Here is a 72,089-nt window from a genome sequence, read left to right as displayed (position 1 = left end):
ACGTCCTGCAAGAAATCAGAAAGATATAGAAACTAAATACATCAGATGATTACCTGGATGTGCACACTCAGGCTCACTCACACATCCTTTGCCTTTCTTTCAACTGATTAAAGATGGCAGACATTGTACCTACCTGCTGTGGGCCTTCTTATTCACAGGCAACTTGTGTTTTGGTATGTATGTGGCCCCGCCTGAGCTGCAAGGAGGCCCTGCAGCACTTGTGCCGTGAACCGGCGCTGCAGCTTTGGGGCAGGTTTGTCGCCATTGAAGGAAGTTACACGCACGTCAGACCACCGCAGTGTATTCGCCACCCACTTGGGATCAATTGCGCTGTAGAGAGGTGATTATTCACGGCGTTCCACTGGGATAAACTATATTGGGACTTTAAGTACCAGAAGGCCATTGATATAGACACGCCCACTAGGGCGGGATGAACACCTTAAAGATTGCCGTGATTCCTCTTTGCAGTATGGTCCGCTGCCCCTGAGGAAGTGATCGTTATCACGAAATGCGTAGGGCACAGACTATGAGTGTGAAGCACTGTCGGCGGCTTGAACATTGCCTTTCTTTCAACTGATTAAAGATGGCAGAAATTGTACTTACCTGCTGTGGGCCTCCCTATTCGCAGGCAAAATGTGTTTGGGTATGTTTGTGGCCCCGCCTGAGCCGCGAGGAGGCCCGCTGCACTTGTGTAGTTCCGCTACGACATCAACGGGCGCTGCAGCTTTGGGGCAGGTTTGTCCCCGTTGAAGGAAGTGACAGTCACGTCAGACCAGCCCAGTGTATTCGCCACCCACTTGGGATCAATTGCGCTGCAGAGAGGTGATTATACACGGCGTTCCACTGTGATGAACTATGTTGGGACTTCAAGTACCAGAAGGCCATTGAGATAGACACTCCTACTAGGGCGGGATGAACACCTTGTAGATTGCCGTGATTGCTCTTTGCAGTATGGCCCGCTGCCCCTGAGGAAGTGACAGTTATCACGAAACGCGTAGGGCACAGACTTTGAGTGTGAAGCACTGCCTTTCTTTCAACTGATTAAAGATGGTAGAAATTGTACCTACCTGCTGTGGGCCTCCTTATTCGCAGGCAACTTGTGCCTGGGTATGTTTGTGGCCCTGCCTGAGCCTCGAGGAGGCCCCGCTGCACTTGTGCAGTTCTGCTACAATGTCAACTGGCGCTGCAGCTTTGGGGCAGGTTTGTCACCTTTGAAGGAAGTTACAGGCACGTCAGACCACCGCAGTGTATAAGCCCCCTACTTGGGATCAATTGCGCTGCAGAGAGGTGATTATTCACGGCGTTCCACTGTGAGGAAATATATTGGCACTTCAAATACCAGAAGGCCATTGAGATAGACACGCCCACTAGGGCGAGATTAACACCTTAAAGATTGCCGTGATTCCTCTTTGCGGTATGGCCCGCTGCCCCTGTGGAAGTGACCGTTATCACAAAACGCGTAGGGCACAGACTTTGAGTGTGAAGCACTGTCGGCGGCTTGAACATTGCCTTTCTTTCAACTGATTAAAGATGGCAGAAATTGTACCTACCTGCTGTGGGCCTCCTTATTCGCAGGCAACTTGTGTATGGGTATGTTTGCGGCCCCACCTGAGCTGCAAGGAGGCCCCGCTGCACTTGTGCAGTTCCGCTATGGCGTCAACCGGTGCTGCAGATTTGGGGCAGGTTCGTCGCCGTTGAAGGAAGTTACGGGCACGTCAGACCACCGCAGTGTATTCGCCACCCACTTGGGATCATTGCGCTGCATAGAGGTGATTATTCACGGGACTCCACTGTGATGAACTATGTTGGGACTTCAAGTACCAGAAGGCCACTGAGATAGACACATCCGCTAGGGCGGGATGAACACCTTAAAGATTGCAGTGAATCCTCTTTGCAGTATGGTCCTCTGCCCCTGAGGAAGTGATCGTTATCACGAAACGCGTAGGGCATAGACTTTGAGTGTGAAGCTCTATCGCCGGCTTGAACATTGCCTTTCTTTCAACTGATTAAAGATGGCAGAAATCGTACCTACCTGCTGTGGGCCTCCCTATTCGCAGGCAACATGTGTTTGGGTATGTTTGCGGCCCCGCCTGAGCCGTGAGGAGGCCCCGCTGCACTTGTGCACTTCTGCTACGACGTCAACCAGCGCTGCAGCTTTGGGGTATGTTCGTCGCCCTTGAAGGAAGTTACAGGCACGTCAAACCACCGCAGTGTATTCGCTTCCCACTTGGGATCAATTGCGCTGCATAGAGGTGATTATTCACGGCTTTCCACTGTGATGAACTATTTTGGGACTTCAAGTACCAGAAGGCCATGAGATAGACACGCCCACTAGGGCAGGAAGATTGCCCTGAATCCTCTTTGCCGAATGGCCGGTTGCCCCTGACAAAAGTGATTGTTATCACGAAACGCGTAGGGTACAGACTTTCAGTGTGAAGCATTGTCGGAGCTTGAACATTGCCTTTCTTTCAACTGATTAAAGATGGCAGAAATTGCACCTACCTGCTGTGGGCCTCCTTATTTGCAGGCAACTTGTGTTTGGATATATATATATATATATATATATATATATATATATATATATATATATATATATATATATATATATATATATATATATATATATATATATATATATATATATATATATATATATATGCACACAGAACTCCTTCTCCAAGAAAAAGAGAGGCAGAGACCCAGGAGGAACAGGTAGGAAACGCTTCTTTATTGGCAACTTGGCGAATGCATTTCGGCAGCACAACTGCCTTCCTCAGCGCTCAAAGCGTCCCGTGGGTTGAGTGTCACGCTGTCTGTGAGTCCCTCATTGATGTTCTTGCTGGTGCAAGCTAGCTCCGCCCTTCTGGTGAAGTCCTCGCACCTGTGGCAGTCCCGAGTGACGCGCAGGACTACAGGCCCCAGAATGCAACTTAATAGGTGATTGGGACCAAGGTGCAGGGGAACGACTAGAATGGAACAAAGTCATTGCGGGCTGGTCGGGGAACAGCGTGGACCCGGTGGGAGACTGCGGTGTCCGTCCCGCTTTGATGTGCCAACTGGAAAGCGCCTCCTCCGGCCCCCCAATACCATCGCAGCCACGTCGACCTTAGAGTCCAAAAAGCAGGGGATGGGCTACAATGAGTCCTACCCAGCATGGGATGGAATATCCCAAAACTGCCAGCCTTCCTCCTTAGTTTCAATGGCGGGCTCCCAGCCTTTCCAACTAACGCTGGCAAAGTACATGGACTGCAAGAGTCCACAGTGTTCCCAGTGAGGCTGGTACTCCCAAAGCGCGATGGGGGTCTCTGCAGAAGCGCCCCTGGGTGGCGCGATAATGATGCACACAGAACTCCTTCTCCAAGAAAAAGAGGGGCAGAGACCCAGGAGGAACAGGTAGGAAACGCTTCTTTATTGGCAACTTGGCGAATGCATTTCGGCAGCACAACTGCCTTCCTCAGCGCTCAAAGCGTCCCGTGGGTTGAGTGTCACGCTGCCTGTGAGTCCCTCATTGATGTTCTTGCTGGTGCAAGCTAGCTCCGCCCTTCTGGTGAAGTCCTCGCACCTGTGGCAGTCCCGAGTGTGGCGCAGGACTACAGGCCCCAGAATGCAACTTAATAGGTGATTGGGACCAAGGTGCAGGGGAACGACTAGAATGGAACAAAGTCATTGCGGGCTGGTCGGGGAACAGCGTGGACCCGGTGGGAGACTGCGGTGTCCGTCCCGCTTTGATGTGCCAACTGGAAAGCGCCTCCTCCGGCCCCCCAATACCATCGCAGCCACGTCGACCTTAGAGTCCAAAAAGCAGGGGATGGGCTACAATGAGTCCTACCCAGCATGGGATGGAATATCCCAAAACTGCGAGCCTTCCTCCTTAGTTTCAATGGCGGGCTCCCAGCCTTTCCAACTAACGCTGGCAAAGTACATGGACTGCAAGAGTCCACAGTGTTCCCAGTGAGGCTGGTACTCCCAAAGCGCGATGGGGGTCTCTGCAGAAGCGCCCCAGGGTGGCGCGATAATGATGCACACAGAACTCCTTCTCCAAGAAAAAGAGGGGCAGAGACCCAGGAGGAACAGGTAGGAAACGCTTCTTTATTGGCAACTTGGCGAATGCATTTCGGCAGCACAACTGCCTTCCTCAGCGCTCAAAGCGTCCCGTGGGTTGAGTGTCACGCTGCCTGTGAGTCCCTCATTGATGTTCTTGCTGGTGCAAGCTAGCTCCGCCCTTCTGGTGAAGTCCTCGCACCTGTGGCAGTCCCGAGTGTGGCGCAGGACTACAGGCCCCAGAATGCAACTTAATAGGTGATTGGGACCAAGGTGCAGGGGAACGACTAGAATGGAACAAAGTCATTGCGGGCTGGTCGGGAAGCAGCGTGGACCCGGTGGGAGACTGCGGTGTCCGTCCCGCTTTGATGTGCCAACTGGAAAGCGCCTCCTCCGGCCCCCCAATACCATCGCAGCCACTTCGACCTTAGAGTCCAAAAAGCAGGGGATGGGCTACAATGAGTCCTACCCAGCATGGGATGGAATATCCCAAAACTGCCAGCCTTCCTCCTTAGTTTCAATGGCGGGCTCCCAGCCTTTCCAACTAACGCTGGCAAAGTACATGGACTGCAAGAGTCCACAGTGTTCCCAGTGAGGCTGGTACTCCCAAAGCGCGATGGGGGTCTCTGCAGAAGCGCCCCTGGGTGGCGCGATAATGATGCACACAGAACTCTTTCTCCAAGAAAAAGAGGGGCAGAGACCCAGGAGGAACAGGTAGGAAACGCTTCTTTATTGGCAACTTGGCGAATGCATTTCGGCAGCACAACTGCCTTCCTCAGCGCTCAAAGCGTCCCGTGGGTTGAGTGTCACGCTGCCTGTGAGTCCCTCATTGATGTTCTTGCTGGTGCAAGCTAGCTCCGCCCTTCTGGTGAAGTCCTCGCACCTGTGGCAGTCCCGAGTGTGGCGCAGGACTACAGGCCCCAGAATGCAACTTAATAGGTGATTGGGACCAAGGTGCAGGGGAACGACTAGAATGGAACAAAGTCATTGCGGGCTGGTCGGGGAACAGCGTGGACCCGGTGGGAGACTGCGGTGTCCGTCCCGCTTTGATGTGCCAACTGGAAAGCGCCTCCTCCGGCCCCCCAATACCATCGCAGCCACGTCGACCTTAGAGTCCAAAAAGCAGGGGATGGGCTACAATGAGTCCTACCCAGCATGGGATGGAATATCCCAAAACTGCCAGCCTTCCTCCTTAGTTTCAATGGCGGGCTCCCAGCCTTTCCAACTAACGCTGGCAAAGTACATGGACTGCAAGAGTCCACAGTGTTCCCAGTGAGGCTGGTACTCCCAAAGCGCGATGGGGGTCTCTGCAGAAGCGCCCCTGGGTGGCGCGATAATGATGCACACAGAACTCCTTCTCCAAGAAAAAGAGGGGCAGAGACCCAGGAGGAACAGGTAGGAAACGCTTCTTTATTGGCAACTTGGCGAATGCATTTCGGCAGCACAACTGCCTTCCTCAGCGCTCAAAGCGTCCCGTGGGTTGAGTGTCACGCTGCCTGTGAGTCCCTCATTGATGTTCTTGCTGGTGCAAGCTAGCTCCGCCCTTCTGGTGAAGTCCTCGCACCTGTGGCAGTCCCGAGTGTGGCGCAGGACTACAGGCCCCAGAATGCAACTTAATAGGTGATTGGGACCAAGGTGCAGGGGAACTCAGCCTCAACACTGGATATGAAGAGGAGACGATGCTGATGTGGTGAAGATATATTTTCTTTATTGTCGCTTTTCAACGCGTTTCGCCTGACCCAGCAGGCTTGATCACGAATAAAGTTTTGTGAATACAAACAACATTTAAAGTGCATCGGTACCATGTGACTTGTCACATGGTCCATAAAATCCATAGAACTGAACAAAAGACTTTCTTTACGCTGTGAATGTTGCTGAATTCTGTCAACAATCCTTTTCAACTGAACAGCTAATTTTACCAGAATAATTCCAAAATTATATATCGTTTTTGGAAAGTAAATAAGCTCCAAGAAAGATAACAATAATGAAATATTAAATACAATTGATCGTATTAGTGTTTGTCGCTCAATATTATAGAGACACAGCATTTCTAATCAGTTAAATAGTCAGTTAAATAGTCAATTAAGCCCCAGTGGGCAGAGACACAATATAAACCTCAATACTTAGCCATGCTCTTCAATCGTATAAACAATTTTTATACCCTAAAGGAATACAAATTACTTTCCACATTCCGTTCACCACAGGGAATTATACCCCCAGTAATGCCATACAAAGCAGCAACTTAGAAAGTTTTACAGCTAGACAGTACAGCCCCAGTGGGCCAGAAGTCCAGTTCAACATAAAGTGAAAAATTAAGTGAAAAAATAATACAATTTAATAACCAACCAAAACCTTAAAAAAGGAACCTGGATGTCACTTTTTAGGAGGCAATAATCTGGATAATATAATTCATTCAGCAATACGATGTCAATCAATAATTACAGGTGCGTATATAGATCTTCTTTAATATTCAATCCATAAGGGCTTTTAGAATTTAATTCCACAATGTACCATGATTCAAGCTTCCGCAGCTTCTTAATCCTATCACCCCCTCTTTCATTTACAGGTATAGAATCAATAACAAAGTAACTCAAACCTCCAACATCTCTGTCATGAAATCTTTCAAAGTGCCGGGCGACCGGATACGATCTATCCGCATTTTTGATCGCCCTTAGATGTTGCAACACCCGTTGGTGGACGGGTTTATTTGTGCTCCCCACATATTGCAGGTTACAATCACATTTCAAAACATAGATGGCGTAGTCTGTTTTACAGTCATATTGTCCCCTTATCTTTTTTACCCTGTTAGAGAGGCCTGGTTTGTAAGTACTGACATTTTCCCATGTTCACAAGCTTTACATTTACTACATTTCGAAAATCCATCCTTTCTTGCCATCCAATTACTCTTTTTGCTCTTTTTCTTGACCTTGGCCACCATGGTTTTCACTAACATTTGTTTGAATGATTTCGCTTTACGAAAAGTAATCAGGGGTCGACTAGCTAACGAAGGGCCTAGAATTGGATCATTCTTAATGACATGCCAATGTCGTGCCAGTATCTTCCTTATAGAACCATGCAGCCTATTATAGTTGGTAATCAGTCTGCATTCATTGTCAGTCATGTCTTTCCTCTTTTCTCTATGCTTGAAAAGGACATCTTCTCTAGTTCTTTGCCTGACTTTATCAAATGAGCTATTCAAACAGTTCTCACTATACCCACGTTGTGTAAATCTTGATTTGAGAGTACTCAATTCACGTTCTCTCTCTGCAGGGTCACTACAGTTCCTTAAGACTCTCAAGCCCTCCCCATAGGGGATGATATTCACCAGATTAGTGGGATGGAAACTAATCTCGTGTAACACGGTGTTCCCTGATGTGTCCTTCCTATAGAGCTTAGTGTGTAACTTATTATCTTTTACATAAACTGTTAAATCAAGAAAGTTTACAGACTCAGTGCTCACAGTACTTGTGAATTTTAGATTTAAACTGTTCTTCTGTAGTTTAGCCAAAAACACATTTAAGTCAGGAATTGTTCCCCTCCAAACAAGAAACAGGTCGTCAATAAAGCGACTCCAATGTAGGATGTTATTGTCCCATTCCTCGTGACATTGCTTCCGGATCACCTGCTCCTCCCACCAGCCCATATGCAAATTAGCATAGCTGGGGGCGAAGCAGGTGCCCATCGCAGTGCCACATGTCTGATGAAATAATTCACCATTAAAGATGAAGTAATTATTCTTCAAACAAGTTGAAACCATCGAAAGGAGCATTTGAGTATGGGCCCAACGTTTGATTGGTCTATTTCCCAGGAAGTGTCTTACAGCATTAAGACCATCACTGTGTTTAATGCTGGTATAAAGAGTGGTTACATCGATTGTTACCAATACCATGTCATCTTCCCAAGGGATGTCATAAATAGATTTAAGAAACGCCCCAGTGTCCAGTATGTATGATGGGAGCAATGCAACTAGTCGATTAAGATAGGAGTCGATAAACTTGGAAGTGTTTTCAAGTCCACTACCTATCGCAGAGATAATAAGTCTTCCCGGGGGGTCTCAAAGATCTTTATGGACTTTTGGTAGTAAATAGAAAACCGGGGTTACCGGATTAACTATTTTAAGAAATCTATATTCATCATGCGTGATCAATTGCTGGCCAAACCAATTATCAAGCTCAGAGTTGTATTGTGTGTGACTGTTTGTCATAATCTCTAATTTAATTCTCATATAACATGATCTGTTGTTTAACTGTTTATAGGCTTCAGAGAGATATTTTTGCCTATCCCAAAGAACCACGTTTCCACCCTTATCTGCATTGCGCACAATACACAAATCATTCTGTTGAATTTTGTTAATAAGGGCAGCCTGGTCTTTTTCATGCTGATTAAATTTTTTATTACACACACTAGTGCATTTCTCTAAGTTTTTCAAATCGTTGACAACTAGGTCATTAAATACATCGATATTGTCTCGTGCAGTGTAAGGAATATATCGAGACCTAGGTCTGAAATCAGTAGGATCACTAGCATTGATGACAAGACCCTCAGTCCTTGCCACCTCATCTGCTTGGTTCATCAATTCCGGTGGATCTCCACTTATGAATCTTTCAATATTTTCACTGTTTTCATCACTTCCAGACACTACGCCAGATGGCTGGAGATCAAGCATAAGGTCCATGTCCTGTACATTCAATTCACCCAGTGAAGCCTCACTGGTTCCTTGATTCGAAGCCTCGTTTGTCGAACCTCGATTCAGAGTGAAATGTTTCTTAAGTTTCAAAAGTCTAGTAAATTTGAAAATGTCTATTCGAGTTTGGACATAGTTGTATTCCGCTGTCGGACAAAATGATAACCCTAAATTCAGGATCTCCTCTTCTTTTGTCGACAATTCCATATTGGTCAAATTAACTACCGATGTTATGGGTTGTGTCACATCCAGGATAGGGTCAGATTGTATATTTGCATTGTTCTTTATTCGTTGTTTTGCGCCTTTGCGCCTTTTGCTCCTTTGCCTCTTCCTCTTGGCGGTTTGGCATAGTTTATTCTTGTTCTGAGGCGTAGATTGAATCGTCGGTCTTCCTGAAAAAAACCGAATTCGTCAATAACTGTAGGGATTCGTTCCCCACTTTCCCCATTGGGCCCTTCTTCAGCTGAGGTTACCACATCAGAGCTTGCTACACTGCTTACGCCTGACTGGGCCACTTGTTGTCTCTGCATGGCACCACTCATTTTTATTCTTCTGCCATTTTCGAATTTTTTAGCAAAAGTGTAAATCTGTCCACAATCATAATCCTTTTTGTCCCTGATGAATTTCTGGGCTTTGCGCTCTTTAATAGAGATTCCCAACTTTTTCACTCGCTCTGCCATATCCTTCTTATACTGGAGGATTGGTTCTTGGTTCACTTCCTTTGCCAACATATTGTTGATCTGTCCAATCTCCTCCATCATTTTAGCCCGATCACTGTCGGCATACTTGATCAATATTCTCAACATGCGACATGACGATTCTTGATTATTATCCGCCCACTCCTGTAACATGAGTGGGTCAGGATCCTCGTACGTCGGAGCTACAAGTATTCGAGACCTCTTGGGATTCTTCCAACTTCCAGGTACCGCTGAAGGGACCTGGACTCCCACCATTTTGAGAGCTCTCCCCGAGATAATTTTTCAAGGCGCTTAAGACGTACCATAACATCCGGCATGTTCTCTTTACTGGCTTTAGATACATTCTGTTTTGCCACAGCACCTATTTTTTCATCGTCAAAAATCTGTAGTGCCTCCTGTTCGCGCTCATCCATTTCCTCAAGCGACATGATTCATAAAAGTTAATGCACACGCTTCACCAACCGCTGGTGCGAGTCCGCGCTTAATCTCGGACCCTCCACACAACTTTCCCTCTTCCTCCGTAACGCAAACACTCTATTCCAAATTCGACTTCGCCTACCTTCCCGCCAAGCAGTCGTCCGGCGAAGGGTAGCACACACTTGTGTTCGGACACGGGCTCCGTACCGCGAAGGTTTTCGGAATAGCAGGGAACCCCTTTCCGGTTACTCCAGCTTGGTCTGCGTAAGGGGGACGGCAGCAAACAATCACCTCCAGTGCTCACGAAACTCTGCCTTCACCTGACCAGAGGGCGCGTCGTCTTTCCAGCTTCACGAGCAAAAGCAGGATACGTATTCCAACTCAGCCTCAACACTGGATACGAAGAGGAGACGACGCTGATGTGGTGAAGATACATTTTCTTTATTGTCGCTTTTCAACGCGTTTCGCCTGACCCAGCAGGCTTGATCACGAATAAAGTTTTGTGAATACAAACAACATTTAAAGTGCATCGGTACCATGTGACTTTTCACATGGTCCATAAAATCCATAGAACTGAACAAAAGACTTTCTTTACGCTGTGAATGTTGCTGAATTCTGTCAACAATCCTTTTCAACTGAACGGCTAATTTTACCAGAATAATTCCAAAATTATATATCGTTTTTGGAAAGTAAATAAGCTCCAAGAAAGATAACAATAATGAAATATTAAATACAATTGATCGTATTAGTGTTTGTCGCTCAATATTATAGAGACACAGCATTTCTAATCAGTTAAATAGTCAGTTAAATAGTCAATATATATATATACATATATACAAACAATAATAACATACTTAGCAAATGCAACAGTTAAATGCATGGATAATAATAATAATAAGCACAAAGCAAATAATACTGGACGTCCTGCAAGAAATTAGAAAGAGATACACACTAAATACATCAGATGATTACCTTGGATGTGCGCACTCAGGCTCACTCACACATCACAAAGTCAATACTCAAAGAAAACACCTCAGATGATTGTAGCCACTGGAAACTGAAGGTGCACACTGACAGTCACGCATCACATTGTCTGCTTTTGCCCCTGGAAACTAAATATGCACACACAAACAGCCACGCATCACAATGGCACTAATCAAAAACAAGATACATCACCAGCTGCAAACTTCTTCTTGGCCCAAGCCAGACTGGGGGATTCACAGCCAGGGACAAGAGACTAAGCAAAGCCGGGAACTGCTGCACTGAAGGTGCGTCACTGTTCAGGCTCAAACAATCCCGGTCAACAAGCCACTTCTTTTTATTCTCAAAACACACTACAAGGTTCAGAGGGGCATATTATCAAGTCGGGCGATATGAAATTATCGCCGCTTTTGCGGCCATTTTCGGCCGCAAAGCGGCGATAATTTTATCGCTTTATTAGCAAGCTGTCGCTAACAGCAGTTAGCGACAGCTTGTAGGCGATATCGAGCGGTTTGGGGCCCGCTTTGCATGTCAGCGATATTTATCGCTAATGACATGCAAAGTGGGCGTACCCAACCTGTTAGCTAACATCGCTATCGCCATTATCAATGCAGGCGTAGCGATGAAAATATTTGCGCTAAGCGCAAATATCTCCAAAAGCTAACGCCTGCTCAGACCACTTCTTAGCCTGTATATCCATTGGGAGGTGGATATTCAGGCTAAGACCCCATTAGCGATAATGCCTGAATATCGCTGGATTCCCAGCGATGCTCACGCATTTCGCTGCTATCGCCGGATATTTTATCGCTTTAGAGATAAACGTTTCTAATAGCACGTTATCTCTGCGATAAAATCTGGCGATGCGCAGCGATAAAAAAAAATGTCGCTAAGCCCATTTAGCGATAAATATCGCTAGTTGTTGATAATATGCCCCAGAGAGATCTTCCGTCTGCGCCAAGGAAACTTCCTGGAATTGGCCACCTTCCATGCAAGCATTCCAAAGGGAAAAGGAGTTCCAACATTCTCTCTGCATTCTCACATGTTCCAGCCTTTATCTTAACAAAGTTAACAAAAGTCTCCACTGGTACTTTGAACAATCTCCTCTCCAAAAACAAAGCAACCTTGAACGTGATTAACCCAAACAACTTCCAGTAATCTGGCGGCCTGCCTCTACTCACAACAAGCTCAAGCAAGACAGAGTCAGAATTCAAGATGACATGAGGGCATGTCAAAGCCAATAGTAAGAGCTTCATAATACCTCCCAATGTACAACACAATGCACATTTGTGCACTGCTGCTCATAACACTGTACTTCGGGACCAGAAAGTACATTCCGCACCTATCTCAGGCTTTCAAAGCACCTCCCACACGTTCTGTTCCTGGCAAGGCTGTTCTATTCTGTAACAACTCCCACTTCAAGACTGCAAGATTAAATCTTCAAGGAAAAAACCCATATGCAGGATGTACATTCAAGCTATGGAAAAGGAAAACACAGAAAGTTAATTAAAATGATGATAGTTAAAGGACATCACACAGTTTCAAACCATAGGAGTGTCTCAAGCGCTATACTGACAGAGAAAGAATAATGAAATGTCCGACCTGACAGTAAAGAAGCACTCATATGTGGCATTGGTAATGTAATTCTAAGGGCCAGAGTGAGTTTTTGCTTATGATGTCCCTTTGCAGACTAAAGTCCCTATTTAGTCTTTGGTGGATGGGCTACTCCATCATAAATGTGGGTGGTGTCTCGTGCACCTTATTACAAGTGCATTATATCCTGTAACACATGTAATGCAGTGGGCAGGATATCCTTCATGTTTTGACAGAGTCTCAATTCTGCAAACTCTAAATAAGACCCTTTGTCTATCTATTATAGATGTTAGCCGTGATCTCTTAATTGGACAGGAAAAGTCAAGGTGTATCAATGGAAGTTTTTTTTTTCTTCATCACATGTGGTGAATGTGGTACTATACAATTTATGTTATTTTATGATCTATACCCTAAAACACTTGAAAGAGTGATACAAACCACATGAACGCAAAGATACATTGTGTGTTTTAGCACTTCTAGGACCCTAAAACCCATGCATCTCTAGGAGTAGATAACTTTCATAAGTTTGCGAGTTTCGTTTATTCATGTATATTCTTTTTAATTATGGGATGGAAATATTAATGGTCACAAATAATTATCAGAATTTTTACATCCTGCATTTATCATTGATCAAGTCACTTACCATGAAGTAATTTCTTTTAGAAAACAAACTCAGTCCTTCTGACTTTCATGTTAAGAGGGACATTTGGGGCCAGAATGAAGCAGGTTTTATTTCCTTGTTACCATATTATATCAATGACACAGCAAGATATCTAAGGGTCGGATTATGAGTTTGGTAGTGCGACGCAGGGTCTGCCCCAAGCTGCACCGCCAAACCTGTGGTTGGGCCAACCAGACACACAAAACACTTGTAATCTGGTGGGCTTTTTTTTCGTTCCCACGGTGATGCCTGACAAATTGGGCATGGCAATGGGAACTCCAAAAACAGTTCCTGCACGGCATGAACTGAAAATCCCATGCCGTGCAGGAACTGGGGTGCATGCAGAGGTGCACATGTACCTCCCCCTGTGTGCATGCACCCCAGAGCCCCCTTTGAGTCCTCTCCCCACAGGTTTCATGGACGAGGATCCACCATGAAAGCCGTGGCAGAGAGGAAACTTGTAATAGGCTTGGCGGGACTGCAGTGGCCTGCCATGCACATTGCTACCTCTATACCTCTATACCGACGCACAACAGCCAGGGAACGCCCCGCAAGTCTGGCAGTCCGTGAACTGCCAGACTCAATAAATCAATACTTTATTCGATTTCATAATAAAATAATGAAAGTACAATAAAATACTATTTTTAAAATCCTTAAAACACAAAAATAAAACATCATGAATCAGTTAGTTTCTTTTGCACTATATCAAAATGCTAATCAAGGACATTGGCCCACATGCATCAAGCATTTTTGGAGTCGCAAACGGTGCGATTCCTTAAAATCGGCCGTTTGCGATTCCAAAAGTGCTTTTTGGGATGCATGAAGCAATTTTAGAATTCGTAACATTTTTGCGAGTTCTAAAATAGCGATTGCTTTTAAGAAGTCGCAAATGTGCAATTTCTTTAAAGCAATGCATCATTACTTTTAAAAGTGCAAAATCGCAATTAGGGTGTCAATTTTACCGAGTAGTTGAACCCCTCGGTAAATTTGGAAAAAGTGTTTAAAATGCTGAAAATGCTTTTTTTTCAACATTCATGTTACGGACACACATGTCCTTAGGACATGTGTGTGTGAAACATGATGCGAAAAATACATTTCAGGGGTGCATGGGGGGGTCCTTTGGACCCCCCCCTGCACCCATGAAATTTTCAAAGTGCCACTCGCAATTTGCTAATGCCTTCCCATTGACTCCTATGGGCCTTTTGGCCCATAGGAATCAATGGGAATTGCGAAAATTAACTTAAGAATTCGGTATTTATTTGGGATTCGGTAAAAATTGCGATTTTTACCGAATCACAAATGAATACCGAAAAAAATGATGCATAGCATTTTGCAATTCTTAATTTGCGATTCGTTATTTTTCGCAAATTAAGAAGTGCAAAATGTCTCAATGATGCATGTGCCCCAATGTGACCTTCAGACTCATAATTGAGCACTAAAGTTTTAAAGTGTGTTTGTAATATGCAATGGAAAAAATTAATTACCCATGAAAATCTGCACATGACTTTGCGCTTTATCAAGTGGAATTAGTTGGTAAGCATAGTATAAAGAGAGGAAACACAATTCAGAGCCAAAGAATCAGAAAGACTGTTTTTTCCAATGGCATCATTTAAAGACACTGCCATGTGAGACTTGACTTTGTCACCCACTGCTTATGTTTACATTCTTCTTGTATTATGTAAACTTTATAACGTCATTACCTGTAGTTCTTGATGTGGCCAAAGAGTACTGTTTTTTTCTAGTGACAAAGATTTTCATGGAAACTGGTTTAGGTTATCTTGACTATGAATTTCCAGCTGGTAGACTAAATCGCTGTCCTAATAAATACCTTTAGGTTCTTCACAATTCAACAGAATTTCTTATTATTTATTATATCACTGACAGTTTTTTATTATATTAACCCTGGGTGGTGGACTTTAATTTAGTTTAGATTGAGACCGATACTCTAAGGAAGGTTGGGGTGGAGATGCAGGTCAAATTCTTTTTGTTTGAGATGGTGAACTGTCCCAGTTTTAGAGATAATAAGCATTAAGGCTTTTCTTTTACATCCAGGACACTTGTATCCTTAGGATACATTTGAGGATTTGTCCTTGTCTCCTTTTACAAGGAGATATATTTGACAGTCAGTAGCAAGTGAGAAGAAACTCCAGTACAAGTATCTGAGTCGGACTATGAGAGGAGATCTTGGATAAGTTGTACTCATGAGTTGCACTAGTGGTTCGATTGCAAGCATAGTGATTCGATTGCAAGTGCAAAGTTGAGCGGGGACAGACAACATCCCTGTCTGGCCACTTGGCCGATGAGGAAAGCATGTGAGAGGACTCCATTGATCTAAACCCTCACCGTAGGGTTGGAATAAAGGGCTTGAACCATTTCACAGAAGCAAGGCTCAATCCCAGCCCATGTCAGCACCAGATGAAGATATTTGGCAGCTTCCAGTGATTGAAGGCAAATTTCTTCACATAGAGGATTCAGATGTCGAAGGTTTCGCTACCAGGATCCGTCTCAAGATTCCTCTCTAGTCCGAGGGTACGTGCACCCAGCTGAGTGGCAGAAGCGACAACTTAAGTGCCCGCTGAGTGACACTGATGGTCACCCTGATCGCTCCCACAACGGCCTTCCCCAGAGGAGGGCAGAACTGGAGCCAAAATGGAAGGGGATTTATGGCCCGCTGGTCCAGCCAGGGCATAAATGAGGAGATAGTACAGTGTGGTAGATTAAGTTGTGGCATCTGGTGTTGAGGCGGGAAGGTCGGATTACATCATCAGAAAGTCCAGGCAAGCATGACGTGAGGTCTAAGCCAAAGAGCAGGCCTCTCAGGGTGAGGCGGTCCAGTGTGGAGCCTAGCAGATGCAGTTCAAGATCAGAAGCCGTCTGCTGATATGTGGCAAGTAGAGTGTGGTATTCACTGGCCTCCTCCAGCCCAGGAGATCAAGGACGTCTGAGGGAAGAGCGATACAGATGGAGGTGACTCGTGGACCATGGACAGCGAGGCACAGCAAGTTCAAGCACTGAAGGGGGAGTAGGTGGGTTTCCCTTGAAAGCAGGTCCAATCCCCACACCTCATTCTGCTCATACCACCCACTTTGGGGACAGATGGAGTAATTAAGAGGGTTCCACCTCTCCACACTCACCACACGGCGCAGGTCTCCATGTTTGTCCAATAGGCTGCAGTGCCATGTAGCCGGAGGACCTGGGAGATCACCAGGGGAAGGAGGCCCTGTGACCACCATCCCAGGGCCCATACAAGCTCAACCAGTCTGTGCCCCACAGTAGCAGCCCCACACTTCTCTGCATCTTCCCAGGACCCGATTGCAAGTCTGGCAGTCCGTGGACCACCAGAACCATAGGGGTGTGGCTTTGATGGTGTCCTGACTGCTCTATTACGAGTCGGGCAGTCTGACCGCCACAACCCTGCCACAGCTGCCAGCAAACTGCCATTCCTTGGCAGTGTTGCAGCAGTCAAGAGGCCACAATATGCTTGGCATGACTGCTGTGATCCCGCCAAGCATTTTGAGAGTTTTCTCTCCACCAGCGATGTCATGGAGGTTCTCCATGCCTCCGCCGCATGTCGATTCACCCAGGGGGAACTTTTCAGTCCATGCTGTGCAGGAACTGTTTTTGGCATTCCCATTGCAGTGCCCATTTTCAGGCCTCTGCAGTGGGAACTTCAAAACAAAAGCCCGCCAGATACAAGTTACACTCGTAATCTGGCGAGCGATCTGACCACTGTTTTGGTGGAGCAGCGCGGACCTGGCACTGCATCGCCAAAGTTGTAATCAGGCCCTTAGTATGTGAGATGGTGGTCGGAGATGGGACATGATGTCTCAGACTTAAGCAGGCAGAGTTCGGGTCAGATCATTCTCCCGCTCAGGCTCAGTCGGCAAGGTGGCATCTCCTTGATGCCGGCATCCTCTATAGGACCCCTCCGAGAGGCACCACAGCAGATCCAAAGGCCCAGGAAGATCTCTTAGTCTTCAGGGCAGGATAAGAGACAGCCGGCAGCAAGAGGGGGAGTGTGGAGCGGAACAGTCCTGCGGCATACTAATGTAGCCCACCTGACCCACGCACCACGGCTCAGTCAGTAAGCAACAACAGGGGCAGCCAGGTCGCCTCTAGAGCAGCAGCTCAGGGCAAGGAGGTCGGGGGTAACATCACCATCAATGCCCTGTCTTTACTCGATGCAACCTGCCCCGCCCACGACATGGACCCCCACCCCAGAGCAGCACCTCTCCATCACTGGCATGATGCCAGCAGCGCCACAGTCAGCAGGTTGGTGCCACGTGGCATCTCAATGGTGTAGGTCACCTCCGTAGCTTTGTCCCTCAATATAGGACACAGGGACTTGCAGAATATTAATCAATGGCAAGTAGTTTATCAGATAAACACTGGATTAGATAGGTTCAATGCAGAGCTCTGTTAGTGAGTAGACGCTATGTTGGCTTCTCCTTTTAAAGTTAATATATTATTGTTTGAAAGTCTTTTATTTAAATATTTTGCTTTATTTTTTAATGTACTTTTTAATATTTTTGTAATGTTAATTATTTAAATACATAAACTTACCAATGCAATACATGTATTTTGTCCGACAACATTTTTCTAGTAGATATTCATGTCGTTTTAATTCTGTGTGTGTTCAGTCAATATTTTGATTGTCAATATTCTGACAATGATATTTTTGTACCATAACATTTTTATGATCTATATTTCAGCATACAACCCACTCTTAGTGTCTGACCCATGCTAAATGCCTTACCCTGCAATAACATTGATGGTTTACAGTGCAATCACAATCAAATGTCAGGGTATTTTGCAGTGCGATACTTCTTGTCAAAGGCTATCACATTGAAGTCTGGGAGGTCATGTGCAGCTGTTATTTGTTTTGTATCAGTTGATCTTAAATTGTAATGAGATTTCTAATAGCAATGTACGTTGCACTTTTGTTTCTTAGAAATCACAATAATTATCATCTATCACTTTACAGTTTCTTCATCGACTGTTCGCACTTCACTCACGTGACAGCTTACACTTTACTCAAAATGCACTGCTCAAACAGGACTCGCAATGAGGTGCTTTGGTCACATGCAAAAACAACAGTTGATGGACAGAATGCAGAACAATGTCATACATTTACCCCAGTATAAAGATCTGGGCCCAAATCCATTGTTTTTTTGCTCACCATGCCATTCCAATTTGAACCCAGCCATATGCAAATCAGTCTTGACCCTGTGCCCAATGGGAACAGTCCAGCCTGAACTGCAAAGCCAGGGGCTCCCTGGACTGGAAACAAGCATTCTATGACCGGTTTCGGGCTTTCAGCCCTCATCAGCCAGGATAGCTTGATTCCAGTGGCATAGAGAGCAAGGGACTCACGTTTGAACATACCCATCCCACTCAGGGTAATAAATACAAAAACAACAGTTGATGGACAGAATGCAGAACAATGTCATACATTCACCCCATTCAGAGATCTGGGCCCAAATCCGTTGTTTATTTGCTCACCATGCCATTCCAGTTTGAACCCAGCCATATGCAAATCAGTCTTGACCCTGTGCCCCATGGGAACAGTCCAGCCCGAACTGCCAAGCCAGGTCCTCCCTGGACTGGAAACAAGCATCCTAGGACCGGTTTCGGGCTTTCAGCCCTCATCAGCCAGGATAGCTTGATTTCAGTGGCATGGAGAGCCCGGGACTCACGTCTGAGCATACCCGTCCCACTCAGGGTGACATATGCAAAAACAACAGTTGATGGACAGAATGCAGAACAATGTCATACATTCACCCAGTACAGAGATCTGGGCCTAATTCCATTGTTGTTTTGCTCGCCATGCCATTCCAGTTCGAACCCAGCCATATGCAAATCAGTATTGACCCTGTGCCCCATGGGAACAGTCCAGTCCGAACTGCCAAGCCAGGTCCTCCCTGGACTGGAAACAAGCATCCTAGGACCGGTTTCGGGCTTTCAGCCCTCATCAGCCAGGATAGCTTGATTCCAGTGGCATGAAGAGCACTGGACTCACATCTGAGCATACCCGCCACCTTGGTCACATTACACAGCTCGTTATGTAGTCATACTGAAAAAAAAATTCAGTCAAACTACATGAGTAATATTGAACATGTGCCGATTGGCCAAACGTTCTCACTCTATCTTCTTCTGTATATTAAAATAAGAGCCACTCTGCCTTCTCCTCCACCTGACAGCAGAGGCCGCTTTAAGCAATAATATTGAGATAATGTGCATTTAAACACTTTCGACCTCATTAAAAAATTACCATAAAATTCGTTCAATCAAAATGTTACTTTTGACTGCTGAATGTGTATTACATTTCAACAATGTGACTTGTTTGCTTTTTAAAGAATTACACAAAAAGTCACTTCCTGGAGAGCCCATAATTATAAGCGTAATGAATAATACTCCATGGGACAATGCCTTTACATATTGAAAAGCTCAAAATTACAGTCATGGACACTTTACTGGACAGACCGTTTAAAGGAGAGTACATCTTACTTCGATGGATAAATACTTTTAAATAAAATTACAACCAGTGACCCTTCGCTCTATACCTCTGTAAAAAGAAGTTGGGATCATCCTTTTTCACTGACAAGCTCTGTAACAAAAAAAAACTCTCTCTAACAATTTTATTTTATTTTTTTCCTCTTGTTAGGGTGTTGTTTCTGGTTCAGATACATCAATTGTCACCTTCCACAACACCCTATTGATTCGTCAGTCATTGGTAACAAACTTGCCAACAAGTGCAAAGCTATCCCATTGACCTTTTTCCTGTGAAGGGAAAAGATCATGTTAGTCAAATAACCTGTCTTCATCCGCCTTCTCCTCTCCCCTGTCGCCAACCGGTTCCTGGGTAAAGAAAAAAGGACAAAAACAGGTTAGTGGCCCCTCCAGGGTCCCTCTCTAACAAATATCACACTTGTAGCTCGTAGCACACTCTTATGCTGATAGCAAGAGCCCAATTCTCTTAATTCACAACAACCTTAGGCCCCAACTGCAAGATATGTGGAGCAAATTTTCCCTGTTCAATTTTGTGCTGCACAATCAAAGTGAAGTATACAAAATGTGATGGACTGCTTGAATTAATCTCAACCATTGGTGACTTCTTGGAGCCTCATCCAATCCATTGTTATTTTGCCCAGCTTGCCACCTCAGTTTGGACCCAGCCATATACAAATCAATCTTGACCCTGGTCCAATTGGAAAAAGTCCAGCCGGAAATGCCAGGTGCTTCCTGAACTGGAACACAAGAAAACCAGGACTGATTTCGGTTTTATTAGATAGAGCTCATCCGCCAGGTATATATAGCTTGGTTCCTGTGGCACAGTGAGCAGGGGTCCGCGTCTGCATCTGGGCATACATGCCCACACACAGTTTCCAGCCAGTATGCATAAATCCGGCCGCACTTAATCTCTGCTTGGCACACAGACATAGGTGGACATATGGTGGCAATAATCCGATGCTTGTTTTGTTTACGCTGGCCACAATCTTAATTTATAATATTCGGTAATGTTTGTACTATACCATAAGCATTGCAGAAACACTAGGCTCAAAGAATCTACTAAACAAAATCAATTCTTAGATAATATAACAAATAAAGCAAGCACTGCATAATAACAGGCGAATTCAAAAGAGAAAATATGTTGGATAAAGAGCAGCATTTAACATATATATGTAATGCGTGAGCCCTTAAAGCTCTAAACGACTTTTACCCTTGGCCTGAATAGCAGGTGAATCGTTGCCATGGTAAAAACTGAAGCAAGCAATGTATTCACCCCTTCCCCCAGCTGCGATCTGCTGGCTACAGTACCTCAACGTTGTTTCAACTTTCACTGAAATTAAAATGAAATGAGGTTGCTCCATTCCTTGCTCTAAACCACCATAATTCCGTGGAAAAATGAATTTTTCTAGCCATAGCTGGCACTCTAACACCCAAGAAAAGGTTTGGTGTACTCTCTTTCAGGCCTTCTTATTTCATGGGCTAAACCAAACTACTCAAATATGTCAGCAAAATTATGTAGTATTTCATTTTTTGTCGTAACATTCGTGAATGTGTGAAAATCATGTTATTTTACTTGTTTTACTGTATTTTACCATGTTTTGATGAATTTTAGGGGTAGATGTATCAAGATACCCTTTAGCGATTCTCAATTAGCGATTTTTGAGGAATCGCTATTTGAGAATTGCAAAATGGTATGTATGTAGAAATTCGCTATTTTTTAGCTATTTCTTAAAATTCCTTAATTGCGATTAGCAAATTGCTAATCTCAGTTAAGGAATAATTTCCCATTCATTTCTATGGGCCAGGAGGCCCATAGGAATGAATGTGAAATTATTCTCAATTTGCGATTCGCAATTTGCTAATTGCAAATTGAGAATAATTTCAAGGGTGCAGGGGTGTCTCAAGGACACCCTGCTGCACCCTTGAAATCGACATGTGTGCGCATATGGCGCACATACATGCCCTAAGGGCATGTATGAGCGTCACATGGCACCTTTACAAAATGCAAAAAGTGCCTTTGTAAAAGAATTCGCAAATTACCACCAACTACAAGTTGGTGGTAATTTGAGATTTCTTAGTCAAAAATCGCAATACTGAAATGCTTAATACATTTCATTTAAGAAATCGCAATTTGCGATTTCTTAAATGCTTGCAAAATATTAAGGAATCGCAAAATTTGTGATTCCTTAATATTGCGAGGCTTTTTGCATGATACATTCCAAATCCCGTTTTTTTTTCTCGCAAACGCTACGATTTTGCGAATCGCAGCGTTTGCGACAAAAAAAACCTTGATACATCTACCCCTTTCCTATCTGTTATCAGGTACCCACTTTAGCTTTGATTAGGTTGACTTACTGTAGTTATCTTCTCAATTCATAAATGCCAGTGGTTTCTCTTCCAGATATCACTGATGTAGCTATTTCAGATGCAGCTATATGCTACATTACCCTCACAGGAAGTTTTGCGGTGGATTAACCTTACAACTTTACTGAGTCAGGCAAAATGTTAACCATCTCTTTGTAGACAAAGTTGGCAAACTTCACTTTGTAAAGTTTAGTTCAGTTAGGTCTACCACAGGCCCATTTGGTGCAGAGCTATTCACGCGCACAAGATAATTTTCTGAACACTGATGGCCAATCCATCAAGTGCAGGGCATCTCTGGTGTAGGGAATTATTTGGTGCAGAACTATAAACATGTATGAAGGAGCATGTAGTGTGCCACTTGGCACCTAAGCACAATGCTATCATGCATTTCTGCATGCTGATGCCAGAGGCGGAGAAGGGTATACATAAACAGGGTTCTGGAGTTTATGCCAGTTCTACTACAAGTAGATGGGAATATGTAGTGGTATCCTATTCCAGTAAACCACGCCGTCCATACATAGCCCACCACATTGCCACAAGGAAAGACCGCAGTGCCTTTGGAATTAGAACATTTTATGGAGAAAAGTGGCTGTTGGCAGGTCGTGAGAAGGCAGGTTGCAAGCTGGATCCAAAGCAGGGCTCGATGATGGCTGGTTGCTGAAGAGGGAGGTGCCCACCTGGATGTTGATGAATGCAGGAAAGCTCCAAGCAGGCACAGTCTGAAGTCTGTGCCCAAGAAGGCCTCAAAATTGATGGGTTGCTGCTTGGCTTCAGTCCCAATTAAGCCCTCTATGTTTGGACTTGGAACCTTTTCTGGAAGGTAGATCTCCTTCAGCGGACCAAGCCAGCGAGTTAAATCAGACATACAACATCAATGGCTTCAGCTCAACTGTGATTCCGGTCTCCCACTGGTTGTCCGAAGGAAAAGTTGGCAAACAGTTCCTAAATCCCAGCTTCTCTATGTTGGTAGGAGGATTAGATTCTAACACCAGCCAAAGGTCCAGAATCTGAAGTGCACGACTTGCAGGTTAGGGCTCACTCCAGCACAGGCCAGCAGCAGGGTCCAGGGCAGGTCCAGTAGGGACTGATCAGCTGGGCAGTTGCTAGGAGAGAGACCTTTGGAAGCCTGTTGTGTCCCTGTAGCTCAAACAGGAGGTCATCCAACTAACCCTTGAAGTCCCTTCAGGGGTTCTGGGTTCCAAGCAAGCAAGTCCAGACTTCCTTGAGGTGCTTTACACATAAGGACAGTCCTCGTACTGATCCACACAGGTGCAGGGGTGTCCAGAGGAGAGGTCTGTGTGGTCTACTTTTAAACCCTGTGACAGCTTATGGCTGGGGTGGCAAACCTTTGTCTACTCCCCCAACCAGTTCTGGGGAGTTCTTTTATCCCCATTGGGTTTGGTGCCTGCCTGACTAGATTGACAAAGGAGAGTAAGGCTTAGGTGTCAGCTCCAACTGCCAGTGACAACATAAGCATCCTCTGAAGCACAGGAAGGGGCTGGGGAGAGGGAGTATTCCCCCTCCCAAATCCTAGGGCCTTTTGTCCACTGTCTCGGAGCACACATAACTCCAGGGGAGCCATCAGGGGCCAGGTGACACTTGCTACTGGCATTAAAGTGCTTCAGGTTTAGCAAGAAAATTACAAGTTTCTAAAAGTGTCATTTCCAAGATAGTAACATTAAATCTATCTTTGCCAGTAGTTTAGGTGTTATATTTCTACTAAAATGAGTCTCTGAATCATTTTCCCAGCTATTCACAAACTGAAGTTAAGCATTCCAATGTGTTATAAATAATGTAATCCAATGTTTTCCTATGGGAGAGCCAGCCCTGTTAAAGTGAAGGATTACTTTGTAGGATTTTCACTGCCACAGCATGTTAAACTTTAAATGTACATGACCAGCTTTTTAAATAGCGTGCATCCTGCTCAATGGGCATTTAGCGCCTACCTTCAGGGTGACTTATAAGTAATAAAATGGAAGGATTAGGCCTGGCAAAGAGATTATTTTGCCAAGTTGAAATGGTAGTTGAAACTGTCTACCCAGGCTGTAGGGGCAGTACTGGAGTCACAATTTACTCTGCTAAGTTAGTGTGTGGCATAATGAGTGGTGCAGCCCCCTAGTCACATTTAATTTGCAAGTCCTGGGTAAATGTAGTACCATATATTAGGAACTAAAAGTAAATTAAAGAACTCTTCAGGTGTATACCAATGTTAACATGTTTAGAGAGGAGAGAACATATACTCTATCACTGGTCAGCAGGGGTAAAGTGCATAGATTCCTAGTGCTACAAATAAAATGGGCTCTACAACCGAAGCCAAAAAACGGGGCTGATCTGTTGAAAGAGCAAATTTCCAACATCTTCCAGCCAATTCTAGACACAGGGAAGTGTTGGCACAGAGTGTCTGCTGTGACAAATACAATTCTCCCACCTCCAATATCTCATCCTGCACTGTGCATCCAGGACCTGAATTAAGTGACACTGACTGAACCAGCAAAAATCACAACAAATATGGGAAACAATGACCAGACATTAATGCTCATACAAAAGCCCTGCTCTTGGTTTGCCGATCACAACCGTTGCCCTTGAAGCCCTGCAGACAAGAATAATGATGCAAGTGGCCCCAATTTCGTTTGTGAGATCCACAGCGAATCCACCGCAATGAAACCACATAGCAAACAGGTATTACTGGCCACTGCAGCAATCAACAGTGTGTTTGAGAGTCAGCTGAACAATTATTATAAGGAAACAAAAGAGTGGCATTTCAGTCAAACAATGCCTGCTAATACATAGTGCAGGTGAAGAGACTTTCAAGCTATTCCAGGACCTCTGAAAAACAGGTGGAGAAAAGGAGTATGAATGAATGAATTTTTTTTTATTTTTTGGTTACTCAAAACCATTACATTAAAACCAAAGTACAAAAATTACAAAAGTTAAAAAAAAAACAGAGAAGTCGTCTTCTTTGAGGCAAGTCTTTATGATTAAAATCTAAATGCTTGTAAGCTGAAGGAGTAATGTCCATAGTATTTTGAGCCAGCATGCCACAGCTAAGTCTCTGGTCGTTTTAGCTCGAGATGGCCATCAGCTTAGTGCGAGTCTGTTGAACGAATTTACCAAATATGGCCATCTGTTTTACTGAGTTCAGTGTGTATAATTGATGGACCACCTCCTTTGCGGTACACGTCCCCAGTTGTAAGATGATAGGCCTGAGATAAAGGCTGCGAGCTGTGCGCAGGACCGGGCAGCAAAATAGGAGGTGGGCCAGAGACTCCCGTTTGTATTTACAGAGCCTGCATTCCTTAGTCGCTGAACCTGCCCGTTCGGTGGTGTATAATTCTTTGAGGGGCAGGGGATGTAGTCTGTAGGCTAAAATCTTATGTAGGGCTGGGCGGCCCACTGCCTGCGTGAGATGAAGTTTTGAGTTGTGCACTGTGTGCGGCAGACTTTGGGACTTGTGGAGACCTCTTTTTGACAGTGACTCCAAGTCCAAAGCACGAGAGCAGATGCGGACTTGTTTTTTTATTGCATTTTTGATGGCAGAATAATTAACTTGCTCAGGGTCCCATTTCTCCGTAGCTAAATTGAGGAGATCCTTTGCCGCAATGAGGGTAGCTGACCAAGGGTTCACAGATTCCAAAAGTATATTTTTCAAGACTGCCTTCAATGTCTTCTCGTGTGCCGCTGTTGTAAGGTAGTAATATTTGCACAAGGCATCCATCTCTTCCAGTTTTTGTTGGTTGAGAGAAAATTCTAGTCGGCAGAGAGAATTTCTGGTGCACTTGGGTAGATGGAATAGTCTCTTGTATGCACTACAATAAATTTTTTCCAGGTCCTTGTTTAGTTTTCCAGGGAACGCTTGTTGGGCGTAATTAAGGGATGGCATTAGTTTTGCCTTGAGTACTCTTTGGATAGGCACTGTGTTGGGGCTGTGTAAAGTGGCTTGTAATTTGCAAAGGGCATAGGTGATTGTTTTCCCTTTGCATTGAATTTTCCTTAAATGAGCACCAGGTAGCCCCTATTCATGATACCAGACGCCCAAGTAGTTGTATTGCTGCGTACATCCCAGAATCAAGTGACCAAGCCTCCATTTAGCAAGTTTTTTTTTTTGGATAGTGCCCGAAGATTACAATTTTTGATTTGGATGGGTTGGCCACCAACCTGCTTTTGTCGTTGTATAATGCCAAGGCCGTCAGCGCCTTTTGTATGCCTATCTTGGTATGATCCAGAAGTACCAAGTCATCGGCGTATTGCATAAACTGGATTTTGGTGCCTCCGATCCTTGGTGTTGCTAAAGCTGCTCCAGTCAAGGCTTGGTCCATGTCTGCTGTGTATACATTAAACAGACGCGGTGCTAAAACGCACCCTTGCTTTAAACCTCGGTCCGTTTCAATCTTCTCTGATGCGGAGTCGCTCGAAAGTTTGATTCTGACCCATGTTCTTTGGTACAGCGACTGAATTGCTTTCAGCAAGGCAGGGTTGATGTTCCAAAGTGCCAACTTCTTACAAAGAATTGCGCGGTCTACCCCATCAAACGCTGCAGAGTAGTCGATGAAGCAAGCGAATAGTGGAAGACTTTTGCGTGACCGTGCCTGATGGGCTAGATAAGAAAGTGCTGTTATATTATCCACATTGAAGACCCAGGTCTAAATCCTGTTTGGAAGAGGGGCAGAAGTCCTTCTGTGCTTGCCCAATTTGCTAGATCCGCCAGGATGGTGCTCACATAGGCCTTGCCCTCGATGTCCAGGAGGGCAATCATGGATAATTGGACGGGTCTGATTTAGGCCCTTTCTTGTGTATTGGGTGCAGAAGCGACCCTCTCCAGGAGTCTGGGACGTTTCCCAGGAGCCAGCATTCAGTATATAGGTGGGTCAGGTTTTCAGACCAAAATTCTATATTCGCCTTGAACAAGGAACCTGGGAGGCCGTTGGGACCCGGTGCACCATTTTGTCTGATTTTTTTAAAGATTTTGGACACTAAGAATTTTCCAGGAGCGGCCTTCGTTTGAGCGGTGAGATTTGGCTCTTCCCTTGCTGGGGCTGCTTTCTTTAGGAGAGATCTGATTGGATCCTCTTTGTATACTGCTTTAACGTGGGCGACCCAGGTATGTGCGTTGAGGGAGTTCTCTCTATGGTTTTTTCCTCGAGTTAGGTTGTTTAAATAGCTCCAAAACTCTTGCGATTTACAAGGTCTCAGCAAATCAAAGATTTTCAGCCATTGTCCCTCAAAGTATTCACGTTTCGCGGCCCACACTTTCTTTGAATGGCTTTTTGCTGCTTCTTGTAATAGTTTTTTGTCCGATGCTGTGCCATTTTTCCGGAATGCTCTTCGTTTTCAATTCAAATGTTTGGCGCTTTCTTTGATTGCCGGGATAAATCCAAGTATAGATGGTGGATGCCAGCGGTTTATACTTGCTGTGTCTCCTCGGAGTAGAGATGCTAAGTTCCCGGCGGTTCTATCCCATACTTCTATTGCCCCCATCTTATGGGAGCTCGGTGGCCAGCCTGCCCAAGTGTTTGTCCATTTGTTGAACTTGGTGATTAATACCGGCCCCCATTTGATTCTTCAAGGTAACTTTAGCAATTCGTCACCATTTGGGGCCCCAATGCATTGTATCCTATAACGAGTTTCTGCTGTCAGGTTCAGTGTGAGTGTTAAGGCGGCATGATCACTTTCGTTTAGCTGATGCACTGTGTAATCTGACATCAAGGGCTGCAGTTTGTCACTTAGAATGATATAGTCAATCGTTGTTTGATTATTGTATGTAGGGGTGACGAAAGCCCCAGGTTTGTTCTTTAAGTGGACAGAGTGAGCTGTTGCCAGATTATAACATTTTATTAAGACGTTCAATGCATTGCTGGCCCCAGGGCGATGGCTTTGTGTGAACGTAACCCCTATGTTGTGTATGTTGAGGTCACCAAGAATGATGCAATCCAGTAGAGGATATTGTAGTAGCAGGGCTTCTATATGGTTTGTTAGCATGGGCAAATTATCCTTAGCTGTAGCCCCATGCAGATTGTGGTAAATGTTGATTACCAGAATTGAAAGTGGTCCGTTGGTCGAATAAAGGCCTTTCAGAATGCCCGCCAATAACATATTTGATAAGTTTTTTATTTCCATGAATTCTAGGTTCAGCGAGAGCTTGATGTAAATAGATATCCCACCTGAAGGTCTTCCAAATATATTGGTCTTTGTGGCTGGTTTGCCGTATTCTGCATATCCTCTTATTGAAATCGGTTTTGTCACCCAAGTTTCTTGTATGCAGATTATGTCCGCCTCTTCCAGGAATGTCACTGCGGCATGGTTTTGGAACAACTTTGGGATTCCAGCAACATTCCAGGTCATGATGTTCAATCTGCTGGTAATTGGGGTTCGGTTTATGTAATGCTCGTGTCCATTAGTCGACCGGTGATGGATTCGGTCCTTATTTTCGGGGGGATGAATGTTAGGAGCTTGGATTTAACGCTAGAAGCAGCCAGGACCAATCTTTGCTCGTGCTCCCCCTGGTTGAACGGGAGCGTTTAGCTGACCCAGATTTGTTGTTATTTTAATGGGGGTTTCATTAGTTAGGTCTATAATCATACTACCTTTAGTCCCCTGTAGAATGGACCCCACGTGTGGAGCGCGGTCAAGCGGAGCATTCATGCATAAGTTCCTCCCAGTGATCTGTTCCTGGGTGTTCGTACCGACAATTGGGTAGCAGGTTTTTAGTATTGAGGGATATTTTAGTGCAGGCTGAATCTTTATTATTATGCGCCAGCTTTCCAGTAGCGTACGATTTCTCTTCAGGGCCTCTGCCATAAGTGAGCTGGTAAAAGTTAGCTCTGTGGTCTCATTTTTCTCCTTAGGGTCCGGAGTGAGGAAAGAGACAGTCTCGATGTCCGTAGTTTTTATCCCTTCCAGCCCAGGGATATTTGCGCAGAGTGTTAAGAGATTGCTGCGGTTGAGAATGTCCCACTTGCCCTGTGAGGCGTATTCAGGATACAGCATTATTTTCCGGTCCTGAATAGTTGTGTGGGGTGAGTTGTAAGCGAGATGCGCATCCTTCAAGTCTTTGGCCTGTGTGCGGATGAGGGTTGCCTGTGCCGGGCTGGTCAAGCGACTTGGCCATGGTTTAATAGGCCTGTTGTCTGCTGGCCTATCGTCTGAGAGGGTGGGCTAGGTGGCCTGGGATTCAAGGCCCAATTCCTAGTGAGCTCAGAGTTAGGCTCGAAGGTGCCTTGGGATGCACTCAAAGCTTGTTCCGACGTTATGAAAGGGGTGATTAATTTTTTAGGGTCTCGAGACGCTTGGGTCATTCCGCTCATTCTTTGTCTTTAAATTTGAATTTTCGCAGGACTGATAGCTTTTGGGGCAAAGTTTGCGAGCTCTTGGTGGGGCCTGGGTTGCTTCCCCGATATGTTGTCCTTGTGGGTCCAGCACTTGTTTTTGTTCATTCAATGCTGGGACTAACTGGGGGGCTACAAGATGGTCCAGTGTGCTCAAGCTGATGGCAAAGTTAGTTATGTGTGAGGCTTCTGAAACTGCCTCGGTTTTTCCTGTCATTTTGGTAATGACTGCCGGGCGGGTCACTTTTTGAGTGTCGTTGTGACCGGTGGTCGTCTGGTTATCAGGCAGCAACCATTGCCGGATTGAGCTGTTGGTGTAAGATTTATTTTTACTCTGCTTATTGAGTTTTCTTCGTTTTTTCTTGTTTTTTCTGGATAGATTTTGAGTTTCTGAGGTAACCTGTATGGAGTTATGGTGAAAATCTTGGTTATTGTCCCGGATGGGGCTGGGTTTTGTTCCAGTCACGTTGACCATCGCCGAAGGCTCAGTGCCCAAGTTCTTCTCTTCTTCAGGGCAGTCTGTGCTGCCAATTTGTGGGTTTGTTATGTCCTTTGTGTTGCAAAGCGCGTTGGCATTTTGATGTACAGGTAAGTTATTTTGATGCCTACTAACTTCATTCTTGAGATCCTCAATAAATGTATTCATTATGTTTGGTAATTTTTCTAAATTGAACAATATGGGGCTGCAACCACATGTCTCTGGCTTGGGTATTAAGGTTGTGCTGTCCTGGGCTCTGTGTATTAATGAGTTCAGGTGGTCCAGTTTGGAGTCTATCCCAGAGATCAGCCCTGCGACTACTTGTAAGATGTTGATTTGAGCGTCAAGCTTATCTGCGTGCATTATTGCTGCACTTGCCATTGAGATAAGGGCCTCATTAATCAGCGTTAGATGGTTTGTAATCAGTGGAGGCTTCTCGTCCTTATCCATTCCTCTGCTCTCAGTGCTTGGAAGCTGCGCCTCTTTGTCGTATTCCGGGGCGCAGGGTTTTGATAAATTTGCGGGCTGGGTTTGTGAGTTAACGGGGAGTGTTGGTGTTTTGGCTCCATTAGCTTCATGGGTCCTGTTGGATTCATAGGCCATAGTCATTCCATGTGTAATAAGACTCAGATTAGGATCCTCCGACTGTTGAGGGGTCAGAATAAATGAGCTTGTGTGAGTAAACCTGGATAGGTCCGTGTTGGATATCAGAAGTTCTGAAGGTCTTCCCTCTTGGAGCGTGATTATTTTGGGTGAAAGTGGAATGACTGGCCGCCAAGGAACTGTGGAACTTGAAGTTTTCCCATTCTCCATTGTCATGTCAATGGCGCCGGGGAGTTTTCCTGAGCGTGGGGTGGATAGAGGATTCGAGGCCCCACAAAGTTCAATTGATGTAGGTGCTTTGGGGCACAAAAAATCCCTTATATCTCTATTTCCACCTGTCCCTGGAGATGTTTTTGTTGCACTGGGGTTAAGCTTATGGGCCATGGCATTAAGTGGGCAGGAGATCTTCCCTGATGGAGCTGCTAATGCCGATGCCGATGATTCCGGTGATGTCGGTGTGGCTCTGGTTGCTCCCGTTTGTTCGCCATCCTTAGGCCCTAGTCCTAGATTGAAACTCCCTCTTCCAGATGGGTAAATCAGCTTTGCATTTTGTCTCCTTGCTGATTTGTGAGGCCGGGGATTCTCCTGAGATTGGATCAAATTTTAATTTCTAGTCCTCATAGTTAAGGGTGCGCTGGATGTGCGCTAGATGTACAAATAAAGGGGTTAAATTGAAAGCTGGAATTGAGGCGTCCAACAGACTCGCCTGGCTGCCTCAAGGGCGGCGGCAGCAGTAACTCAACTATTCAGCGCTGTTCAGTCCTTCCTTGCGGCCTTGGCAGTCTTGACAGCGCAAACTGTGATGAGCGATGTTGCGATGTTAGTTCGGCGGCGCTATAACCAATGCAAGCGCTATCCGGCACTGATGACACACTGGAGAGCTTGATTGAGTAAGAGCTATTTTTCCCAGTTGTTTGTGTTCCAAGTGGCTGCTTTTCTGCCAAACCGGAGAGTTGTTGTTCTTCTTCAATTCTTCAATTTTTCAATTTATAGCAAAAAAGCAATTCAATTGCTGCTCCTCATTGACCCCCCGTGTTTGTCACACTTTACCCAGGCTAGGGGTCGAGTGGTGGCGTCGGGTCGCGTCGGGCTGGGTAAAGTTACAGCTGGCTTTGGGCTTTTTGGTCTTTAATCTTTAGATTTCGCTCAAGCGCTTGTTTTTACTGCCCATCCGATTTCTTAATCGCAGAGATCTTAGTGCTTAATACGCTTGGTGGTGAGCGGTGGTGAGCGATGATGTACGGTGGCAGGTAGAGGAATGAGATAGATGGGGCGGCTGGGAAGGGGGCAGTGGGTGAGGGGGAAGGTATCGGGGGTAGTGGGGGTTGTGGGGTGAGCTGGTGGAATGGCTCACCTCAGCTGCCTGCACCCGCACACACCAGCGGCACACAGCACTCTACGCACCTGGAATGCCACTCTTCCTCCTCCACTCCTCCGCTCTTCCCTGCGCCTGCCTGCCTCCGATGATACTCCTCCGGTGCTCCGGTATGCATGCTACGCTGCACTCCACGCTGCCCCTGAAGCCGGGGCCAAGGTCCAAACCCTGCTTCTTGCGTGCGTGCTGTGGTGTGGCCGTGTCGCCAATTGCCTGTTTCCCTCTGTCCTCTGCCCTCTGCTGCTGTCGGGCCAACGCCGGCGCTGGGCACTGGGGCCGGCGCCGGGGGCCGAGACCGGGGCGGGGCTGAAGCGGAAACCGGGAGCCGATGCCGACTTTTGCCTAAGCCCGTACCCGCAGGGGGTTGTCAGCTTTGTCGCCTTGCCTGCGCCCTTCTCGGCTCTCTTGGCGTTCTCGGCGTTCTCGGCTCTCACTGGAGAAGAGGAGTACAACAGAGCAGTATCCGAGTAAGAAGTTAATTTCAACCAGAGACTGAGATGGGTCAGGAGATCCCCAAAAATGGTCCCAAAGAGTGAGGCAAATACACCCAAACACACTGACCTGCAGTGGTAAACCTAGCCAGGATAAAATATGTTAGAACACAGGTAAGCCATACCACTTTGCAAGAGTGTGCCATGGAGGACACTGTGTAGATCATCCCAAAATCACTTTACCACACTAATCACGCTGTGCATGGTAATGTAGAAACACAAGTCTGAAACCCTCCAGTTGTTGCCACCAACCACCATGGCTAATTTGGCTGATGGCAATGATAAAGAAGACATTTTCCTCATTTCCTTCATAGACAACAAATACAGTGCAGATTCAAGGGCTCACTCAATGGCCCTCATTGACTTTGGGGGCTCAGTGAAAACTATGGACCACAATCAAGCTGAAGCCCCAACCTAAATTATTGCCAACAGAGACGCACATGTATGTGTTCAGAGGACTAATGCCATTACCAGTTGTAGGGATATTCTTGAGCAACATCATGCATGAAGACACGACTATTACAGCCAAGATGTTACTCACTGAAATGGGCACCAGCACACTGCTGAGATTTGAAGCAGCTGAGGAATGTATATTAAATATCTGCAACACTAAAGACATTCTGAAATAATCTGACTATGTGTTCAAAGACATGGCTTGCCTTAAGGCCCATTCCATGCAGCTCCAAATTGATTGCACTCTCAAACATTTCACTTTAGGACACCAAAGGATACCTTTGCATCTAAGTCTCCTATTTGAAGCTGAGCCTAAAGAACATGAAAACCTAGATGTTAATGGGTGTCACAGATGGTTGTTACAATGGAACCCAATCGACTAGGGAATGTGAGGATTTTATTGACCTGCAAATATAAAATAAAGCCATAAAAAGAGAGCAACACCTCATCCTAACAATCAATGACATAATGACAGGCTTAAAAGATGCACAATATTTTTTACAAACTACCTAAACTCAAGCAAGTTGGTATATCCCTACATTTTCCATCCGAGTTGAACTGCAGAGTTCTAAACATCTCAAGGTAGGAATCTCTATGGAGGTGAACTTTTTTGGTATTGCCTGCACAGCACTTGCACTGTGCTCGTGAAATCTCTTGTAAATAAAATAAAACCTTGAAAGGGGCTTAGAGTCCACCCATTACTTACATTTACTTACCATTGGTTGGCTCCCAAGTCACTCTTGTTTCCTTGCTTCTTAGTGGTCGGTGCCTCCGAATTCCTCTTAGATTTGGAGTCTTGTCCATGCTGTAGAGCTTGGACCAGGTACTCCTTCCTGTGGCCAGTACCCTTCCATTGGACACAGGCTCCTGTAGGTACTCTTTTACATTATTTTTGCTAACCCACCACCCTCCCTGCCTGCTGACGTTTTTAACAAACCCCCCAGTTCTTTTAACCTATCACCTCCCTCCTTCCGCTCTCTGTTGTTTTAAACACCCCCATATTTCTGTCACGTCCTGTGCCCTCCTTCGTGCCCTCCACCCTCCTCCCTCTTGTCTTTTAATCTCCATTCAGGTCCTTTTATATGGTACTTGGCATGAACATATAAAAAGAGAATGCCACTGCCAGAAAAGAGGTCCATGAAGCATGATGCAGAGCATAAAGCTCTAGTCACCGCAAATTGCAGCAGTCTTGATTTTAAAAAGCAAATTCATGCAATGATGTGTTGACATGTTTCAACTCAGCAATGATTTGGACCTTTCTGGGGTAGAGTAAATATTTTATGAACTGTAAAATTTTTAAAAAGGCAGTGTCGCTGAACACTGCTATTTAAAAAAAGTAATTTGTTTTGCAGTTTTATATAGTGCGAACTCTAGCCGACGTAATTGGAGCACTTTATATGAGCACCAGATACATTGCACATAGGCACTTTCATTTTGTTTTGTTCTTTCTACTACACAAAGGGGGATTCATTGATTTGCCCAGAATCATAGGATGTTTAGACAATTCCGAGATTCTAACCCTTTTCCTCAATTTCAAGTTCAGCAGCTCTGACTTCCACATGCATTCATTGTGTTATTCCCCACCCGCGGTTGTTTTTATTTAACTGCTGCTTTCAACCCACAACCTCCCACTCTCTGCTGTTGAAAACGCATTGACATAGCTAATAGATCCCACATAAGCTAAACCTATTGGCTTTGCCAAAGCTTGATGCAAATGCCATCAAGAAAGACATGTCTGGGGTTCAGGGAGTTCTTAATGTCACTGACGACATCCACATATAGAGGTAAAATATAGCAGATCGTCTGTCATATGAGAGTGACTCTGCAAAGACTCTCTGAATGTGGACTTACTTTACACAGCAGTAAATATTGATTTTCAGGCAACAGTAAATAATTGTATGGATACATATTCTTTGTTCAGGGTGTGAACGACAATCCACAGAAAGCCAAAGACATAAAAAATGCTAAACCTCTCAAAAATGCACCAGAAATCCATAAATACCTGAGCAAAGTCTACTACTGAAGGTAATTCATTTTGAACATGGTGTCCATGCTGTTTGATACTCTGTGACAACTAACAAAAGCGGGATTCTCAACTACAACAACAGGCCTTTAGAGTCATACAAACACTCTACTTCACAATGTCAAAATGCAATATTTTGACCCAAAGTAGAACACAGAACAGATGTAGCGGAGAGCCTGATTGGTCTTGTTGAAGTGTTCCTCGAAGAACAACACAAACACCTGGGGCCTCATTTATGAAAAGTGACGCATCGCTGCGTGAAAACAGAGATGCGTCACTTTTCACTGCGCTCTCCCTGCGACATGATTGATGCGTCATATTTATAATATGACGTATCATGTCGCAAGGAGTTACAGATACGTCAGTATTTCTGACGTATCTGTAGGCGCAAAAGTGGCGCATTGCTGGAGTGTGTCACAAAAGTGACGCAACTCCTGCAATGCTTCCTTTCACATGGGGAAAGCCCCATGTGAAAGGGCTTGCGTCAGTCTTACACCTGCTGTGAGGCAGGCGCAAGATTTTGACGCAACAGCGTCCTAAAAGTGACGCAGTGAAATCTCATAGATTTCACTGCGTCACTTTAACGAGGCTTTTTGCGGGTGAACGCCCCCTCTGCATACATTATACCTGACGCAGGTATAATGTAGCGCAGGGGTTTACAAAGTGACGCATCTAAGCTTTGTAAACTTTGTAAATAGTGCGCATCAGGAGGCATGTTTTACGCCGCCGATGCGTCACAAAAAGTGACGCATCGGAAGCGCAAAACTCACGCAAGGCCTCATAAATGAGGCCCCTGGACTCTTTTTTTTCCCAATTTTTTTTATTGAGCAGAGCATTAGGTACATTAGATTCATACTATACTTAAAATCGTTAAGAAAAAAAACATTTGTAAAAAAACAAATACAATAGCTTCTGCTTTCATGATGACATTTTAGAAAAAGGTAAAACTGTAGCAGCAAATAACATCAACGTCCAAGAAATAACAATGTGCAAATTATTTTTTTTAAAGTGCAGCAACCGCGAACGTTGCAGTGCTTCCAAAGTGCAATACCAATTAAAGTGCTAGTGCCTTTTTTTTATCACAAACAGCAGCTACTGCTACAAAAATAATGTCAATTTTTGAGAAAAAATATGACTGTAGCAGCTGATAACATCATTGACCGATAATAACCATGAGCAAATCATCTAATAAAGTGCAACAGTGAACAAACAGTGCTAATGCATCTAAAGTGCACAATCAAAGAAAGTGCTAGTGCCTTTTTATCACAAATAGCAGTTACAGCATCAATATATAAAATAAGTGTTAAAGTCCCTCTTTTGACTTTTCTATATCATTAAAAAACTTCAATTTTTTTTTCAAATTTCCTAGTGACCCCACCCGTCTAGCATAAGCTTCTTCAAAATGTCAAGACCTTTTCATTGTGTTAAACCATTTCAGATGCGAGGGGGCTTCACTAGATTTCCAATTCTGAAGAATTAAGGAACGAGCTACAGTACAAGAAATAAAATGAAAAACTTTCTCGGCCTCTGTTAACATCATTCTATCCCTGCAAAGTCCAAACAAAGCAGCCTCGGCCTCAAGCGAAACACTCTTCCTGATTGCTAGCTCGATATCAGAAACAAGCATTTACAATGCAACGGTCTCGCCTTGGAAAAAGTTAGAGCTATTGGCATTGTAAATGACAAACTTTTTATTTATGTGTTGGTTTTGAAAACAGATAAATAAATGGCATTGTCATTTACAATCCCAATAGCTTAATCTCTCGCATATATGAGACATATTGCATTTGCTCCCACACCCACACACAGACAGCCACACACACACACACAGAGCCATACCCCCCACACACAGAGCCACACGCACACACACACACACACACAGAGCCACACACACATACACAGAGACACAGAGAGAGAGAGAGAGAGAGAGAGAGAGAGAGAGAGAGACACACAGAGCCACACACACAGAGAGCCACACACACACACAGAGTGTGTTGCATCAAGGGCAGTTCAACGTGACCTTCTTAGCGGATGTGTGGAAATGGCAAGAAGTCAAAACCCTCATATGGTCTTGAGGTTTAAGATGCTGGGAAGTACTATAAAATTGCTTATCAGAGTAAACAATGGTGAACCGTTCTTCTAGATTTCCAAGTAAGGACCATCAGAGGAGTTGCATCACTTTATCACTTTTGCTCTACTATCAAATGTCTATTTTCCCTAAAGGATTGAATGTATTGTACCTGGAGCCATTACCCCAATATCAGCCAATCAGTTTCACCTCGTTATTGCAAAATCCTCACTACAGCAGATTAAAAAAAAATATATTATCTCGGGCATACCTCAAAAACATTGCTGTTGCAAAATGTTATAAAAAGTCGCAACAGTGTTCTTTTAATTTCTTTTCAGTAATTTTCATTCAATATATTATTGTTATTGAACCATGCAAGATTTGAGTCGAGAAAAACTATTTCTCACAGATACCCTTGCTAATAATGGACATTGTTTGGGGTAATTTATCACCGAACATTCGGGAGATCGTTTTCTGTGCATGGAATTCACACATGCCTCACTTTTAATCTGTGGTTCATGTCGTCATAGTGACAGCACTGGCTCAGCTTGTGTGGTGCCACTTCCTGTGATGTTCCCTGAATGGAAGTTGGGTGTTCTACATGTTTTGTTCTAAGACAATACACCAAACAAAAATAAAATCCACACAGGCCATGACTCATTGCAGGTAGTACAAGCAAAAACCACACCATAAGTTCATGGCAGGCATCGACTATAATGACATTTTAAATGTGATTTCGCTCAACTGTCCAATCTCTATTCACTGCAACAGAACATGAGCAATGGGGGGGAGGGGGGTGTAACAGCAAGATAAGTAAACGTTAGTGTAGGATAGGTATACCCCTCATTCCTTCGGCGGCCACTATCCGTGCCCAGGCGTATCTTTGCTTTGAGACGGGCCGCAGAGTCTATTTTGACGACATTAACATTCTTCAAAAGTTTACCCATTATTCCCTTCTTTATTCTCCCGATTTCTCTGTTCTCTTCCTTTCAGCCCAGGAAAAAAAAGAAACCCCCAGCAAGCAGCGGGGAAGACAAACTGTTTTCCAAATGCCCAATAGAGTTGCAAAAGATAGCTACACAGCAGCTGATCGCCCGCCTCCAGCTCACCTCCTGCTTGCCTCCATCTTCGTCTCACCCCGCCACCTCCACATCGTCAACTGGTGGCGTCTTGCTCCAGGATGCGGCAGTCCGATAAGCTCAGGGATAGACAAGCTGCCAATTTAGACCGCACACAAAATGTCCCATAGAGTCAGTTGCGCGGCCTCCAAAAAATTGCCTTGCCTTTCGAAAAACGGTCGCCTGCCTCTGCCTCGCCTCCTCGAACAGAGCGGTAGATTCAAGCCTCTAGGGAAACAGAGGAAGCCGCCTGCCTCCTCTAACGGTGTTCGGCTCCCGTGGGCGTCGCTCCTCCTCAGCTCGGGCACACAGTATAGAGAGGGAATCCAGCCTGCCTCACTTCACCTCGCAAGCACCGTGAATATCCCGGGCTTTCTTCCCCTCTAGAATCTGCAAAGATTTTGCCCAGCAGAAATCCCTGAATCACCAGAAGGCCGTCAGCCAGGTACAAACCGCCATTGCTGGGGGTGGAGCAGTGGGTCGCCTGTGGCTATTCAGAGGCGTGGTTCTCCGTAGCCATTCCCATCAATCAAACACCTGGACTCTCATTGCATTTAAAAGCAGAAACCTTTCTGAAATAGAAACGAGATATTTCCAAATCGAGTGAGAAGCTCTTGCCATTAAGTGGGACTGCTACCAATTTCACCTCTACCACTTTGAACATGGATTTCATCTAATCACAGATTAGAATCCCCTTTACACCTCTACACATGTACTTCTCTCCATTCCATGCCATGGATTGAGAAGAGGGAATTGAAACTGCAAGAAATGCAAATTTACAGTTGTGTACTACCCGCGATGTGTCAATCTTGCTCACGTCCGGTCAAGGCACCCTGTCAGGCAAGCTAGAACAGCAACAACTCAGCTTGAAGATGTTCAAGAACTCATAGCCGTTGTTGCTCAGACAGAAAGCCCTAAAGCTATGTGTGGTGAATAACGATCAACGCCAAGTAAGTTGATTTAACATTTTATTCCACATCAAGCTGGGCCATCAGAGCAGAGCAGCAACAGCTCTCATCAAGAACAACCAACTGTCTCAACCAGAATACTGGCACAGAATACTCAGACTGTAATGTTCTGTACCAGCGACATTCCAATTAAACAAGCATAAGTTACTACACCATGTTACTTAAAGAGGTCGTAGATGCCACAGCAGAGAATGAATGCCCACAGTGAACTTGAGCAGCAGCAGAAAACACATTTTGGAAAGTTCCTCCCGAACTGGAAAGCAGGGGCATTGGGAGCCAACTCACAATGCCAGCAACATGGAGGGTTCACCACAAACTAAATGCAACACGTGAAGGTTGGATTCTTAGACAGAACACACTTTTAATTCCCCAAGCCTTGATAAGCAAAGTAGTTCAACTGGTTTGGGAAGCCATTAAGACATTGGAGAAAAAAAACAAATTCCAGCTGCTGGAAAAGGTTTGGTTTACTATCATTTATGACCTTGCGGAAATCATTGTTAACAAATGCCAATTGTGCCAAACCCCTGAAGGAGGCTGTCCTGCTGCAATAATAACTGAGGAAGCAGGCACTACACCATAAACGCCACCAATGGAAATCAGTCTGGCCCTCCCACGATGGTAGAAACCTACTCGCTGTCTTCGATGCATAAACCAAATACTCAGTATCAGAAATTGTAACTCAACAGTTTTCCAGTACTTTCGCCTGAAATTGGGAAAAATCAAAGCTGCAAATGACATAAAAGTAGTGCTGAAGACAGACAATAATTCACCATTCCAGAAGGCTGAATTTGAGTGCTATTTAAAGAATTCCCTCACCCCTTGTTCTTTTTTGAACGACCTGTGTAAGTTTAATGGCGTCCCAGTTTCTTTATACCAACGTCCATATGACATGCAAAGGAGGCGTTAAAATTTGGAAGAGTTTTTTTGGAACCGGATTGATGATGCTGAACTGAAATTTTAAAGTCGATCTGCATGAAATTCCCACTTTATGAGAGATTAGTTAAACACTCCAAACCTTGATGTGCTGCGCCTTCATAAGAAAGAGGTAGTTTGATTGCAGACATGAAGAATAAAAACAGAATATATTGTGGAATTAAAGACACATCAGTTTAGAGACGCATCAAAAAGTAGTAAGTAAATTGTGCAAAAAGATATTAGAATATCTTTAATATGACATTAAAAAAGTGTTGAGGTACAGAATGTGTATCAAAAGGCAGATGGATTTAATTTTCCTGTATGAACTTTACAATGTAAAAAATAAACATATTGCTATACATATCTCATTTCTCTTCATCACTGTTCATGTTATAAAAACAGGTCATAAGAATTTAAAGGCAATTTAGATATGCTAACTAATTACAGGAAATGACACATAATGGCCTGCGGGCCAGGCAGGAGGAATGTTTACTTAAACTTAAAGTTGCAAGTTCATTCCCTGAGATCAGTGCAGAATTTGTGGGTGTTACATTCAATTCTGCAACCCCAGGTAAAGAAGCGTGCAAGAAATTAGGTAGGGTGGTCGGTCCCTTTTTAACAACGTTCGGAAGGTAGGGAAGGGCCTTATTTCCCCTTGCCTTAAGATCTACAATCTGTAATGTGTTCCTACTGCCACTTATGGAGTGGGGGTAAGGGAGTACTGTACAGATTCCCCCATTCGGGTCAAAGAAAACAGGATCTGTAGGCGGCTTTTGAATCTTCCGCCAACTGGTTCCCATATTATTCTACATTCTGAACGTATTTTTTGTAACTGTTTTTATTGGGGGGGTTTCATAAAGAGTTGCCGCAGTACATACATCGTTCATCATATGGGATAGGTAATAGCACAAAGTACGACAGTGGCAGGCGGTTCAACAAACAATTGGAAAGAAAAAAAAACAATGCAGGCATGTACACTAAGGTGAAGAAATATAATGGGTAACTCATTTGTCACAGTGGCTGACAAGCATATCTACTATTACAACTGCAATGGTACATCAATCAGTCAGTTCAGGGTGGAGTAGCAGATACAAGCGGAGTGGCCGCCAGATATTTTTTGTTCTGGAAGCAAGAGGCAACATTGTCGCATATACATCGCTTGTGGTGTGACAATACAGTAGATCTCTCAGCCAGGCTTTACTGTCGGTGGGGTAGAGCCTCCTCACTGCAGAGAAAACTGTCTCTTAACCAGCAGTAGGGCAATGGCAGTAAAACACTGAATCTCGGCCCTCCAGAGTGCAAAGATATCCCAACAGTGCAAGTAATGGAGAGGGGATCAGCTCAGCTTCGATCATTAACGTTAGATGTTTGAAAATCGCCTCCCAGTACGTCAGGACAGGGGGGCAGTTACATGCTAGATGGATGAAGTCAGCATGGTCAGTCGCTCACCGTGGACAGCTATGGGGTCTGGTGGGGTCCATCCTAGTGAGGATTTAAGGGGTAACATAGGCTCTGTGCAAGTATTTGAAATGTAGAAGTTTATGTCCGAATTGCTGGCTATGTATTGAGTTTGTTCGCAACAGTATGCCCATGTCTTGCCTGAGGGAGGGTGGAGTGCTCCACTTCACCCACGGACCTTGTGGAATGTTGCCTCCTCCGCGTTTTGCGGACTATGGAGTAGGCAGCACCCCACCCCCACTGCGGCGGAGCTTAGTTGGCAACAGCCCCCACCTCCCTCCCGCCCTATTATAACAAATAAATTAGGTGTAAATACAAATTTAAAAGTAAAGGAAACGTCTTACCTGAGATGCGGTGTCCTAGGGATTGTCCCCCCTCCGTGGCAATCTGCGTAGACACTACGCCTGTCATTAGTCTTGTCCTGTATCGGATGGCCTAGATATCTTTCCCATGCCGCCCAAGCCCCCCACTTCAGGACGGAGTGTCTGAGCAAGGTGGTATAAGCGGGTAACCAGATGCGTACTGTCAGGTGACGTAATTATTGTGGATAGGGGAGGGAATTCCTGTGCTTCCACTGCTGAAGTCTTCACCGTGGCAACCATTGAGGATCGTGTCCTGTGCAAAAGGAATTTGTCTAATGAGGACACGTCATGTCCTGCAGCCATGTCCGAGACAGAACGCAGTTTGATGACGCAAAATAAATCCATCATAGTACGGAGCCCACGACGGGAGAGTGTGTGCTTGGTTAATGTTTCTGTGGTCGGGGATAACCACGGATTGTTCGGTAATGGTAAGTGTGGAGAGTAAAGGCAATCTGCCTTCAGATATCGGCAAAGCTTTTCCCAAGCCCAGCATGTGGTATGCAATGTTTGGATCTCTGTTGGAGATTTTGTGAGGCCAAGGGGGTAAATGGCAGAAAGTGGGGAGGGGCGAGCCTGTGACTGCTCAGGTTTTAGGTATTGTAATTGTGCTTCGGGGTGATACCAAAAAAAGTGTAGAGTATTTGTGCCACCAGATAATTTAGATAAAGATCTGGGTCCCTAAACCACCCTCGTGCAAAGGGCATCATGAGTGTTTGCCATCCTATGTGGGCCTGTTCATCGGTCCACAACAGCCTGATTAGCATGCTCCGAAGGGTTTCAAAAAATGTAGATGTGAGTGGGATAGGGATATTTAAAAATAGATATAAGAAACAGGGTAGCACGGCCATCTTAACAATGGCTATTCTACCGGCGATCGAAAATGGGAGCATTTTATCCATTGGTCAATTTGTGTCGATAATCAGTTGATTGCCTAGCCATAGTTAAGGCAGATGGCTTCCAATGCTGTACGGTGCAGTGTAATACCAAGGGAGGTCCTCACACCAGTGGAGGTGTTCATCAAGGGGAATATTTCAGACTTGGTCCAATTGATAACTAGGCCAGAGAAAACTCCTAAACATACCACTTCCCGGAGGACTGGAGGGAGGTTCCTTTCTGGTTCACATACAAATAGAAGTATATCATCCGCATATAGAGAGGCTAAAAGAGGGCCACAGTGAAACCCAAGGCCGTGCTGGAGATGGTCTCCTGGAAATGTCGCACCAGCGCGTCCATAGCGATGATAAATAGAAGGGGCGAAAGTGGACAGCCCTGCCTGCTGCCTCACGACAGCAGGAATTGACCGGCAAGCTCTCCATTGACTCAAAGCCGAGCCGCAAGGGCAGTGTAAAGAAGACGGATAAGATCATTAAAGCCACGGGGGAAGCCCAGTTTGTTAAGTGTTGCATATAGGAAAGGCCACTCCAAGGAAGGAATCGAATACCTTTTCGGTGTCTAATAAAATTTCAGCAGCTGGGAGTTAAGGTTCGATTTGATTGATTACTGCAAACACTGTACGCAAAGTGATGGAGGTAGACCGGTTCGGAACAACGCCAGTCTGAAGAGGGGAGATAATTTGGTTGATTAAAAGTGATATGTGTGTGGCGAGCACCTTAGCTAAAATTTTATAGTCTTGGTTTATTAGGGATATATGCATATAAGAGGCCCATCTATCAGCTGGTTTACTCAATTTCAGTAGCAAAAGAGATGTCCTCTCGCATAGCGGGAGGGAGTATTCCCAATTCCAATGCCTCCACATACACCTCCAGGAGGTGCGGAACCAGTAGGGTTTTGTATGTCTTATAGAATATGCCAGGGGCACAGGTGCCATCAAGATCATCTACGACTTGGGACACCTGATCGGCGTTTATGGGTGACGCCCAGAATTGATGTTGGCCCACTTTGATCCAGACCATTGCTTTTTCTGCTAGATAGTTGGAGAGAGCGGGATCTTGAAGTCACCCCAATATAATGGACTTGATATGAAGAATGGAAATATGTGTGGAGATGTTGGTAAAAAGCCACAGCCCTCTATATTAGGTGCGTGTATATTGATTGTTAGAATCTGTTTCGCGCCGAGGTTCCCCGCCGCTAGTAGGTATCTTCCCTCAGAGTCTTTGATTACTGTGTGGGCCGTGAATTGTACTGTTTTATGAATTGAAATACACACTCCACAAGAGTAGGTACTGTAACTGGAGAAAAATCGATTGTTGCCCCAGGCAGCTCCTCACATGTTTTGTTTTAGATTGTAAGGCTATCTGACACAAACATATCTAAAATCGGAGAATGCAAGATTCTACTTCTGTGCAGCAAGTAGACAAACGCGGCGATTCAGGCTGCGGGTGTGTGATTGCGCTACTGCTGTTTTTAACTTCGTCACTAAGCTGATTACTAGCTCTATTTTAAAACTGAAATTGAAATTACTAGCGCAAAGTGTTTTTTTGTGTTATTTGTTACTGGGCACCGGGCTGGCAACTCTCTTACCTGCTTCCTCACACTCTTGACCCCGTTCCGCCCTGGCATTGTGCCGTTTGTGCGGAGGGTCGTTCAACCGAGCGCCACTTCCTGCCCTTACACCACTTCCGCCCTGCCTCTCCACCTTGCAGGTTAGCGGTCTAGTGGCTTTAGTACCTCTTCTATTTTTAGCATGAAAACTGGCCTCCCCATTCAGACAAACGCGGCGATTCAGGCTGCGGGTGTGTGATTGCGCTACTGCTGTTTTTAACTTCTTCACTAAGCTGATTACTAGCTCCATTTTAAAACTGAAATTGAAATTACTAGCGCAAAGTGTTTTTTTGTGTTATTTGTTACTGGGCACCGGGCTGGCAACTCTCTTACCTGCTTCCTCACGCTCTTGACCCCGTTCCGCCCCGGCATTGTGCCGTTTGTGCGGAGGGTCGTTCAACCGAGCGCCACTTCCTGCCCTTACACCACTTCCGCCCTGCCTCTCCACCTTGCAGGTTAGCGGTCTAGTGACTCACTTAACTATCTGTATAAATGGCGGCCTGGCGGAAGCGCAGCGGACTAGCGCAGCGGGAGCGCCGACTTCGCGCTGAAGTTGCGCCTAAGTTAAGCCCGTCTGCGCCCGTCCGCGGCCGACCGGGCCCTGGGGCCACGCATAATGTTCGTCGCCTCATGTATTCTTCTCAGGAATTATACTCCCTCCAACACCCCGGGCCTCCTGACCCCTACGCTGTTGGTACTGCTCAAGCTTGTGGCATTTTGATACCTCACTGCTCCCACCCCTACCTTGCAGATGTGCCTATCCCTATCTCTTGTAATAACTCTGTCCCCCTGTCCCCTGTGGATAGTTCCCCAGCATCCCATCTCATCTCTATTGTCTACCTCAATACTCGCTCGCTCCCCAAGCATCAACCCGAGGTTTTCCAACTACTAGACAACAATAATATTGATATTCTTCTATTCTGAAACTTGGTTAAACGATGACTCAACCCCCAACATCCTCGCTGCCATCCCCTTGGGATATTATATCCTACAATCCAACAGGGTGACGGGCAGAATGGGTGGGGGGTTGCTGCTATCATCCGTTCCCAATTCCATTTCACAAATTTGGTAACTACTTCCATTCCAAACTCCGATATTCTCACGTTGAAATTCAGTTCTCCCAAACTTTCTTTTATTTGTGCCCTTGTTTATCATCCTCCTGACAATATGCCTCTTTTTTCCCTTCAATTCGGTGACCTCATCTCCCGGTCAGTTATCAATTCTGCCAGAATCCTCATTATAGGCGATTCCAACTACGGGCCACTGGACTCCCGGGAAAGTAGCTTGTCTGTTGAATTTACAGATCTACTATATGGCCTGAACTGTAAGCAGCACATCTCAGCAGCTACCCACACAAAACGTCACACTCTCGACCAGGTGTGGACGGCTAACCTTGACATCTCTCTTCCCTTAGTCTATCCTTGTACCTGGTCGGATCATTTTTTTATTTCTTTCTCACTGAAACTCATTTTGTCCAAGCGTCCCCCATCTATTACTAACTTCATGGCACGTAACTGGAAGCGAGCTGATATTTCTCATTTTCATTCTATTTTGCTCACTACAACCCCCAGCGATATTACTGAGATTAATACGCAAACAGCCACCCTTGATCAATGGCTGATACAGGCGAGCGATGTGGTCGCCCCGATGAGAACCATCAAAACCAAACGCCCGCATGACGCTCAGCGCTGGTTTACTGACCAACTCAAACTGGACAAATTAGCCCTTAGACAAGCTGAGCGCCGGTGGAGACGTAACTATGATCCTCTACTAAAAACGGCCTATACTGACCTATTAAAACTGTATAAAAAAATCGATTCTATCGGCCAAATCCTCTTATTTCTCCCAGAAAATTCTCGGCTCAGCCTCTAAAACTAAGGACTTCTTTTCAATCGTAGAAGAACTCTCCCTTCCCGACCGTGTCACTGCACAACCCCAACCCTCATAGGCTCTCTGTGATTCCCTCAATTAATTTTTTATCGATAAGATTACCACCATCAAAAATAACATTCCCTCCCCCTCCTCTGCCAACGCTTGCTCTTTACCCCCTACGAACCCTTGCCGTTTGTACGAATTCCCCCCCATTTCCCAGTCTGAATTCACGTCTCTACTACATGTGGTCAGCTCTGGCCAATGACTGCTGTCCCCCTCAAATTTTGAAAGCTGCCTTCTTGGCCTGTCCGGGTCCCCCGCTAGCTCTTCTCAATCACTCACTCGCCACAGGCTCTATCCCTGATGCTTTCAAACAAGCAGTTGTTGTACCCATACTCAAAAAGCCAGGTGCTGACCCATCTGTCTTATGTAACTACCGGCCGATCTCCCTCCTCCCCTATCTGGGGAAGGTTTTGAAGACCTATGTCACCCGTTGCCTCAGCGCTTTCATTGAAAAATCCCACTTCCTTGACGACCAGCAGGCCGGTTTTAGACCGGCCCACTCAACGGAAGCTGTCATCGTGGCCGTAATGGATGCGCTGAGACAAGGTGCCGATAGGAACCTGGCCCAAGCCCTGGTTCTATTAGAGCTGTCGGCTGCTTTCGACACGGTCGATCACGCCATCTTGATCGACCGTGACGGCAATGCGGGCATCCAGGGCTTGGCCTTAACTTGGATCGGCTCCTTTTTGCACCAGCGTTCCCAATCGGTTCATTTATCCACCTTCTCTGCTCACCACTCTTCACTTTCCTGCGGTGTCCCCCAGGGTTCTGCTCTTTCGCCTCTTTTGTTCAATCTCTATATGCAACCCCTCTTAGCTTCCCTCCATCACACCCCTGTCACCATTTTTAACTATGCAGATGACTTACAGTTAATTTTCCCCATCGACTCCTCTATTTCCTCCTGCACCAACTTTCAATCCACTATGCTTTCCATTTCTGAGTGGATGCATTTCAGCCAGCTGAAGCTCAACCCCAGCAAGACGGAGTTGGTATTGACAGGAGGGTCTTCCAACCTCTGGAACTCTAGTTTTTGGCCCCAAGCTCTCGGCCCCCCACCCTGTCCCGTCAATTCCGTGAGGAGCCTCGGCGTCACTATCTCTAGTGACTTATCCATGAGACCTCAAATTAACACCGTCACTTCCGTCTGCTTTTACCATCTGCACAGAATTTGTAAAATTCGAAGGTTCCTCACTACAGAGGTTCTTACACTTGTCATCATGGCCCTTGTCACCTCCCGTATTGACTATGCCAACTCCCTGTATGTGGGTATCCCTGCCTACCATCTTCATCGGCTCCAGCTGGTGCAAAATCAGGCGGCCAGACTGGTCTTTCAACAGCCTAAGCACCAACATGTCTCGCCCCTACTGAGGAGACTGCACTGGCTCCCGGTTGCCTCTCGTTGCATTTTCAAAATGGGCTGCACTGTTTTTAAGTCACTCCTTGCTCTTGCTCCTGCTTTCACCTCCCTCAGCCTTAAGCGTCACATTCCCCTGAGGAATCTTCGGTCCTCTGCTCAAAACCTTCTAATTGTCCCCAGGTTTAAACGGAAAAAACATGGCGGCTCTTGTTTCTCCTTTCTCGCCCCTTCCACCTGGAACTCTCGTCCCCTCACTATTCGACTTTGTCCCGATTACACCTGTTTCCGCAAACTTCTTAAAACCCACCTCTTCCAGCTAGCCTATGAATAAACCTCAATGCCTCCCTCTCTGCTTTGTCTATGAGCGCCATGAAACCGACTGGTGTCCGTGCGCGGTAACAAATCCTTTTTAACATAACATAACATAACATAACATAACAGTGTTCTTCTCTCAACACGCGCCTGATCCTTGTACCAGCACGTATGATTTCACACGACCCCACTACCACAGACGCCCTTTGCATTCTGCACAGCAGTTATATTTTCATAAAGCCGAAAGTTAAGCAAATAAAAAGATGCTGTAAGACATAGACCTACATTATAAGTGTAAAAGACCAAACAATGAATAGTTCTGTCAGCGATTGAGCGTCTCATTATCTACAAAATGCACACAAAAAACATTTACTTGCATCACCCAGTGCTACTAACCCACCTCCAGCCTACCTTTCTCATGCACACAGCACTAACTCACCTATCCCATTTGCCCACCCCATCCTGACTGTCTTACTCAACCACCTACAGCTCACTGTTGCATTCATCTCATTCTTCCAACAGCATGTCAGTTTTCACTCCCACCTAAATCTGGTCTATCCAGCTCTACATCTGCTATCCATTCATTTCTGTAGCCTGCCCACTGCCACAAACCCAACACTTTAACTTATAGTGCATCTATTCTGTCCATCCAACCAAGAAGCAGCACACCACTTGGATTTCTCAAATGTACATCACTGCTGGTTTAGGGGCTTTTTTAACATATTTTCAATATGGGAACTTCCTTTGAGGATCAGTATCATGTTCAATTTCCCATGTGAGTGGAATATGCATTAGATTTAACTATGTGACAATGCATGTTCTTTAGTCAAGGGCTACCCAGAGAAAATGTGCCCCCTCATTAACAATATATTTTCTATGCTTTCACAGCAGCCATCACGTCTCTTCTGTCCCAGAAAACCTTTAGTTAAAAGTCATTGTAATGGTGGTGGTCATGCAATTTCCAACCCAACAGGTGGTGACTGCCATTTATTATGAGCTCTCCACACATCAGTTGAACCCAAACATGCTCAGGAAATTTGGTGTGGTTATATGGGTATGGAGTGAGGGTTGTATTCCTGTTTTTGTTGGCAGTGTTTGATATGCTGTATACATTGATATTGATGGTGTTCACCTGTCTCAAATGCAGCAATCAAAGGGCTATATAGGATTTGTACATTACATAAGACAGTAAATAGCTGCAATTTCTCTGTCTGTACTGATCCCTTAAGATTACTTCTGTAACCCTTGTCTACCTTTGCTTTACTTATTTGATGGATTGGTGTGTCCTCATGATTAAAAATTTGCTTGAAAATGCACCATTTGTCCACTATTTTTTCAAAATGTTCTCCCCTCTGCATTCACTGTACATTCTTTGGGCTCGCTTGCTACGCCCACTCGCCGCAGTGCAGTACCACAATTATTTTACGCCCACCCTTTTCAAATTTCACCAGCCACCACTGTCAGGCCGGGTTAATGGCACGGCCCCTCCGGAGCGCCTGAATCAAGCCACCATCTTGGTGCTCAGTCAGGTCACACCCTCCAACATTCTGAACTTAATTTGGACTACAGCTCAGATCAAGTTAAAGTGGCTCCGCTCCTGCTTTGGGTGAGGGTGTGTTCCACCAAAGCAAGTTTTGATAGAAAAAGTTATTTTAGATTTCCTCAGCTTAGACGAGGGTCTCTTAGTTCCCTGACTAAGATACGTTAGTAAGTCTTTTAATGATATTGGTCACCCCGAATTGTTTAGCGCCCCGGCAAATATAATGACAAGTGGATGGCAAAGTACAGTCATGAAGGGTCCTGCCCTTCCATAAAACGCAGGAGGCTCTCAGTAAGGACTCAGTTTGGAACTATTTTATTTCAACAGCAAACAGAGTACATGCATTTTATCTTTCTCTGGAGCTCTCTCAGTGGGAGAGGTGTCTTTTCAGCTTTAGGGCAGGAACTGTGTGGCGTCTTTTGTGCTTCTTTAATGGGATGACAGTTTGGGACAGTAGTTTGCCAGCATGCCCTTGTGATGAGACGGCTGTACAATCGTTGTTGCATTTTGTGTTTTTTTGTAAATGTCTTCGCTATTTTTTCCAATACTGTCTTAAGTACATTCTGAAATCCCTTGCCTTCAAGAAATGTATGGATTCCTTAACGTATCTCCAGATGTTACCAGTCCTGATATTTGTTTCGGTGTTTGTTGGTTTCTCAAAATGTCGCTAAGAAGAAGTAAATCGATGGAAGGATAATGGTAGTGAGGAAGCTCCTTTCTAAGTTGATGCACTTTATTGCAGCAGCTAATATTGTATTGAATGTCACGGTTTTAATCCATTTTTTATCAAGTGTTTTAAAGCTTTTATGTTGTATTTAATTGTATTTCTGTGAGGAATTGTATCTTGTCCTTTTATGATTTTCATCCAAAAATCGAATAAAGATATTTGACTTGATTTAAAGACAGATTGTGGTTTCCTTGCATTGTTTAACCCCCTTCACCGCAGTGCTAATTGTGAAACCGTGTGGGCGGGACTAGGGGTGGGCATGGCACCGCAACGCTCATGGCGGCTCCTGGCTGTCATAAATCACGGTGGGCGAGTGCTCATGACGGCTGGGAGCCGTCAGAACTTCGCCCACTGATTAATTCGCCAGCACAGGCGGGGAATTAATTGCGCGTGGGTGGAGCAGGAATGTTCGGATGGCTACCGGCCATCATGAGCGCACACCTACTGTGAATCAGAGCACCGAAGGTGTTAAAATACAGCTGCAATGATGTTGTGTCCTGCCTTTACCGTGGCTGCTGTCAGCAGGTATTATGACGTCACAGCTCAACTGTAATAACTTATTAGAGGTGAGCACTTATGGCATTTCCTTATTACATGTGACTAGAGATGTGAAACGTGGCCTGTAATAAGAAATTGAAAGATTTTCTTTGGTACAGAGATAACTAGCTCCCATGTAACCTCCATGTGTGGAAGCATAATAACATCTGAAAATTAAGAACCACCATGAGAACCATGGTCGATCAATAGCCAGATGTGGTAGGTCATTAAGACATTGCTGAAGACTTCTCAGATTGGGACAGTTCTATCTATCAACCTCCGAGCCAAATACCAGGGGCCACCACTTTAGCCAGCACTGTCACAGTCCCGGAGACTTACCACCCTTGTGACTGAGTGTTTCCAGAGGTCTCCGATCCCTGCCAAAGAATGAGGTAAATGTGTTCCTGGTCAAACCTATGAATATGCTGGAGGCGCAAAGATTTTGAGTAATTACTGGTAGGATCTGTTAGTGGTTTTCCTAAACTTGTTAGAGTTAGTTTTGATAAAAGTTGGACATTAACAGATAACTCTACATCCAAACGTTGGGCACAGCGGAGGGTATCAATAAATGAGATTCTAGCACTTGCGCCGGTCCTGATACAGATAACATGGGTCTCTTGTGTTCCTTAGTAAGTGTTCCTTAAGAAGTCATGGAAGCAGCCTACTTGTGTACACCATGGTCATCATGCCATGCCACTACATCTCTAATGTGGGTTGCTGATTGCGGTAGGTTTACCCATTTCCAGTCATGGCTGTCCGTAGACATAAATGACAGCTGCTAAACAGCCAATGATTGGTAGCTGCCCACTAGCATTTCCCTGCAAGCATGCAGTATTGAATTTAAACATGATTACTTGAAAAGTAACACAGCTGAACATAAACCGTTAATTTGGCAGTGGGTACCAACGTGCAAAATCATTTTAAGAAACATTTGTTATGCTGGTGATCCAGCGGGCTATAGAAAATATATCATAAACTACGCTACCCAACTTCATAACCTATAAATAAAATTCTATACTAAATATGGACCCATTTATGAACCTGATATATTTTGGGCCTACTGAATCAGGTGGTCAGAATAAATCTATATACACATTATCTACACACTATATACATATTTATACATTTGCAGAAAGAACATTGTCATTAGAATAAAACACAACCGTTTAGATTACCACCATAGGCGACGTGATCTAGCTAAAGGTAACCTACTTCTGAATAACCAAGACCAGCTTGTTTGTCAAAAGTAAGATTTTATTTTCTAAATTATGGTATATAAGTTGTAAGTTTTATAAATGAAATTTATTAGCAATATAGCAAGCATGATGGTAAGAAATATGAGAAAAATACAATTTAAGCAATTGAATCAATTTAAAGAAAATTATATAAAGTTTAGCATATCTAAAACCTAATTCCCTAACTCAGCTAAATAGACAGAAATTAAAGTAAAGATCTTTGAGGATTCTTACGTGCTCCACGCAAAGTCCAGCAGCACATCACCCTCATCAGAAAGTCAGAAAGCAGCAGCCAGCCCAACCCTAAGGGCATGACTTTTTATACCTTTCTACGCTAACTAAACTAGTAAAGGAAAGTTTTCAGAAATCTACGACGTCCCATTGGCTGAGAGTGACAAGTGACATGTCACCCGATTCTTAAAAAGTTCCACAAAATCATGTCTTACAAAGACCATTGTCTCTTCCACGTGAAGCCAGAGGCTTCCTTCGATTGCAACTTTGTATTAAGTCATCCTCGCAGCTTCCATAGTCTTTTCAGTGCAACTTCCGCGGATGCCAAGTTAAGGACTGACAAAAAGTTCACTTTCGACCTTGGCCATGTCCGACAGAATGATGTCAGCTCATCAGTTTTTGCTTTGTGAATGCAGCCTCAATAAACGTTTTAATTCAGAATGGGCGTCTCGTGACTTTCTGCAGAATTATGGATCAACTCTTTTTGTGCGGCTCAATTAGCTAGGCCTCAAAAGCAGGCAACTTATGATTTCTAGTATAAAACAAACACAAGAAAAGTATTAATGTAAGAAATAATGTAGATTCTGTATCCACCCCATGGTTTACTAATTAATTAACCCACCCTATTAACCAAAATGTTACCTAGCCATTGCAAACAGATAAAACAGCATTTATATTTACCAGTCTCCATTTTTCTATGAGACCCATATGCACCTAGAATAGTAGAAATGACATTACACAGACAAAGAAAAGCAAAACAAGCACATGCTTATTTAAGTTTGCAGCAGTTAGTAATGACAAAAACGAAAACAATATTTTATTTTATTATTTTGCACGAACAAAAAGATGCAACAAATATGCACGTTTATGAGCACACATGTTAATCCCCCCACGTGTAAAGTTTAATCTAAGTTGTATTAGCACGACATATCACAAATTATTAATAATTTTATTCATGTTATGGAAATATGACTTTGCGAGTTTAAACAAAATTTTGTTTTCTATCTCGCTCCATCAACTCCCTCATCTGGTGATTAACAAATCACCACACCAGCACTCAAAATTTTGATAAACTAAATTTATTAGAAATCGATTCAAATTCAATTGTATTAGTAAACCTAAAAGTCTGTTTCAGCATAATCTTTGCAATTAACATGACGCTCTCTATGTAACTCCTGTAACTCGATCTCCCTTTCCTCTTCTTTTCTGAGTTTATAGATTCTTTTCTTTTCTCTCAAATGTTTCTTTCTTTTATGCAACAAACAACCTATTTTAGTCAAAATAAAAATGAATACTATTATAATCAAAGGTGCCAGAATCTTGCCAAGAATTGAACTTCCGATATTATGAAACCAGTTTTTAATTGCTTGAAACCTTTTTGAAAGTTTCCCTGTAAAATCTTCTTCTTCTAAAGGAATTATTTCTGAATGCATTTGTGTAATATTCTTAATATACATTTCAATATTTTTACTTTCATCCGGTATATATGTACAGCAATGTTGGACATGTAAAATGCCACAGACTCCTCCCTCTTTTGCTAGGAGTATGTCTAAAGCAAGACGATCTTGAATTACCATGGATCTAATAGCAATAACTTCAACATTCACTAATTGAAATCCATCAGCAGTGTCAGTTGATAATCTATCAACTATAGTGGACAATTTTCTAATTCTCCCTGCATTTAGGGTTATACCAACAAAAGGTATTACAGCTTGAAAAATATCTCCCAGAACTTCAGTAAAAGTTTCTCTTTTAGCTCTATTTACATAATTATGAATTTTAAACAATCCTTCTGAATCTCTGTCAACATGAAACACTTTAGGAAAAACAATTCCCACATAACAAGTTCCATACCAATGGTCTGGAAGGTTGTAATAGGCTTTGTCACCACAAACAAAATAAATTCCAGGAAAGATAGGATCTTTTCCACCTTTAAATCCCCAACCTCCCATTATCAAATAAGTATCTTCACAGTTGCTTGCACCTACAAAATAATTATCAAAAAGTGTGTTATCTCTTCTAATGCAAAGCTTTCCACTAACAGGCTTGTCTATGTGAATTGCAATATTTTCAAGCATTTTGCCATTTAATTTCTCATCCTCTTTTTGCCAGAAGGATGACTTAGTCTGTTTGACTAATTCATTTCTCTTATAAATTGCTCTTCTCTCCTCAACCATATTCAAGAATTTCTTTCCTTCAGCACTTAATTTACATGTTAGATTATTTTTGTAAGCATACTCATAAGTGAGTTCGTTAGTAACAAGGAAATATTCTCTCATTTGTTTAGCTTTCTTATGCTTATTTAAAGCATTATCAATTTTAACATTAGCAAAAATTTCATCATAATTTGAATAGTAATATTCTAAACGACCAGTTTGATAAAATAAACTAGTTAATACACTACATGTAACAGCATAAGTGAGAGGAAGCATATTATATGTTACTCCCTCAGAAACAGAAGCAGGTAACTTAACACATACATAACAGTCCTTTGCATCCATCACTTTTACATATTCACTCAAAAGCTTTGTGAATGTATTGCTTGAAAAATCACCTATTGATTTATCTTGATGAATGTTAGGCTGATGATCGATAACTTTTGCAGATGTACTATGTTTAGTTTGGCTAACCAGAGCTTTGCTTGTTATGTTAACTTTGTGTAATTCTCTATCCATTTCTAAAGGTATAATCACAGCTAGTACTAACCAGAGCAGAACCAAAATGAGCAGACACACCAGAGTCATCTTACAGCATCTCTTAAAAACAGAACATTTTGAAGTGCTCTCCTTAACGTAAGGCATTTTTAGGTTAGTTTTAGCCTCAAAAATAAAAATAAATTTTAAATTTTATATACACCCCCCTTTTAAAATATATTTTTCTTTTATGACCCTAAACAAGATTTCTTCGACCTTATGTCATACATAAGTTTTCTTTTACTAAACAGTTTTTCTTCGACCTTGTGTCAACTAACAGGATTTCTTCAGCCTTTTGCCAATTTAATAAATCTGTACTTCAATCATTGTCACTAATTTCTTGGATTTCGTTTTCTTCTTCACTACTATCATATATGTCAATAACAGGTGGAATTACTAAGTAAGTCCACTCAGGAGACTTGTATTTCTGGTTTGGTCTAATTATTCTCTTCCCTTTTCTCGATATCACTTCAATCTTTCTTCCAACTCCAATTTCTTTTCCTGGACTCTTTTGACTACTGATTTCTTCAACTTGTTCTATTGGCTTTTTAATCAATCTCACTCTCAATCTTCCACCAGGCCAGTAGTCTGCTTTTCTCACGTACTTCTTCTTTGGTTCAGAATTATTTGATTCTGACTTCCAAGTCCTTTTCTTTCCGTTTTCACTTCCACCTTCCACGTCACTTTCTTCAGTTTCGTAATCTGAAATTTCAATTGACTCAGGAACTTCTCTATTCGGCAATTTCACTCCTTCAGGAACTTCACTTTGTCTTCCATCACTGGTACTCGGTAATTCGTTCTCCTCCTCTTCTTCAATTACCTCTAACTTCCCAGATTTCGGATTTTTGTTCCTTACTTCAGAGCTTGTTCTCTGCCTTTCGATATTCTCCTGGTCTGAAACTTCTTTTGGTTCAGCTTCTTTGTCTTCAATATAGACAACCGAATCCTCAGTTATCTTTCCTTTTAACAGATTCTCTTCACCTTCAGAATCTATTTCAATTATTTCTAAGTCTTTTCTTGTCAGATTTCCATTCACTGGCACAGTTTCCAGATGTCGACTTTCTTGTCGATCTTCAGAATCTGGAATTACTTCACCTTCTGTTTTGTCTTCTGCTTCAGAATCAGAATCATCTGTGGTATCACTTTCAACATCAGAACTCTCAGGAGTTGGTATTGGAATAGTATGACTTGGATGAATCCAGCGCTTCAATCCTCTGCACTTTACAGCATTAGTAGTGATCAAGATTACCTGCCTAGGTTTCTGCCATCTAGGAGATAGACAATTCCTCCTCCGATGTACTTTCGTTCTGACCCAGTCTCCAGGTCTCAGATCATGTGTCAAAACTTTTTCATTTGATTGAGCTTCAGTTCCCACCTGATTAGACACAGAAGTTACCATATCAGATAACCTTTTACAGTAATCCAAAATTGCACTGTCATTTATGCTCAACAGTTTACCTACAGGTACAAAAGCTTGCCTCATAACTCTTCCCATCAAAATTTCATGAGGACTCAAACCTGTCTTTTTATCTGGTGTACTCCTTAATGACATCAAAACAAGTGGAAGAGCATCAGTCCACTTAACTCCTGTCTCAAGACACATTTTTCCAATTCTGTTTTTGATAGTTCCATTTATTTGTTCAACCACACCTGATGCCTCTGGTCTGTATGCACAGTGTATTTTCTGCTCAATGCTCATAGCTTCACAAATTAACTTCAACAGCTTGTTATCAAAATGGCTTCCTCCATCACTCTCAATAGTGACTGGAAAACCGTACCTTGGGATGATTTCTCTGAGCATTAGTTTTGCTACTGTAATTGAATCACAATGTCGTGTAGGAAAAGCCTCTACCCATCTTGAGAATAAGCATACAATTACAAGTACATATTTCAAACAGTTGTGTAAGGGCATTTCAATGAAATCTATTTGTAACCTGGTAAAGGGACCACCCTCTCGACCAATTATTCCTGTCCCCACCACTGATTTTCTGTTTGGATTCATTTGTTGGCATGACAAACACCTTTGACAAAAAGATTCTGCAATGGTTCTAAATTTTGTATTGAACCATGTTTCTCTAAAAAGTCTGACCATAGAATCTCTTCCTAAATGTGCAGGACCATGATATAATCTGGCCATATCAGAAATCAAACAATTTGGTAAAACTACTCTGCCATCTTTGTAAACCCACACTCCATCTTCATCACGTGGTCTACAATCTGATCTTAACCATAGGTCTTTTTCTTCATCATCTGCTTCGTTTTGTAAATCTCTAATCTCATTCCATGTTTCTACAACAGTTGTTAGCATTAATGAATTTGAATCAGTTTCTGTACTTCTATTCCGATTGTAAGAATAATTTTTCCTTGCACAGTACTTTGCTGTTTCGTCTGCAAAGGCATTTCCTTTGGAAATATAATCAGTTCCTCTAGTGTGCGCTGCACACTTGACTATGGCAATTTCTTTTGGCAATTGTATTGCTTCAATTAATCTTCTAATGAAAACTGCATTTTTAATTGGTGATCCTGTTGATGTCATATATCCTCTCTGTGACCAGAGTTGTCCATAATCATGCACAACTCCGTATCCATACTGACTATCAGTAATGATGGTAACTCTTATATCTTTTGATATTTCACATGCACGAATTAAAGCAATCAATTCAGCCACTTATGCTGAACGAACTCCTTCAAGACATGATGCTTCTTCAACATCTTCGACTGTACAAACTGAGTATGAAGCTTTTAGGACACCACCTTCGGATCTTAAGCATGAGCCATCTACAAAGTAGACAAAATCCGATTCAGGCAAAGGTCTGTCTTTGATGTCTTTTCTCGGTTTAGTGCAGAATTCCATGACATCTAAACATTCATGTTCTGTCTCAATATCATCAATAATTTCAGAATCAGGCAGTAATGTAGAAGGATTCAGATTCAAACATCTTGAAATCGAAACATTATCTGCTCCTAGTATGATTTTCTCATACTTTGTCAATCTGCTACTTGTTAAATGTTGAGTCTTACCTCTTGTCAGTAATATTTCAACTGAATGAGGCACAAAAACTTTTACAGGAAATCCCATAATGATTCCTTCACTTTGTTCTAGGCTGATACTTGTAGCTGCAACTGCTTTCAAACAACCTGGTAATGCTTTTGCAATTGGATCAAGAACTGCAGAGAAGTATGCAATAGGTTTCTTTAAATTTCCATGTCTCTGAATTAACACAGATAATGCACATCCTTCTCTCTCACTGCAATACAGTTCAAAATCTTTCTCATAATTTGGCATACCCAAAGCAGGAGCTTGGCATAAGCTCTTTTTCAGGTTCTCAAAAGATTCCATCTCAGCATCATTGAGAATAATTGGATCTTTTACATCTGATTTGGTCAGTCTTTGTAGTGGTTTCGCAATTACTGAAAATCCACTTATCCATTGTCGACAGTAACCTACCATTCCTAGGAACATTCTGACCTGTCTTTGTGTTCTTGGTGGTAACATTGCTTGAATCATTTTTATTCTCTCTATAGTTACTTGTCTTTTTCCTTTTGCAATTCTGTGACCAAGATATTTTACCTCTTGTTTGCAAAACTGTAGTTTAGCTGGGGACACTTTATGTCCTTCTTCTGCAAGGCGATTTAACAGAATTATTGTGTCTGTTATACAATTTTCTCTTGTCTTTGCAGCTATTAACAAATCATCAATATACTGCACCAGTGTAGACCTACCTGGTAAGTCTAAATCTTCTAATGATCTTTTTAACAGTTCGTTAAAGATTGAAGGACTTTCTGTATAGCCCTGAGGGATTCTTGTCCATCCAAGGGTCCTACCTTGGAATCTGAAAGCAAAGATTTCATAACTGTCTGGGTGTAAAGGAACAGTAAAGAATGCATTGCAAAGGTCAATGACTGTGTACCATTCAGCATCATATGGAATCTGAAATAGAATTACTGCTGGATTTGGAACCACAGGACAACAAGGAATAACAATTTGATTAACCTTCCTCAAATCTTGTACGATCCTAAATGTTCCGTTAGCCTTTTTAACTCCCATAATTGGTGAATTACAAGAGCTACTCTTCATTTCCTTTAATACACCTTGCTTGATTAACTTTTCAATTATAGGTGTAATACCTTCAATTGTTTCTGTTTTCATTTTATACTGTGGAGTGTTTGGAAATTCTATTCCCTGTTTCAATGTAATTTTAACAGGATCTACGTTTTTCATCAGACCCATCTCATTCCCAGTAAAATCCCATATTTCAGATTTCACTGTTTCCTTTAGCTCTTCAGGTAAATCCTTTTCTTCAAATGCAGGAAACAATTTTGTTTCTTCTGCTTCCATCATCATCATTGTCATTCTATACAAACCATCTTCCTCCATTGTTTGTAACTCAACTCCTTCAGGGGAACAATATATTCTGCAATTCATTTTACATAGGATGTCTCTACCTAATAGATTTACTGGACTACTATTACAAACCACAAATCTGTGTTTGTCTCTGTAATTTCCAATTTCAACTGGTACTGGATCAGTTAAGTCTGTTTTAATTTGCTGATTACTTACTCCCACAACTTGGATGGTATCCCCAGAGAGAGGTAGGTTTTCAATTTCCACTGATCTAACAGTAGAACGGGTAGCACCAGTGTCCACTAGAAAAGTGATGTCTACATCATTAACTTTCCCGTTTACATAAGGACCAGACTGGTCAACCTCAAGAGTGGCTCCAACAACACACTCTTCCTCCTCTCTCGGGCACCGTCAGCAATAATCATCAGAATCACTGTCTTGGCTTTCTGTTAATAAAAATTGTTGTGAAGCATTTTGCATTTGAACCCTTTGCTGCTTTTGCTGTTTTTGTGGTTTTATTACCTGTTCACATCCCTGAAATCCCACGTTTGGATTATACTTTTGAACTCCCCCACAATTCGGAAAAGGTGGTTGTGGCAACTGGTCTTGACGATTATTCACCTGTTGTTGTTGCTGTTGTTGTAACTGTCGCTGAATATTAAATTCATTTAACCCCTGTTGCATCTGTAGTTGTTGCTGCAGGTTAACACCATTCTGCATCTGTGGATTCAATAAGGGATTCTTTGAGTTTCTAGGAGGATGAGGACATTCGTCCCTCCAATGTCCAATTTCGCCACAATTAAAACAAGGTAATCTTTGTTTCAGTTCTTCTATCTTTGGGCTAAATTTCTTTGGGAAATTATTACCTTTAAACTTTCCTTGTGTCTGGTTTGCATTTCCAGTTTGAACAAAATTAGTGTTCTTATTTCCCATGCTGGCAATCTGTTGCTCAGCCACCTTTACCTGAGCCCACATGGCTTTCTCCTTCAGCTTCTTCTGTTTTACTTCTAATTCATCGCTACAATATTTTGCTTTTCTCAGAATATCATCTATAGATAGTGCTTGCCATCCGACAATACTAGTTCTGATCATTTCTCCAATTTCAGGTTTTAATCCATAAACAAATCTATAGATAAAATGACTCATGTCTTTTTCATCTAATTTTTCATAACCACTGTATTGTTTAAAGATTAACAGTAGTCTTTCATAAAAAGAATGAACTGATTCTTTTGTTTCCTGCTCTGTTCTTTCTATTTTAACCCAATCAACTTCTTTGGGTGGAATTTTGTTTTTCATCCAAACAATTACTTTCTCGTAAAAATCCATTACAAGTGGATTTGGGGCACCTGTTTCTTTAATTCGCTCAGGTTCTGTTTTTGGCCAACTAATAGATATTTTACATTCTGTCCAAAGATCAGATGGAACTACAATGTCAAAAATCCATCTAAATCAATCCACAGAACTTTTGACACTTTGATAAATCTATCGACTTGCCTGTACCACTCAACAGGTTTCTCTCTTAATTTTGGAAAGTCATTTGTGAATAACAGAATGTCCTGTCTTGACCATGGGACATGAACATATCCTCCACCTGCAACTTCTCTCATTGGAAATTGTTTTGACAATTTTTCCAATCTTTCATCTTCCTTCCTTTTGGTCCATTTCACTCTCCATTTGTTCAGTTCTCCTAGCTTTTTGATATAGACAATTAAATCTTTAATGTGAACTATTCTTCCCATTGAGTTCAAACTCTCAATGTCACTTTCTGAAAAATCTAATCTGTAATGCTTTGCAAAATTCTTTTGTTTACTTACATCGATTTCAAGTTCTGCAGCTAGATCCTCTAATTGATCATATTTATTTTTCGTTTTCCACTGAATACTTTTGCAAATGAATAGTAGTTCATCATCTCGATAGTAATTTAAACTATCTGGGCCAATTGTTCCAATTATTAATTCTTCTATATTCGCTTTTAATTTGGCCACATCAAGTTTTGGTGTGGTTACCCTAACTTCAGGACTTCCTACATCTGACATAGCACCCATTGGTGTTTTTGGAGATAAATCCTCATTAAAAGTTAAATCAGGCATTCTCGATCTAGACGTGTTTAATTCAGTCAAGTCTGAATAAAATTTTTCAGCAGGCTTTTGAGTTTCTGTATTTAAAGGAATAGTTAATCCATTTTTGTTTGTATCTCTTTGATCAAAAACAGGTTGAACAGGACCTATCGTTACTGGAACTGTGACAGCTTCCATGCCTTTTGTCATTCTTTTAATTAATTCTTCTTTAGATCTTAAATATTCATTATAATCAACATCCTCAACATTTCTTGTCTCTCTTGCATAATCTTTTGGAGGTTCCCTTGCTCTTGGAGTCATTGAAAAATGTCTACCTTCATTTCGAGCATTTTCAAATTCTGATCTTCTAGGAGTTTCAGTGATTTCACAATTATTTGGATAAAGTTTAGGAGCTTCACTAATTGGAGGTGCACTCGGTGAAGTTTCAGTAGAAACCACCGGAGTAGACCATGATCTAGGAGGTCTCAAAGGCTGATTAGGCTGTTTATTTCTAGCAGTTGTATATATTTCTTCCATAATTGCATCCTCAGATTCACTTTCCATAGATTTTCCTGTAGGAGAACCCATTACCATTTCATGAATTAAATACAATCCTTCACTCATGTTTCCCTGTCTCCACATTCGCAATCTATCTTCATGAGTTTCTCTTTTCCATGATGGATTTTTAGAAGGTCTTTTAATTCCACTAGCTTCTCTTTGTAACTGATACATCTCATCTTCCCACTCAACTAAAGCTTCAAATTGAGTTGGTCTCGGCTTTGGAACAAGAGCATTCATTTTCTCTCGTAAATTTCTTAAAACTCTTACATTAAATGAACCATCATCAGGCCAAGCCAAAACACCATCGTTTTTAGTATAACGTTTCCAACTGTCAAACCATAAGACAGTATGATATCCGTATTCACCTTCCATGTACGCTGCAGGTGTTTTATACTTATGAAGTAGTTTACCACCTCGCGTTTCGATTTTCTTGTCAGGTGAAAATAAATTCTTAAATTTCTGAAATAATGTTGTCTTTTTCTCAACATGTTTAAAATGATAACTCATTTTCAAAAGTAAAATTTAATTCACAAAATCGTTCGTAAAATATTTCCGGGATGTTCCGCAAAACAACCAATCCGTGCGCGAAACACACCAACAAGCCAATGGCAGTTGAGCTGCGTCACTTTTCTGCTCAACCAATAAATTTGGAGAATTTCCGAAGGACCAATCAGCTCACAGGCCGTCAGAGACTCAGGAGCCAATCAGAATACAGTTTGTGACGTAGGTCACCCAATCCCAGCGCGGCTCTGTGACGTACACAGCAGCTGCGGTTTCTCGCTTCTCACTCTTGGCGCTTACCCCTCCTTCACAAAATCTTTTCACAGCGCCATTTTAAGAACACTTTTCAGTGTAAATTAATTCTTAACAATGACTATAAAGACAACATCTGTTCGTTTCACTAATTAGGATAGTTTACACACATTCAAGTATCCACACTTCGGAATAGACGGCGCTATTCACACTAAGGATAATATTCAATTGTCAGTAGAGTAACCTTACCCCACCCTTCTAGCACGTATAATTATGAACTCGCTTTGCTCTGAACCCACCGCGAAGTGAAAGTTCTAAGAGTTCCACTTGAACATAAAATACAATTCAAACTCGCACTTTTACACGGAAAATTCCCTAAATTCAAACACACATGAAATCCGTACAGGACTCTCACCTGTTTATAGAAATCATGCACCGTTAGCAAAATAACGATGTTATCCGTACAGGGCTCTCACCTGTTTATAGATATGAAACATGTACCCGTACAGGACTCTAACCTGTTTATAGATAATCATGTACCAACGCTAAATTTACCCTTCACTCAAGCTCGGATATAACTAATACTCTCATCACAGTGAGTTTTATGGAAGGCGCTTTGTCCCTATTCTCATGCTGCTTTGATTTCTTAGAAAATCCTCACTATACAAGATTCAGACCTAGCCCTAAAACTGTGCTGCTCGGCGACAACACTATGGTACACGGCGATACCTCTTGTGATACTCGGCGATATCACTACAAACTGAACAGATGGCTTGCGTGACTAATTTCTCGCCACACAATCTATACCGGTATAGCTTACAGATAGGCACGAAAAACGAACTTAACAAGTGTTAAAACATCGATCCTATTTCCATACCATGACGCAACCCTTAGCAACCAACATGTTACCTTGGTTACCCCCTTAGCAACCATCAATTTCTGCTACCAGATAATTGATCCAGCGGGCTATAGAAAATATATCATAAACTACGCTACCCAACTTCATAACCTATAAATAAAATTCTATACTAAATATGGACCCATTTATGAACCTGATATATTTTGGGCCTACTGAATCAGGTGGTCAGAATAAATCTATATACACATTATCTACACACTATATACATATTTATACATTTGCAGAAAGAACATTGTCATTAGAATAAAACACAACCGTTTAGATTACCACCATAGGCGACGTGATCTAGCTAAAGGTAACCTACTTCTGAATAACCAAGACCAGCTTGTTTGTCAAAAGTAAGATTTTATTTTCTAAATTATGGTATATAAGTTGTAAGTTTTATAAATGAAATTTATTAGCAATATAGCAAGCATGATGGTAAGAAATATGAGAAAAATACAATTTAAGCAATTGAATCAATTTAAAGAAAATTATATAAAGTTTAGCATATCTAAAACCTAATTCCCTAACTCAGCTAAATAGACAGAAATTAAAGTAAAGATCTTTGAGGATTCTTACGTGCTCCACGCAAAGTCCAGCAGCACATCACCCTCATCAGAAAGTCAGAAAGCAGCAGCCAGCCCAACCCTAAGGGCATGACTTTTTATACCTTTCTACGCTAACTAAACTAGTAAAGGAAAGTTTTCAGAAATCTACGACGTCCCATTGGCTGAGAGTGACAAGTGACATGTCACCCGATTCTTAAAAAGTTCCACAAAATCATGTCTTACAAAGACCATTGTCTCTTCCACGTGAAGCCAGAGGCTTCCTTCGATTGCAACTTTGTATTAAGTCATCCTCGCAGCTTCCATAGTCTTTTCAGTGCAACTTCCGCGGATGCCAAGTTAAGGACTGACAAAAAGTTCACTTTCGACCTTGGCCATGTCCGACAGAATGATGTCAGCTCATCAGTTTTTGCTTTGTGAATGCAGCCTCAATAAACGTTTTAATTCAGAATGGGCGTCTCGTGACTTTCTGCAGAATTATGGATCAACTCTTTTTGTGCGGCTCAATTAGCTAGGCCTCAAAAGCAGGCAACTTATGATTTCTAGTATAAAACAAACACAAGAAAAGTATTAATGTAAGAAATAATGTAGATTCTGTATCCACCCCATGGTTTACTAATTAATTAACCCACCCTATTAACCAAAATGTTACCTAGCCATTGCAAACAGATAAAACAGCATTTATATTTACCAGTCTCCGTTTTTCTATGAGACCCATATGCACCTAGAATAGTAGAAATGACATTACACAGACAAAGAAAAGCAAAACAAGCACATGCTTATTTAAGTTTGCAGCAGTTAGTAATGACAAAAACGAAAACAATATTTTATTTTATTATTTTGCACGAACAAAAAGATGCAACAAATATGCACGTTTATGAGCACACATGTTAATCCCCCCACGTGTAAAGTTTAATCTAAGTTGTATTAGCACGACATATCACAAATTATTAATAATTTTATTCATGTTATGGAAATATGACTTTGCGAGTTTAAACAAAATTTTGTTTTCTATCTCGCTCCATCACTGGCTTGTGATGGATAAAGGTGACTATGCTTTTCCACATAGTGCTCAATGGATATGATAAAGCGAAATTTCGTATTCGTTGTCGGGCACAATGACCTCCAATTGAACAAGTAACAGAAGGTGAAACATAGCAGCAGGTTTAATCACATCTAATGTCCATAATGCCTCATAGAAACAGCTAGGTTCACCAACGACACCCGCGTGAACCCCAATAGGTTCGAGGCAGCTTAGGGGCTAATACCTAGCACCTGGAAAGTACAGAAAACCATTCCCTACCCATACATCCCTATCTCCCAATAATACATATAGGGCTGGATATATAATCCATCCAATTTGCGAGTCGCAAATTGGGTCATTTTGCGACTTGCAATTTGCGACTCACAAAATGGAATTTACAACAGTTTCTCAGACACTGTTTGTGATTCCTAAAGGGGTCGCAAATTGCCTTACTAATATTCATGAGACAGGTGAAATTTCAGACCCCATTGGAAATGGAAAGCATTCCCAAGGATTGCGGCCAGCTAGGGTCAGGAGATCACTGTGACTGCTTTATAAATAAAGCATTTTATGTTTTTAATGCAGCCCGTTTACCTTAAAGGAAAACCGGATGCATTTAAAAAAGAAAAATGAAATGTTTCTGTTTAATTTTTTGAGTAGGCAGTGGTCCTGACTACTGCCTGCTCTTAAAAAATATTTTCACTGTCAGTCACAAAGGGGAAGTTTGCGAGTAGCTTACAACCCTTTTGAAATAGGTTGTAAACTGCGACTGTTTTGCAACTGCAATTGCTGTCGCAAAACATTTGTACATTGAAGTATGCCTCGCTATTGGGAAGGGACACTATTGGCACACCCCTTCCTATTAGTAAGTCGCAAACCTATTTTGCAAGTCGCTAATAGGTTACTTACTCGCAAAATGGGGTTTGTACAAAGGGCAGACCTATTTTGCGGTCGCATACGGGACGATTTCCCGTTTGCATCCGCAAACAAGCATTGGCATAGCCAATAGGTCTCGCATTTGGGACCTTATAAGTGTTTAGCCATGCAACAGTGGGTGTTGTTGCACCAAGGATATTCTGCCGTTTTGTTTAAGTTGCCAGATCTACAATAGCTGGACATGTTTTTTGTTAACAGTTCTTTGCATCAAATGAACTTGTTTTCATTGCTCTGAAAGTTGTTTCCATTCTGCTTGTAGGGAGCAGTCATTCCCGGGGAGTGGGGGCTGTCTAGGGATGCCTAGCTGTGCGCATGCACCGAACTTTGCAAATGAGAAAAAGCCTGGTGCAGGAGCAATTTACAAGTGTGGAGTGAGTGAGCCCCAGGCAGCATGACTCACTCACACAGAAGTTCATGCACTGCATCTGCATACTCAGCATGGTTTAGGGAAACTTGACCCACTCCCTCCTAGGCATCGAACACATATTTACCAGGAAACTGAGAAGAGCCTGCCTGCTGCACTGACGGCTGGTGGTTTGTGTGCCTGGTGAAAGCGTGCACTGATGGCTGGTGGTGTGTGTGCCTGGTGAAAGCGTGCATTGACAGCTGGTGGTGTGTGTGCCTGGTGGAAGCGTGCACTGACGGCTGGTGGTGTGAGTGCCTGGTGGAAGAGTGCACTGACGGCTGGTGGTGTGAGTGCCTGGTGGAAGCATGCACTTACGGCTGGTGGTGTGTGTGCCTGGTGAAAGCGTGCACTGATGGCTGGTGGTGTGTGTGCCCAGTGAAAGCATGCACCGATGGCTGGTGGTGTGTGTGTGCCTGATGAAAGAGTGCACTGACGGCTGGTGGTGTGTGCCTGGTGGAAGCATACACCGATGGCTGGTAGTGTGTGATGGCTGGTAGTGTGTGTGCTGGTGGTGTGAGTGCCTGGTGAAAGCGTGCACTGATGGCTGGTGGTGCGTGTGCCCGGTGAAAGCGTACACCGATGGCTGGTGGTGTGTGTGTGCCTGGTGAAAGTGTGCACTGACGGCTGGTGGTGTGTGTGCCTGGTGGAAGTGTGCACCGACGGCTGGTAGTGTGTGACGGTAGTGTGTGTGCCTGGTGAAAGTGTGCACCGACGGCTGGTGGTGTGTGTGCCTGGTGGAAGCGTGCACTGACGGCTGGTGGTGTGTGTGCCTGGTCGAAGCGTGCACTGAAGGCTGGTGGTGTGTGAGCCTGGTGAAAGCGTGCACTGACGGCTGGTGGTGTGTGTGCCTGGTCGAAACGTGCACTGTAGGCTGGTGATGTGTGTGCCTGGTGAAAGTGTGCACTGACCGCTGGTGGTGCGTGTGCCCCGTGGAACCGTGCACCGACGGCTGGTAGTGTGTGACGGTAGTGTGTGTGCCTGGTGAAAGTGTGCACCGACGGCTGGTGGTGTGTGTGCCTGGTGGAAGCGTGCACTGACGGCTGGTGGTGTGTGTGCCTGGTCGAAGCGTGCACTGAAGGCTGGTGGTGTGTGAGCCTGGTGAAAGCGTGCACTGACGGCTGGTGGTGCGTGTGCCCGGTGAAAGCATGCACCGACGGCTGGTGGTGTGTGTGTGTGCCTGGTGAAAGCATGCACTGACGGCTGGTGGTGTGTGTGCCTGGTGGAAGCGTGCACTGATGGCTGGTGGTGTGTGTGCCTGGTCGAAGCGTGCACTGAAGGCTGGTGGTGTGTGTGCCTGTTGAAAGCGTGCACTGACGGCTGGTGGTGCGTGTGCCCAGTGGAAGCGTGCACCAATGGCTGGTAGTGTGTGACGGTAGTGTGTGTGCCTGGTGAAAGTGTGCACTGACGGCTGGTGGTTTGTGTGCCTGGTGGAAGTGTGCACTGACGGCTGGTGGTGTGTGTGCCTGGTGGAAGCATTTACTGATGGCTGGTGGTGTGTGTGCCTGTTGGAAGCGTGCACTGACGGCTGGTAGTGTGTGTGCCTGGTGAAAGCGTGCGCTGACGGCTGGTGGCGTGTGTGCCTGGTGGAAGCGTGCACTGCCAGCTGGTGGTGTGTGTGCCTGCTGAAAGCATGCACTGACGACTGATGGTGCGAGTGCCTGGTGGAAGCATGCACTTACGGCTGGTGGTGTGTGTGCCTGGTGGAAGTGTGCACTGACGGCTGGTGGTGTGTGTGCCTGGTGGAAGCGTTTACTGATGGCTGGTGGTGTGTGTGCCTGTTGGAAGCGTGCACTGATGGCTGGTGGTGTGTGTGCCTGGTGAAAGCGTGCACTGACGGCTGGTGGCGTGTGTGCCTGGTGGAAGCGTGCACTGCCAGCTGGTGGTGTGTGTGCCTGCTGAAAGCATGCACTGACGATTGATGGGGTGTGTTCCTGGTGGAAGCAGGAGCATTCACAGTGATGGAAGACACAAATGAAACTGACGAAAAGGAGGGGGAGAAGGGAGGGGGAGTGCGAGCAGAGGAGCATGATTCACAGCTAGGAGACACAAATGAAGCTGACCAGAAGGGAGGGGGCAAGTGCAAGCAGAGGAGCCTGATTACAGCAATAAAAACACAGATGGCAGCTGTGCACGTCCACAAGCTTGTGAACGCCAGCTGTAGGCCAGCAAAAGCCTCTGATGGCACTTTTAAAAGCCACTTACTAAATGTGTCCAAGAGACAGCATGCGCTGTCTCAGGCGAGACCTAAAAACGATCATACATCTGGCCCCTTGTCAGTAGCCTGAAGGAGATAAAGATGCCTCATGCTTAAAGTTTAGACCGCATGCAAAGAACAAATCTTCAGCTGCTTTAGCAAGAACTAGCAGCCCGTCCCGACGTTGTCCAGGTATGAATTGCTGCCGGCCAGTAGTATATTGTTTTGTAGGATTTCGTTTAGATAGCATTTCTTATCTGTGACAGGCCTGTGAAACGCTCTGATTCACAGTGCACTGCTGATGCACTTAAGAGTGCGCGTGCAGTAGTGTGTGAACTCGAGTTTCCCTACTTTATTTTTCCTTGCAATATTATAAAGCGCGAACTCGACAACATAGCATGAGCACAATTTACATTACAGAAGAACACATTCATTTGTGGTAGGCATGGGGAGACAAAGCGATTTGCCTGGAATCACAGGATGTTGAGCTGATGCCGAGATTCGAACGTAGCTCCCCAGCTCTAAAGTTCGCAATTCTAGAACTTGTGGCGGGAGGTGTGTCTAAAAGTGTATGTCGGTGCTGGCCATCAATGAGAGAAACCTGTGCATTTTTCAAATGGGTGGTGAAAAAATATGAGTTTGTTGCTGGAGATGTGGGCCGCCGTGCCACCAATGTACTTACCGCGGAGGGTAAACACCCATTATTCCGCAACTTTCTTTCCGCATTCCATCACTCCGCATACTTTCATTACGAAAGTACCATGACTCCGCAATACCATTATAACGCATGGCATTACATTTTATATGCTTTTACCACGCATACATTTACAACGAAATTCGGTGTAAATGCATGAATGGTAAAAGCATGTTTTTTTATTAATGTTTGGATAAGGTAAGTATGGGTATAGGGGTATATGTTTTGGGGTACTGAGGTATATGTTTTGGGGTGTTTGGGTATTTTAGTTAGTTTTGGATTATGGGTTACAGGGGTAGTTTTAGGGTTTAGGGATAGGTTTGGGTTTTGGGGTACAGGGATATTTTTAGGGTTCAGGGCTAGGTTTGGGTTTTGGGGTACAGGGGTATTTTTAGGGTTCAGGGCTAGGTTTGGGTTTTGGGGTACACGGATATTTTTAGGGTTCAGGGGTAGGTTTATGTTTTTGGGGTACAGGGCTATTTTAAGGGTTTAGGGCTAGGTTTGGGTTTTGGGGTACAGGGGTATTTTAGGATTCAGCTGTAGGTTTGGGGTTTGGGATACAGTGGTATTTTTAGGGTTCAGGGCTAGGTTTGGGTTTTTGGGGTACAGGGGTATTTTTAGGGTTCAGGGTTAGGTTTGGGTTTTGAGGTACAGGGGTATTTATAGGGTTCAGGGCTAGGTTTGGGTTTTGGGTTACAGGGGTATTTTTAGGGTTTAGGGATAGGTTTGGGTTTTGGGGTACAGGGTATATTTATAGGGTTAAGATGGGTCTGTGTTTAAGGGTGTTGGGGTATTTCAAGGAGTAAGGGTGGGTTATGATTATGGGGTGCAGGGGTATTTAAAGGGAGCAGGGTGGGATTAGCACACGATATGAGACATGGCATGAAGGGCGGAACGTACCACACGCCCCCAGCATTTGTCACGCCCACAGCACAACGCAGACACGCCCACAAGGGACTACTTTGCTGGCACGGTTCTTTTACCTTTTAAATGTATATGGTGGGTGTCTGCATAGCCTATGTCCTTCTGCTGCAACTGCCCTTTCCAAAGCTGTATTGGGTGTTGTGATTGGTGCTGTGGTTCCTGAGATTACCCGCCTCAAAGGTTTGGGCTCTCTCTTTATTATATTAGTATGGATTAAACAATTTTGCTACATAAAGCCTCAAAGCAGATCTTGTTCATGGTTGATGAAAAGCCAAATGAGTCTTCTTCCGATTTATTCAGAATATTAAAGGAAGTCATATTATCCCAGCAACCGAGCTTGAAAAGATACGCCATGCCCACGAACAATGACTGTGCATCTTTAATTTTGTGGAAGGAGCCATCAGGGGGACTCTAAGAGACCAAACCAATAGCTCTTAGTGAACCAGTCAATCAATCCCAATTTGATTAAAAGAAATTAGCTATATGCCCCTCATTAACAAATTAACTGAATGCCCCCATTATGGCAAACCTAACAAATTTGCCCAGGGTCATACATTGATGTCAGGTGAAACTGGCAGTACTGACCTGTGCAGGATAAAAAGACACGTACAATCCCCAACTGTCTACCACCTATGAAGGACATATGTACACACTGTGGAAAGATACAGGGACGGCCACTAAGGGTCAGCGAAGCAGGATCCATGAAATATTAGCAGAAGATACACATTACATAAATGATAAGGTGATTGTAAGTGGCACTTGTTTACTCATTTACCTTGCCACTATCTATCGTGATTTTCTGTTTTGGGTCTGACCTTGTGGACCTCTGTTGGACACCCTTGTGTTAGTGTGTAATGTTATTTTTCTTTGAATGATTGCAGTGGGGTGTGTTTCTTTTTACTCAAACGTCTTAGCGGGGGTTTCTTCCATCATAGAAAAGCCATGTTCACAGGAAAAATTCTCCGAATTGTTCTTGTCAGTTAAAACTCCACTGATTTAAACATATGAAATAAGAGTGCTTCCTGTGGCATTCGACAGAAGGTCTGGGCTTGGGTGGGTGTATTGGAAGACGCTGTAGCAGATGGGTAAGTCGTAGGGAGTTTAATATAACAACACCTTTGATAGGAAAACTGCTTACTCTACTGCAGGCAGATTTACCCCTTCCAAGGAATGGATGTTGCCCATAGTGTGGTTGTGAATGGAAGAGGGAGTAGATGGAGATGCAGGGCACAAGTCATAAAAAAAGATGTGTTGGGACGTCACCGCATGTGACATCACAGGAAGTGATATCATGTTCAGATGTTCTATCATGAGCACACTTGAATATATTAAGAGCTTTAACAAGTATTACTCTGATCAGTACTTAGGTCTGTGACATAATAAACTAGGCACCAAGAAGAAAGCAGTTAGCACATTGCAATAAAGTTGCTAGAAACTGCAATTGTGAACTATAACATTTAGTAATCTACCCAAGACAGCACCATTGTATACACCATCAATTGCAAACACTCTGATCACTATAAGAAAAAATTGCAAGTTGAGCACTGTATTGGTATTCTGAGCATGGCGATCTGTGTTGTCTCATGAGTGTGCATGAGAGCTGATGCGACCATAATGTGTTGGAGGATGGAGCATGGCAGGTGTGAGCAGGACAGAGAAATAGTCCTTTAGGCCAACACATAAGCAGGGACCTCTGTTTAATTGGGGTGCCTCCTATATAATGTCTGTCAGCTGTGGCACATCCAACGATGACTACATATATTAGAAGACTATAAGCATTTTGTTAGTTAACCGCATGCGTGCGGCCGCGATTTTCGCGCTGTGCGGCTTTTTTAAAAAAAACGCGTTACATGACGAGCTGAGCTCGTCATGAGCATGCGAGCAGCGCAACTCATGACGAGCTCAGCTCGTCATGAGCATGGAAGGGGTTAAAGGACAGATGACATCATGCTAGCCCGGTTATTCATTCCTTAGAAACACTTCAGAGGCATTCCATGGATATCCATCAAGCTTGAGCCCACAAATGTTAATATTCCAAAGAGCTGAAGGGATTTTGGCTGCTGAAGGAGGAACATGTTG

The sequence above is a fragment of the Lissotriton helveticus genome, chromosome 11 (assembly GCF_964261635.1).
Source record: "Lissotriton helveticus chromosome 11, aLisHel1.1, whole genome shotgun sequence".
NCBI lineage: Eukaryota > Metazoa > Chordata > Amphibia > Caudata > Salamandridae > Lissotriton > Lissotriton helveticus.
The sequence above is the reverse complement of the archived record's forward strand: the minus strand, read 5'-3'. Positions refer to the sequence as shown.